The 72,089-nt window shown below is 41.8% G+C and overlaps 1 protein-coding gene across 1 annotated transcript; it reads right to left on the bottom strand.

The window, feature by feature from the left end:
* Positions 1-17,419: 17,419 nt before the first annotated feature.
* Positions 17,420-67,239, bottom strand: LOC101167523 (GDNF family receptor alpha-4). Its single transcript, XM_023959549.1, has 8 exons — positions 66,743-67,239; positions 51,622-51,918; positions 40,565-40,636; positions 30,181-30,532; positions 27,827-27,936; positions 27,395-27,529; positions 22,491-22,627; positions 17,420-18,373 (listed from the first exon to the last, which is right to left on the bottom strand). Exons 1-8 carry the CDS (start codon positions 66,780-66,782, stop codon positions 18,155-18,157), a joined length of 1,362 nt encoding a protein of 453 aa, XP_023815317.1. The 5' UTR covers positions 66,783-67,239; the 3' UTR covers positions 17,420-18,154.
* Between the last annotated feature and the right edge of the window lie 4,850 nt (positions 67,240-72,089).

Here is a 72,089-nt window from a genome sequence, read left to right as displayed (position 1 = left end):
ACCAAACAATGCTGTGTTCTAAAAAGAGAGTTTAAAGAAAAATATACATCACACTTTGAGCACTTTAAGACTTTTTTCACACCCTTACAAGGCCTTTTTTATTCATTGGTGAATGGTAGGCCAATGAATGGCGTGTACTTGTAAAACGTTTTTCTACCTTCCTCGAAGGCCCAAAGCGCTTTACCGTTCCAGTATCCACATTCACACACTGAGGGCGGCTCCACTGCCCAACACTGGTGCCAACCTACAACCACCAGAGGCAATACCGGGTTCAGTGTCTTGCTAAAGGACACTTCAACAAATGGGAAGAAATCAAACCTGCGACCTGATTAGAGGTTGACCACCTTACCGCTGCACCACAGCTCCCCCAAGGAGGGGGAAAACAAATGTTTTTAGGTGGCCTGGAGTTTATCCCAGCTGACTTTCAAATGGTCCTGGACAAGTCTTCAGTTAATCACCGGACCATCTCCAAATGCACAACATCCCCCTCCCCACACACACATACATACACTTGCTTCAAGCTTTATTAACCACACACTTAGTGAACTCACTGTAATAACAGCTCAAGCTCTTTGAAATCTTGACACGATCCAGTCTGCAGAGCGCAGGACTCCAAAGTTTTCCTCCTCAGAAGAACCGCTGATCCTTCTGCATCCACTGCTTTGACTGCATATGTGGTTCTGAGAGTTGAGGTCCAGCTAAAAACAAACTGGCTTTGAGTCATAGTTTGTCACCGTATGGATCCTCTCTTGGTTTGAAAGCAGCTTCATGTGGAGAGTAGGGGTAACAGGAGGGATGGGGCATGTTGTGCAACGTGGCTTCTTTCAAACTTGAAGGATCAGCGGCATCCCTGCGGCGCCTCTTCTACACACTGATATGAGCAGCAGCAGGCTTTACCATGGCCTTAGGGGCAGAGCGACACTGCACGTGCTCAGAAGAGTCTCTGAAGGCAGGAGGGAGGATACAGTCAAACATAAGTACGTGTGTGGAAGCTCCAATAGTTTGGGGTTTCATGTACTCTCAAAAGGCAAAATACAAGCAACTTGGACAAGGACTGGAAAGACATACACACAGCCAAGGAGATGCAACAGTCTGGGCAGGCATCACCAGTCAGCTCAAAACCAGTTTGGTTATTGTGGATGACCCAGTCACTGCACGGTCTTACCTCAGAGACATAATAACACCATCATTATCCCGCAAGTCCTCCAGCACACCTCCAGCTTTCTGTTCATGGAAGATAATGCTCGACCACACAGCTGGACTTTAGTGAAGTGAAAGTGCCTCACATGGCTTGGAGAACAATGACCCCTGACCTGAACCCCATAGAGTACGTCTGGAACCAGCTGAAGCAAAGACTGGACGATGATACCCCACCCCCAAGCGACCTGGCAGAACTGCATGTAGCACTTATGGACAAGTGGAACACATTGCCTCAGAACAACATCATACTGAGGATCAGGAGATGTTGCTGTAAAGCTGTCACTGCAGGAAATAATAGACAAGGTGTACCACAAGGTTAATCTTTGAGTCATTTTTTTATCTTTTTTATTTGTATTAATGATCTCTTACAAATATACATTTCTCAAATTAACTTATACACAGTCATCTGCAGATGGCACTGTGTCTTTTGTCATCTAGGCCTTATATTTATTTAATTGTATGGAAAATATCTCATTATTTGGGAACACCTATTAAGAAATTCCTAATTGTCGTGTGAAAAAAATCATATATTGGAAGAGAGCTGTGAAAGAAAAGTCTGGAGCAAGATTCCTGAGATTTCCTCCACTTTGACATTTTGCACTAAGCCTCTTTCAACTGTAGGTGCGCTAGTAAACAGTAGAAAAAAAGAAGCCCCTCCCTGCTTGCCCAGTGTGAAAACCAGGGGGTTAGGGTACGTTCAAGTACGTGCTGAGCTCAGGTTCTTGGACACGCCTCACATGCTCAATGTCAACGTCATAACTGTCAAATGTGCTGCTTTTACAGCTTCTTTTGTGAGTACTCATGGGTTATATGTTATATTCTGTGCCCTATATGCATTTAATGTCAGAGTCTCCAAACACTCACCTGTGCTTCCTTCTTCTCCTCTCGTTCTTGTTTTTCTTAGAGTCCCTGGTTTTTCACTGCTGTTGTTTTCATTTCAACTGCGTGGCATAGCCCTCTTTTTCTTCGTTCATCCTGTCAGTTTCCTCCCATTCTTCCACTTAATTCACCACATCATTTCATGGTCTTTAATGCTGCATCCCACCCAATGAAAGTTTGTTTTGCACAAAGCAAACAGGAAAAAGAAAATATAAATTTAAAAATCTAAGAAAAAAAGTGCAGCAAGCTTCTGTTATCTGCCCCCCCCCTCACCTCTCAAACGCTGTCAGATGATCATGTCATGGACTGATTATCTGATCTTCAGCCTCCAAACAACAAGTCCATGAGATTACATGAAAGTCCCCACCCACCCGAACACACACTTCATTTTGCCTGCATCAGAAGTGCTTTAACCCCCCCACCTTCTCTTTATTGCAGAGCTTATATTGTTTATTTATTATGACGCTTGTATTCATATCGGCGCCTGCAGCACTTTGGGTCGCAGTCCAGAATCACTGTGTGTGTGTGTGTGTGTGTGTGTGTGGGGGGGGGTACTGATGCAGCAATAAAACAGGCAGAGCAAATCCTCTTCAGGTCTGTGTGTGTGGAGGGGGTAGGGGGGGTTAACGCAACAACTGACTGTTTTCTGCACAGAGTTTATACATATGTGAGATTTTCTGTAAGGGGGCTGGTTACATCCAGCCCTCAGCTCAGCAGAGAAGTTCATCACTCAGAAACTGGCAGCAGTCAATGAAGTAATGACTTCACTGTCCCTGAAGGACATGATGCTGTTTCTACTTCTTCTCCTCTGTGCTTCTTTAGACCTTCATCAGTCTCCTTCATTGTCACCTCAGACCTCCAATCACATCTAAGACCTTCTGAAACATCCCAGACTTTTAGAAAAACCTCTGACCTCCAAAAAAACCTCTGACCCCCCTCAAAGACACCTAAGACTAACCTAAGAAACACTAGAAACCATCACACTGGCAGGCATCCAAGAAAGGTAGGAAGAACTGGACAGCACCGGACCCTGATATGATACATGCCTACTGGCTAACGAAACTAAAGAAAGAAAGAAAGTATGAATTATTGTTAAAATGACAAAAAAATGAAAACGTCTTCATTCAAAGAGACAAAATTGAGGGTAAGAAGAACTGGTTCAGCCTCTGAGCTTCGGTAACAGACACCATGTTAGATGAATGCGGTGATTTGATTGGTTAGAATCAGGACCAATCAGCAGCTGTTTGATGGCAGCTTTGTCAGGCTAAACAAAAAATTGGAAAAAGGTGAGATGACACACAACACATGCAAGAACTTTTTTGGCGGTGGCAATAGTGGCAGTTATGTCACGCTAAGTCGCGCTCAGAGTATAGTCAGCAAAATCAAAGATAGGAAAAAGCGAGATTTGACATAACGCATGCAAAACGTGTTTTGCAAATGCAAAAAACGTTTTTAAAAGCAGAAAAAAAAATTTGAAAGCAAAATAAAACATAATTTAAAAGCAAATATTTAACATTTTCGTTTGCAACATAGAAAGTTTTGTGTTCAATGTGGTTGCAGAAATATCACTCCTTATTTCAATAGGAAAACATATTGAGGTTAAAACTTAGAATGCTCATCTGCACTGTACATCCTTTAAAAAATGACACTGAACTGTCAAAAACACACGAAAACAACAAAATACTATTAAAATTTTGCTATTTTACATGTAAATTGTGGCTGGATGGGACTTTGTTTTTTAAAAAATTATTTTTAGAAATACTAAAATAAAATGTCACTATTATTTCTGCAACACTAAATGCTGCAACACTAAACGCCTTTGTGGAAAAAAACGGGGCCAGTGAATAAATCAATTTTTTAAAACTAATTTCTGCTTAACCGTGTTTGCTGTGACAACTGTTAAAAGTAATAATAGAAGACTGTAAAACATTTTTTTCGTTTTATTTCAGGGCAAAATGCATCACTTCAGTAAATGATATGCAATGATAAAAGGTTTGAATTATTCAGTCAGAGGAGTTCTGGTAAAAGCAGTTACAGAGCCAGAAATGATAACTAAACCAAAATTTATTACGTTTATTAAATATTCCAGACAATGAAGGATTAAACCTGACAAATGTACAGTATAAATAGCTTTGAATAATCTAATAATCTGAGTTGTTATGGGATGATAAAGCAATTAACATCTTAAGGTTATAATGTGACTGTTGCTCCTAGGTGATAGTTGACTTTACAAAGTAAATGTCTTGGGGGTATGGTGGCATAAAGACCTTACATCTCAGAGTTTCTTTGCATCATTTTCCTGTGCTGTCGATCAGGAAAACATCTGCTCTTCTCCTCCACTGAGTCTCAATTTAGCATTGGTTCCTATCAACTAATTCCATGCAGAACCTTTCATCAATGCTCTTCAATTTTGTGGTTGTTAATAATGTGTGAAGTAGCCTTCAGTTTTGACCAATAAGCCTTTTTCTTCAGTTTTGCACACGGGCTGATGTCTCTTTCATCAACATGTTTCCTTGTTCTGTCCATTTTGTCTTTGTCTAGAAGTGATGTCATTGTGTGTTTTGCTTGGAATGACTGCACCACATCTTCTTTCTGCAGACTTTTGTACGGTAGTCTCTTCGTTTCACATCATTCTTCATTATTGTCGTCTCTGCTCTGTGCACTTATGCAGTCTTCCTCTTCATCATGCTATCACTGGATTTAGTGGCAAAATTTTTTTCTTTTTCTTCAAATATATGGTTCTGTTTTAAACGTAGGTAAAGTGATTTATTTCTTACACTGTGTGATTCGCTTTGCAATTGTTTTAAACTTTAGGTTATTCTTTTGGGCAACAAGGAGACCTTTTCCTAATATTTCACCCACATTCCATAGTGCTGGGATGACCTGATGGTACATCCCACCAATATATTTCTCTTCTTTAGTAATGGTAGTGTGGTGTACAAACTGATGATTCAGAGCTTTTCTTTGTACTGTAGTTCTATAGAATTCTTAATGCTTTTATCCCATCATTGCGCGCTTCCCTCATAATTGATGAGAGGCTTTTATCATCCAAACAATTCATCAGCTCAGCATTAACATCAGCTTTTTTTAGCTTCTGGCTCTACTTTAGCCTAATCACTGGGCTCTCCCAGAATGGTATTTTTGAGCACTAGTAAAGGTAATCTCTGTTAAACGTAAATTTGGGCGACTCCCTGTGTCTTACATAATTTATGAAATATTTTTAGCTGTTAGTACGCTATCCATTAAAACTTTTTTCATGATGACCACAGGAAAAAACCTCAGAAAAGCCCTTTTGCGATACATCTAGGTGGAATTTTACCAGTTTTTTTGGCAAACAAGTAAAACAAAACATTTCCTGTTGCTTGAAAAGATTTTTGACTTTTTGTAATTTCCTGTTTCTTGGTGATGGATTGTGTTTGTGTTCAATCCTACATTTCTAAAATGTTCTTATTTTTTTTTCTACTCATGTTAAAATACATATTTATGTTTTGGAAAAGACAAAACAGCAAGCAAACAAATTTTGGTTTAACAGTTTCTGTGTTATTTTTCTCCTCTGTTTCAAGTGAAGTGACTGAAGGTGCATTTTGATGATTCCAGCGTGACCAACACATCCAGCAGACTTTGAATGATGTTTATGGAGCAAAGAAGCAGAAGACTTCCCTGCAAAGTGAGGAGATGAACAAGAATAATGCCTTCAGCCAGATGTTTTATTCTAACAGGATGGTCGCAGATCCTTATTAAATTTCGAAAAGCCTTTTCCTAAATTAAGGCCTGAAAAGGCAGAGAATTATAATAACTTCTGATTACAAAATTCTATTTTTCTGTTGTGCCAATTCAATGGCACATTTCTTCTTCCACATAGAAAAAAAAACAAAGAAAAACTAACTGTAATGCCATTGAACTGGTTAATTATTTTAAATTATAATAAACATATTACATTTTTACTCATAGGTAATGAACATGTTTATGCTAAAATGTGTCACTGTGAGTGCAAGTGTCAGTTTAATTTTCTGCACCAATCCAAAATATTTAGCACCAACACAATCGACTCTAGCAGAAAATTGGTGTCAGCGAGTGACACTTTCAGTTGTTGGGAAAGCACATTGGGTATGACTGCCCATGTTCCATCCATCCATCCATCCATCCATCCATCCATCCATCCATCCATCCATCCATCCATCCATCCATCCATCCATCCATCTATCCATCCATCTATCCATCATCCATCCATCCATCATCCATCCATCCATCCATCCATCCATCCATCCATCCATCCATCCATCCATCCATCCATATATTTAGGTTTTTAATCTATTTGGTCCCACTAGACCCTAAACAGTCCATTGCAGCACCACACAAAAGAACCACTAACACCTATGGGACATTTATTCTAGGGTCAACATTTAACCCTTGTGCTATCTTAGATGACCCCACCCTTACATTAAAGTGTTCTCCCTACCATGACAAAGGTGGATAAAGTTGAAGAGGATTTCATGTAATCCATGGAAACCAGTGAAGATCACAAACCATTGAAGAAAAAAGGTTCAGCGCCCTGTCTAGTGGGTCTAGATGACCCAACTCCCAATGTTAAAGTGCCTAGGATAGCACAAGGGTTAACCAATGAAGCATGTTTATTGACTGTGAGAGAAAGTCCAAGCATGCACAGAAAGGAGAGAGCTGTGATCCAGTACGATACCTACTGGGTACTTATGTGGTACCTACAAGGTATTTCTGATGTACCTAGGTAAGATAATGTCTGTCTTGGTTGTTGGCATTTATTTTTTACTTATAAGATACGCTATTATGTGTTTACTGGTACTTACCATATGTAAGAAAAGAGTAGGTACACGGAAATAACCTTTGGAGAACTTCTAATTTACATAGTAAGTATTTGTGTATTTTATGGTACTAACCATGTGTAAGAAGACAAGAACTGGGCATCCCTGCCCTTAGACCGTCCTTCTTGGTAAGGAAAAACTCTTTAAAAGAAAACGGATTCTGGAAAAATAAGAAACCTCAGGGGTGTCCACATGAAGGAGGGATCCTCCCCAGGACGAACAGGTGATGTACCAGGACTCTTAGAGAAGAATTGACTTATCTATCTCTACAACTACATGTTTGAAAAGTCCAGCAGATGGGCTTCATCCAGATGGAGTTGGGGGAGAGCTGGGGCCGTGAGACGAGCCAGAGGTAGGGACCACAGCTAGTATATATAATGTCTCCGTCTATGTATAAACTAAAAGGAAGTGTTACGTATAAGGGGTGGTCTTTGTGCTGTGAGGTTAGACTGCTGACCACTACAACACTGTGCTGGCACAGCTAAATACCCGAGTGGTGCTTCCAACCCCTGCGACCATGTTTCCCCTCAGCTGGTGGAAACCACTCTTTCTGCTATAGAGTCCAGCACAGCTGTGGACACTTCTTTTTTTTTTTTTTTTAATAAACAGGAGTTTTAGTCTCAATCAAGGAATTTCAGTGTTACTGTTGAAGGAGCAGAAAGCAAACGGTTCTTAGCTTTTTACTGTATAAAAATGTGTCGGATGGTCAGATCTCAGAAGAATTTTTACTTTATCAGCAGACAAGCAAGAAACATCAAACAGATGTCAACTTGTTTGCCTGACAAATATTTCGACTGAATTTAAAAATGCATACACATGAAACATTTTTAAAATGCAGCAATATTTTTAAATGTTTTGCCGGAAAATCATTTTTATTTTACTGCTTTGTGTGTAGAAGTGAGCAAAATGAGATGACATGATGCACTCCATTCTGCAGTTTCACCATTTAAGAGAAATTTCAAAAATAAATTAATAAATCACCAAAAATTATAAACTAAACTCAGGAAAATTGTCTTACATGAGTAGTTGTAGGTCTAGCTTTATGCTTGATGCAATAGTTGTTATGAATACTTTAACCTAATGGAATACTTAAACATGATACAAAATCAAAACTCTGACAATTTGTCAATAAAGGCCTGATGTGGTTTAGGGGTGGAGTGTCTGTCCCGAGGCTGGGAGATTGTGAGTTTAAATCCACGGTGAAGTCATAGCAATGAATCTAAAAATGGAACCAAATGCCTCCGTGATTGACACTTAGCATAAAGGGATGGATTGGGGGGGGGGGGGGGGGGGGTAAACCACCAAATGATTCCCAAGACCAGCCACGATTAACTTCCACGGGGAGGGGTCAAACAGAAGAACAAATTTTGCACACCAAGTTGTTTGGGAACTAATGGAATTTTAGCCTGAAATTATTTTAATTGCTAAACTACATCAAATGATTACTGCTTTGGTCACTCGAGTACTAGAATAAAAACATGTGAAATGGATCTCAGCCCTGATGATCAATTGCAATTTTTCAAAAATAAAAAATTAAATGATACATGTTAAATGATTTGTGAAAATCCTTATGAGGCAAATTGCATTGTTTCACAGAGAAGGTTTTGATGTAATTACTTTTTTCTTGAAGGCTTTAATCACAACTGCTCTCATGGGTGGATATGGGCTGTCTGCATGCAAAAAATTAGAAAACCTGTATGAGGTACTCAGGTGGTCCGCACGAAATATTAAGGCCGTAGACCACTTGATGAACCTGTAGAGAGGAAATGCTCATGCCCCTTTTTCTATGGGCATGCCTCTGTAGACAACAGGTTGTAACGAACACTTATGCAACAAGCGCAGGCGTGTCATACATTTTTTTTTTGACCCTCCCCCAAATCCTGCAGACTACGCAAAGGGCCCGTTAGTGCTATTCAAGTGATACGTGTGCGCTCCTTGTTGCACACAGCCTGACTGGTAAAATCCTTGCCAAATCCCATGGACTTCTATAGAGAAATAACCAGCTATTACTCAGTCATTCTATTTGTCAGAATAAACATTCTTTACTACATTTTTCCTAGTGTGTTCTTGGTAATCCATTTTTTTTCATATTTTTTTCTGTAGTGCAACTTATTCAAGTTATAATCAGCTGATCCATAGGTGGTCTCACATCAAACATTCAAAATGTTTGATGAACAGATTCTGACAACATAAATGAAGATTGATGATTGATCAAAACACTTCCGGTCTCTGATGTGTTAAACAGGTCCTTCAAAATAAATAAATAAATAAATAAAATAAAATGAAATAAAAACATGCCAACATTTTTACAAAAGGAGCGTCTTATTGTAAAGGATAAAAACATAAAGTGTATTTATTTCATTCTTTCTGACAGTCACTACAGATCTGCTTCTCCGTCTTATCTCACTTATCTTACCGCTCCTTTCCTTTTGCTTTAGATTAAAGCTTCGTGCAACCTCACGGCTCCACCCATTCTTATTTGACCCCACCCACAATCGCTGGAAAGGTAAATAACTGGCTAGAACTGTACAGCAATACTGAACAGAAAACAAGTGATTGACCTGTCCGAAACAAAGCACCCATATCTGCGGTTTTATACTGCCCTGGACTTGGCACTGAGTTTTAGGACCAATCCCCATGTGAGGGTGGTTGGGGTTTGGATAATGGTCCTGCTTTCATAACACTGAGATCGTTTCTCCTTAATTTCCAGATTCTCTACAAATTATCTCTACCTTTGTCAAAACTATCTCCAGACTCTCACTGACCCTAACTCTCCATCACACACCCACCCATGGAATGTACGCTGAAGGATTCATGTTGCTGTCAAACTCGTGGCACAGTCTGAACCACTTCATGAATCAGTCACATGTCACAGTCGGGCAGCGAAGCTTTGGGCGTCATCATTTTCAGCTCCTCCCCTAAATGAAGCAAGCCTCGATACGCGCTTTGCAAAAACTCTTTCTCCACTACTCAACACACGCATCAAAGCCTCGATACAAAACGTCACATCATTACTTTTAGGGTGAAGTTGAAACAGGTTCTGGGAGATCAGGAGGTGATGACAAAGAAAATTAATTTGTGAGAAAAAGTAGCGGAAGTTAGGCTGAGGTCAGAGGTGAGTATTTGTGATCAACAGTCGGATTTGATAAGAGAAACCACAGATGCAATATTTGCATTGGTTCTGCTTCTTTGATTTGCTTCTGGAGAAGAAAAGAGCGGACCAGAAGGAGCTGGATTTTGTCTTTGTAGATTTAGAGACAGTCTATAAACAAGATTACAGGAAGAGCTATGGTTTAGAAAGTCGGAAGTGACAAAGAACTTCAGACTTTATTAGTTTAGCGCTTATTAGTTTAGCACTTTTTGTTCAGGTTGAAGCACAAAGCTCTTTACATAAAAGCATAAATGCTCATAACTGATGGTTTGATGACAGAGACATTCACTTCCTGTGACGTCATTTCCGGGTGAGCTATTCCCAGTGCTATTCCCAGTGCTAGCTGTGTGACTGCTGTCCTCTTGTTTGGCATTAGCCTTACTACTATTGCTTACTCTAAGGGTTATCTGGGTTAATATTCACATCTAGTACCTTTTATTAGCGAATTCACCACTGTTAAACCGCTTGCTGTTCACTTTTCTCATTTTGCTAAATAAACCACTTCTCTTTACTTAAACACCGCTAGCCTTAGCTTAGAACCTAGTATGGCCACCACCACTCCTTCCGCCTCTCTTCCTCTCTCCTGCCCCATGTGCCATATGTTTAGTGATGATCCTGCCTCCTTTAGTGAAGATAGGGGTAGGTGTGTTAAGTGTAGTCTTGTGTTAGACTTGGAGGCCAGGCTGGAGCAGTTAGAAGCGCGGCTCCGCACAGTGGAAGCTAAGCCGGCTAGCCAGGTCGTTACTCGTAGCGCGGGCCGCGCTACCAGGGCTAACTTAGCTAGCACCCCAGCGCCCTCCCAACAGCCGGGAGACAGTCAGGGGTTTGTACCGGTTGGGAGGAAACATAGTGCTAAACGCAAAAACTTAGAGCACCCGAGACTCCACGTTAGTAATAGGTTCTCCCCCCTCAGCGACACACCCGCTGAACACTCAACTCTGGTTATAGGCTCTTCTGAAGTTAGAAACGTGGAGCTCCCAGCGGCTACTGTCAGGTGTTATCCGGGGGCCAGAGTTGGTGACATCGAGGGGAACCTTAGGATGTTAGCTCAGAGTAAGTCCAGGTTCCGTCGAGTCGTGATTCACGCAGGCGGTAATGATGCCCGACGGAGACAGTCAGAGGTGGTTAAGTTAAACGTAACTTCGGTGTGTAAACTGGCTAAGACGATGTCCGACACTGTAATTTTCTCTGGTCCCCTGCCGAACTTAGTCAATGATGAAATGTACAGCCGCTTTTCATCATTTAACCGCTGGCTTTCTAGATGGTGCCCAGAAAACGGCGTTGGTTTTGTGGATAACTGGAGCGCGTTTTGGGGGAAGCCCGGTCTCATGCGGAGAGACGGCGTCCATCCCACTCGGGACGGTGCCGCTCTTCTTTCTAGAAACATTTCTGCTAGCCTTAGTCTGTTAACCTGACAATCCAGAGACGAGACCCGGGCGCAGAGCAGCAGTGTAAAACGCTCCTCTGAGCCTCCCTTAGGGTTAGTGCCGGTGCAAAACCCATGCAGGGAAAGTCAAGCAGGTCCTAGCTTTAGCTTATGTGCTGAAAGACAAATGAAAGGAGCGCGTCATAGAAACCTTAAAGTGACAGACAGCAGTTGTCACAAGCAGAATTATGATGTAATTAAATGCGGTTTATTAAACATTCGATCCATTTCCTCCAAGTCCCTCTTAGTCAACGAGTTAATTACTGATAACAATCTTAGTCTTTTAGCCTTAACAGAAACTTGGCTCCATCAGGATGACTATGTTAGATTGAATGAAGCAACCCCCCCCACTTATGCTAACTATCAGAAATCCAGGATTTCAGGGAAAGGAGGTGGTTTGGCAGTAATATCACAGTCTAGCTTACTTCTCAGCCCTAAAGTTAAAAATGCTTATAATTCATTTGAAAGCATCATATTGTCTTTAAGTCACCCAAACAGGAAAACTCGAAAACCTGTTTTACTCATAATTATTTATCGCCCCCCCGGCCCATATTCAGAATTTTTAACTGAGTTTTCCGACTTCCTATCGACTATTGTCTTAGATTCTGATCAAATTATAATATTAGGGGATTTTAATATTCATGTTGATGACCCCAGTGACTGCCTAGGAAAGGCTTTTGCAGCTTTATTAGATGATGTTGGTTTCACCCAAAGTGTGAATGAACCCACTCACTGTCATAAGCACACCCTGGACCTTGTTCTAACCCATGGGATAGAGATCAGCCAGCTGAGTGTCCTTCCTCTTAACCCCATCATTTCTGATCACTTTCTGATTACCTTACAGCTTACACTGGAACATCCTTCTGCCCCAGTGAATAAGAAACAGCTTAGAAGAATCTTAACTGACCGTTCTGTGTCTGAGTTTAAACACACAGTTCAGCCAGTACTTAGTGATATTCTGAGAAAATACTCTGAGACCAGCTCCCATAGTATCAGTCCTAGTATAAATGACCACTTTGTTAATGATGCCTTACAAGCCCTCAGGAGTACACTCGATGTTGTTGCCCCCTTGAAACCTAAGTTCGTCAGACAAAACCGAGTAGCACCGTGGTTTAACGCTGAAACTCGTTCTCTTAAACGAGAAACCCGTAAGTTGGAAAGAGAATGGCGCCGCTCCGGTTCAGAGCAGTCTCTGGATATCTGGAAACATAGCCTATTAAATTATAAAAAAGCTCTGCGTAGAGCTAGAAGCCAGTACTATTCAACCTTAATATCAGAGAATGGAAACAATCCAAGATTTCTTTTTAGCACTATAGCTAAATTAACTCGCAGTCAGAGCTCAATAGAACCACATGTTCCTGTTTCTCTCAGCTCTGATGATTTTCTTACATTTTTCGATAGTAAAATCTCAAATATTAGACATAAGTTAAATCAAGTTATTCCTACTATCAGCCCAGAACAGGCTGAAGCGGTAGAAATGGAGGCATCCATAGAAACCTCTGTAACATTAGACTGCTTCACTGCTGTGGATCAAGCGGAAATAACATCAATTATTACGTCCTCCAAATCCTCAACGTGTCTGTTAGACCCAATTCCCACTAGACTTTTTAAAGAAACTTTTCCCCTAATTAATGATCCCATATTAACAATGATAAATGCCTCTCTGGAAACGGGTTACGTGCCACAGTCTTTTAAATATGCAGTTGTTAAACCTCTTCTGAAAAAGCCCAGTTTGGATCCTAGCATCTTGGCCAACTATAGACCGATATCAAACCTGCCCTTTATTTCTAAAATCCTAGAAAGAGTTGTAGTTAAGCAGCTTTACTGCCACCTACAGGACAACAGCCACTTTGAAGACTTTCAGTCGGGGTTTAGACCTCACCACAGTACGGAAACTGCACTAGTTAGAGTCTCTAATGACTTGTTATTGGCCTCAGAAAAGGGACTACTTTCTATTCTGGTCCTGTTGGACCTCAGTGCTGCCTTTGACACTATCGACCACTGTATTTTACTCCATAGATTAGAGCAGGACATAGGGATCAGAGGATCTGCTCTCCAGTGGTTTAAATCCTATCTGTCTGATAGGTATCAGTTCGTTAATGTAAATGGCCATTCCTCTCAGTGCACTCGAGTCAACTATGGAGTCCCACAGGGCTCAGTCTTGGGACCGATCCTGTTTACGCTTTATATGTTACCCCTAGGAAACATAATCAGGAAACACAGCATTAATTTTCATTGTTATGCCGACGATACACAGTTGTATTTATCCATGAAGCCTGACCAGAATGACCAGATAGAGAAACTGAACGCCTGCATCAGTGACATCAAGACCTGGATGACAATTAATTACCTCCTCTTGAACCCAGAAAAAACTGAGGTCATTATACTTGGTCCTAAAAACCTCAGAGATGCTCTGTCTGCTCAGATAGTCTCCCTGGATGGTATAAGTATAGCCCCCAATTCCACAGTTAGAAACCTTGGGGTTTTACTTGACCAGGATTTATCATTTAAGGCTCATATATCTCAGGCGTGTAGAACTGCCTTTTTTCACCTGCGGAATATTGCTAAGATCAGAAATATACTTTCTAAGAGTGATGCTGAAAAACTCATCCATGCATTTGTTACGTCGAGGCTGGATTACTGTAACTCCTTGTTAGCAGCGTGTCCTAAGAGTTCCTTAAGAAGTCTCCAGCTTGTTCAGAACGCAGCTGCTAGATTGTTAGCTGGAACCAGCAGAAGAGATCACATCACTCCTGTGTTAGTTTCGCTCCATTGGCTCCCAGTTGATTCTAGAATCAAGTTCAAAATCCTCCTGTTAACCTATAAGGCCTTACATGGAATGGCCCCGTCCTATATTAAGGACCTCATAGTCCCTTACCAACCAATCAGAACACTTCGCTCGCAAAATGCAGGACTGCTTGTGGTTCCTAGAATTGGTAAAAGTACGGTTGGAGGTAGAGCGTTTAGCCACCAAGCCCCTGTCTTATGGAATAAACTCCCAGCTCATATAAGAGAGGCCGACTCAGTTTCTACATTCAAAGCTAGACTGAAAACATTCCTCTTTGGACAGGCTTATTGTCAGACTAGTTAGTATTCAGAGATTATTTAACTTAATGTTAGTTTGTTTAAATTAAACTTAATAACTATTTATTTTTAAAGGCTGCTAGAAGTTGAAGCTGGGGTAACTATGGTACACTGGGGTTCTGTCCTCTTTCCTTTTTTACTTCTACCCTTCCTCTCCTCTATTCTTGATCATAATTTATCATTTAGTTCTCCATGCCTCTGTTTGGTGCAGTGCGATTCATGTATTGTCCCTCTTTTCCTCTCCCCTCCTGGGGAGTGGGAGTGCTTCCAGACTCCAGTTGGCTCATCCGTGCTCCAGTTCCTGACCGTTTACCTCGCCTTTGCTCCTGCTCCTACACCTGGCTGTGGATCCTGCCTCTGGCTCATCTCTGGCTCGGCTCTGCTCTGTACCTGACCGAGTACCTCGTCTCTGCTCCTGCTCCTACACCTGGCTGTGGTTCCTGTCTCCGGCTCGACTCGCGCCTTTGACTGTCCCGATAACCACGGCTGGATGAAGCTCGTCTGCTGGACTTTTATATATGTAGTTGTAGATTTAGATAAGTTAATTCTTCTCTAAGATTTCTGGTAAATCGCCTGTCCGTCCTGGGGGAGGATCCCTCCTTCATGTGGGCACCCCTGAGGTTTCTTCGTTTTTTCCGGAATCCGGTTTTTTTGGGAGTTTTTCCTTACCGCGAAGGGGGGTCTAAGGGCAGGGATGCCAGTATAGCTTAGTCAGTTTGTTAGTTCATTTTAGTATTTTTCTATTGAACTCTTTGTATTCGTGATCCTTTTGATTTCATGTTTTACTTCGAAGCCCATCGAGACGACTGTTGTTGTGATTTTGGGCTGTACAAATAAAATTGAATTGAATTGAAAATTGAATAAAAAATAAAGCAAGACACCTTTCATGTACCCATCAGTCACCAACAACTACCCGTTGTAGACCCCAGAGGTTAGTCACCCTTAACCCTTGTGCTATCCTAGGCACTTTAACATTAGGAGTTGGGTCATCTAGACCCACTAGACAGTGCTCTGAACCTTTTTTCTTCAATGATTTGTGATCTTCACTGGTGTCCATGGATTACATGAAATCTTTCCACCTTTATCCACCTTTGTCATGGTAGGAAGAACACGTCAATGTAAGGGTGGGGTCTTCTAAGATGGCACAAGGGTTAACACCACAGTAAATTATCTGTAAGGCGCGAGTCAGAGACCCATCATTTCATAGCAAGACACCAATTACAAACCCATCAGAAACCAAACACTGAGAGATTTGTTAGACACTTTTTAGGATTTTTTAGTGGCCCATCAACACTGATTGCTCTTCTGTCAGAAACCTGTTTTAGACTTATAGGGAAGCTGTCGTTAGGTTTCCAATGGCGGGTGTCTGGCCTGTCATTTGTCAGTCAGTTATTATTTTAACCCTTGCGCTATCCTAGGCACTTTGACGTTGGGAGTGAGGTCATCTAGACCCACTAGACAGAGCTCTGAACCTTTTTTCTTCAATGATTTGTGATCTTCACTGGTGTCCATGGATTACATGAAATCTTTCCACCTTTATCCACCTTTGTCATGGTAGGGAGAACACGTCAATGGTCATCTTGACTCCATAGGATAGCACAAGGGTTAAGACATGTCCAACCTCTGTCAGACATCTGTAAGATACCCTTCAGAGACCGTTCGCATAGACATCAGACACCTTTCAAAGACCCATCAGACACAGGTCAAACACTCGTCAAAGAAGTGTCAGATTCACAACAAAGACCAGTCAGACAATTACCCTACACCTGTCGCAGACCCGTCAGACATCTGTCTGAGAGAAAACACTTAGACATTAGCCACATACCTGCAAATACCTTTTAGACTATTGTCAAACACTTGTCAGATAACTGTCACACACCTGACAGACACCTTTAACCCTTGTGCTACCCTAGGCACTTTAACGTTGGGAGTTGGGTCATCTAGACCCACTAGACAGTGCGCTGAACCTTTTTTCTTCAATGGTTTGTGATCTTCACTGGTTTCCATGGATTACATGAAATCTTTCCACCTTTATCCACCTTTGTCATGGTAGGAATAACACGTTAATGTAAGGGTGGGGTCATCCAAGATAACACAAGGGTTACAGTCCCACTCTAATAAAAATCATCTTTTTGGTATCCTTGTGGCATATTTCTTATGATAGAAGACATATGTAAAGACAATTAAGCTTGGAATTGCATTTTTGAGTATTTCCTCAAACAAATTGTTTTGAATAAGGAGCTGACGAAATATGCTGTTAGAAAATGCTTGTAGATATGACGTAGAAACTACAAGGGTGGGCCACAAGCTCCCTGCTCAGCTCCATTCTGGTGCATCCACGTGTAGACAAATAGATCCATACGTTTTCGTTTTCCTCCTCTGAGTTGGCATCTGGCTCAGAATTGTAGGCTGGGTAGCTCCAATATCAATCACAATTTTTGTTGTACTGCTGTTAGGTTGGGGCTAGGAGGGGCTGTAAGCTAGTGGGAGAGCATATAAACAGATGGATGATGGGAAGGAAACAAACAGTCCCACCCACAACTCAGAGGCAAATTTTCATACTACCGCTCTGCAGAAAATATGTCCTTCAAAAACACAGGATTTTTTTATTTTGGCTAAACGGTATAATCTTAATTAAAAGACCACTGAGAATAATTTAAAAGTAGATCAAAATATGATCACAGTGGGTCTTTACGAGAACCCTCAGAGACTTCTGAGGTTTCTGTCAGAGATCGATCAATCCTTTGACGATGTGACATCAATCATCCCTTTTTCAGAATTAGAGCTTATCTTTCCTCATATTCAGCAAAGTTAAATTAAAACAATAAAACGTAATTGTAATTCAGTTGAATGTTGACATGTTTATTGATGCAGTAGAGTGAAGCCATGTTGACATTGAACAAACTGATGTTGAAACAGAACAGCTTGCTTAGTTGACTTGGAACTACTGCTCTGAAGTGGATGCTCACTTTCACAGACTCTTCATTTCATGCTTTTTTTTATATTTTCTGGTCAGTCTTTAGTGTTTCTGTTTTTCTGTGAGAATAAACTTTACACAGCTGTTCCCATGAATTCTAGGCTTCATCGAAATGAGAGTAACCATGGAAAGACACACCTGAATAGGTAATTTACACATATTTCAGGGCAGCAGCTTAGACAGCAATGAAGCAGCGGTCAGCGTTTCCCTCGTTTCTCCTGCTCGCGCTTTGTCGCTCCATCTTTCATTTCTGAAGCTGAGTGACATGAGACTGGAATAATGATAGCCGATGAAGACGAATTGTCCTTTCTCCTCCCAGCTGCAGCTGCTCTTGCATCAGTTCCGGCAAATGGAGCAAAGTTCATATGTACATGGGAGTCAAGGATCATAAAGATCCCATCCCCACCCCCTCCCAGACAAACCAGAATGACTCTGCTTGCTGTTCACAAAGGGACAATGAAGACAGAATTGGGAAGGGGGATTACAAACAAAGATGAAGTCCATTTCTTCATTATCATTCTTCTACGTTTAAATCCAGGGATGTGAGGTCATTGTGTGTGTGTGTGTGTGTGTTTATGTGTGTACACTGTTCATCAGATCTACCCCCAGTTAAGTGACGCTGATAGCAGAAGAACCAGCAGCAGAGCTGGTGAAGCACAGCCAAAGATTGGAGATTCTGCACCCCCTGTCCCTGGGGCACCCAGGCTGGAGACAGTGGCCTTCTCTGAGTACAGCTGGATCACATCAAACTGGTTGTCCTCTTCAGGTTCCTCCTCCAGTGCCTGAGCCAATTCCTCTTCTTCATCACTATCCATCACCTGTAAAAGAGTAACAGATACAAGAGACTGTTATGGGGAATGTGACAAGCGTTCAAGAATGTGCATTTAGCACAATCTTGAATGTGCTTTCGGTGTTCACACAGGCCTGTCACTACCTGATACGATCCTGGAATCTTGTTCCAGGATCTTTCTTTCACACCCATATTTTGATATATAAAGATTTGGCGACATATAATTATGGCTTGACACAAACCACAATTCTTAATTTCTCACCCCAAATCGGTTTTCATAAAATTGTCTCTTTCGTGAATGAAAAGGGACGCCATCCATAGATCACTACCAAATCTGAGTCTTTGATTTCTTACCATGGTGTGTGTATGTGTGTGTTTGTGTGTGTGTGTGTGGGGGGGTGTTTGTTGGCATTGTATGGGCTTTAGATAAAATATTTATTTAATGTGTTGTCTTTTTGTGTTTAAAATTTGATTATGTTTTTATGTAAAGCGCTTTGAGTAGCATGAGTTTTTTTTGTCTTTTTTTTTTCTTTCTAATTTGTCCTGTCCAATAGCTAAACACACAGATGAGAGCTGAAAGCCTTTTGTGTTGGACATATTTTACTTTTACAACAGGGGTTAGGAATCTTATGATACACCAGATGTATATTTAAGAAACCCCTTTTGTAATTTCAGCTAAACTTTATTCATGTTAATTATATTTGTAAATATTTTTTGTTGGACCGCACGGAAAAGAAAAGAAGGAAAGAAGAGAGAGGGATGACAGATGGGGTGGGGTGGGGGTAGAAGGGTGATTATAGTAGTAAGGGTAAGATCATGAAGCGTCAGAAAGCAACAAGTTGATGGAGGTTTATGATCACAACTGACAGGTCAAAATGCATGAAAAATCTAAAATGGGTGGGGCCTGTCCACACACACACTCTCAAACGTTACAAAAACACCTGTTGGCTTCAAAAGTGTTCACACACAAACAAGTCTACATGGACATACTACCACTAAAATTCACACACGCCTACTTATGCATTCAGATTAACACATGTGAAACATTTCATTCAGTAACGCAAATTGTTTGTGCAAAGGTGAGATGGCACCTGTGCTCGAGTGAGTGTTTATGTTCTTCTGGGGTGGATGATGTAAAAAGAGGGAGAGAACCCAGGCCCTTCAAGGCCCCCCGGGCAGGGCCGGCAGGACCGCCACAGCAGTAGAGCAGCCACCCCACCACGCCCAGGGGGCCCAACAAGGGGCCCCGCCCCAGGGGGGCACCCCAAGCCCCAGATAGGCGGCCTACCACCACCCAGGAGTCCTGAGCATCCCCCCTCCCCCAGCCCGAGTCAGGGCAGACAGGGAAGACCCGCCCCCACGCTCCAGGCAGCCCCCCCCAGGCCACGGTTAGTCCAGGAGAGAGCAAGGGAGGGGGTGCCACCCCCCGCCCAGGAGGAGGACGCCCAAGAGGAGCGAGGGTCCCACAGGGGTGTTATAAAAATGGCCCAACCAGGCTCAACTGCGTTTGAAAATTTGAAAAAGGCTGGCGCCCAGGGGCCAGGACCAGAACCCACACCACCAGGACACAGACACCCCCTGGCTCAGATGTGATATGATTCCCGGCTCCCGGTCGTGCCAGAGAGCTCAGGGATCCCGCTCCCTGCGTAGAGAGAAGGCCGCCGGGCCCAGGAAGCCAGTACCCCAGGGACAGGGCCGCCGTGATAGAGGGCCCCAGTTCCCTCCGCCAGGGATGGGGCGCTGGATAGAAGATCAGAAGTCCCTCTTCCCTGTGTGAAGTATGTGTGTTGGTGATCGTGTGTGTGAGTGTATGGGTGTGTGTGTTGGAGTGTGTATTTTGTGATGTGAAGGGGGTGTGTGCACTAAAGGGTGTGGTTAAAATTGGCGGGTAGGGCACTAAAGACATCTACTGCTTGCTGGCAGTGATGTCCAAGCACCCCCCCCCCCACCAAGGGTCCTAGATGTCTGAAGTGCAATTAAACCGAGAGGGGGGGCACGTTCCATACGACAACCAAGGGAAGGGGGCCACTGCCAAGTAGCTCCTCCCCCCAAGGTGCATCGCAGGCTGAACCCCGACCACCCTCACCCTTATAAATGGCTATATGGGCTAAATTTTATTTGGGGTTGTGACTGTTCTTTTTACCTTTGATTGTGGTTGTATGAATATATGTTTAACTGAACTGCTTGCCACATCTTGCATCAATGCATTTTTTTATTTTATTTTTTTGTTTTACCTGCTTTACACTATATTGAATGTGGAATTACGGTCAAACTTGTTTCAGAGAATTGTTATGTTTGTTTTGTGCTGTGATGAGGAAACAAAAATAAAACGCTAAAATAAATAAATAAATGGCTATATGAGGAAGAGAGTCGGAGAGTCTGGAGTCTGGACCAGCCCAGTGGCCCCAATGCCTGAAGCGCCAAACCCCCAGACCCCACACCCCCCACCCAATACAAGGAGAGAGGAGCGAAGAAAGCGCCGCCCCTAGGAGCAGGCCCAGACCCCCGCCCTCAAGCACCGCCCCTGGGAGAACTCTGGTCACCAACCGCGGGCCCCAAGAGGGTTTCCCCACCCCGCCCCAGGACCAGAGAGTAGCATGAGTTAGAAAGGTGCTACAGTAATACAGTTTGATTTGATTGGTGAAAGTTTTACTGGTTTAACTTTCAATGCGTGTTCAATGGCAGTGCATTTTGTTGGACCAGCACACTATTCAGGGTGTCCCCCTCCTTCACCTAACAGTAGATGAGAAGGCTCACGCAACAATGTGACCATGCACAGGAGTGAGCAGGTTTAGAAGTTGGATGGATGGAGAAATAAAGGATCGATCCTTGGTTTCAGAAAGACACAAACATCCCCCCTCCTTCACATCTGACGGCTGTGTGTGTGGAATCCTAACACTTGAAATAAAGCGCAGTGCCTCTGCTTCTAAACGTTTCTGCTGCAGCAGATATTCTGCTTTTGAAGAGAAACCTTAAAAAATGTGTGAAAAATCACTTTAAAGAAACAAGAAAAAGCTCCTGAGAGACAAAAGCTGCTGAGTGACAGGCGGATGAGGAGAAGAGGGGCAGTTATGGACGTGGGGGTGGAGGTGCTCTGCAGGATTCCAGCTGGAATGTGCTGAAGACAGAAAGGAAACAGCAGAGCTCAAAAGAATAGAAAGGAAAATGGACAGAAACTGGGAGGAAGAAGGTAGGAGGAGGATTTAGGGGAGGGGGGTGCATGGACATGAATAAATTCATAATAATAAAGCACTTCTTCCTACCAACACCTTATCTAATCCGCTCACTGGTTGAGAGACACAAACAAATAAAGAGGAGAGCGAGCAGAGCTGGAATTCCCTCCTGTCTGCCGGTCCAGATTATCTCTGGAAGTGAGGCAATATGGGAGTTCAAAGCCAAACCGGCCAAGGCTGTGGCAGCCAGGACTCCAATTGGGTTGGACCGAGTTTGAAACTCTGGGAGCATATGTGTGATCCTCCATTCCAGCATGTGCACGTCATCATGTGCATGTTAACCAGCCCGACTGGAGTCTGCGCAGCAAGGAGCCAAAGCCGCCTGTCTTTCACAGAAAGAAACTTCACCGGCTTAGTCACACCGTCAAGAACTCGCAGGAGGTCATCAGTAGGACCCTCATCAACAAGACAACCACAGAACTCTGGGATGTTTCTGTTTGAATCATTAAGGTCAGGAAGTACAAACTGAGAGACCGTCTAAAAGCACTGATTAAGGAAGCGTTGTGTTTCAGAACTTGATGGCTTAGTTAAAAGAAGACGGAAGAGGAAGCACAAGTGAGTGAAGTTGGCCTGGTGAGGAGCAGCAATGCAGTCCTGTCCTGCTGGATTTTTGGGTTGAAGTTTGTGAAGATGAGATAAAACTGCAAATATCAAAAAAGGCTAAAGGAATGAGAACAGACTTGAGAGCAGAGATAAAAGAAACTAACAACTCAAACTTTCTTTTCTAATAATAATAACAATAATAATAAAATTCTCATAATTTGACTTAAATGTTAATAGTTTTTCTTTATGTCCGGTTTCATGTTTTGTTTGTGGATAAAAAGGTTTCAGGTGTTGGAACACATTGGGGGATGTAAAGGGAATGAAACTGATGAGTGTTCAGGTGTAGGATGGAGGGTCAGACCAACTCACATTGTTGCTGAGGTCCGGGAGGTGGTTGCTGCTATGCAGCTCGTCCTCCTGAACAAGCGGCGAGGGGCGGGGGCCAGGAAGCTGAGTGGTGTCTGACGGCAGCAATTTGGGACTCCCTATCCTGTTGATAGAGTTACCTGCAAGGACACACACAACACCTAAGTTCTTGAAGAGGGACCCCTGCATGACCCTGCTCCTGATCAATCTCCTCTCTGCTGCTCTGTAAGACAGAAGATGACCAGGAACTCTGCTCAGGAGCAGCTTTGTCTTCAAATATTATTTCCAAATATGACAATGCAGAGAGTAAGCTCCGATTGGCTGTGATTTGTGGAGTAGATCCTGCAGCGGGAACTGCTGCTGAGATAAGCCAGCATCTCTTAATCAAACGTTCCAGAGTCAATTCAAAGGTGACTGTAGATGGTTCAAAACTCAACCATACTAAACACTCCAGTTTTGAGGACGGTTGTCCCAACATGGACTTAACATGTCCATCAAAAGCAAAACTCAAAGGTTTAGGTCTTCTGTGTGGGAGGAGCAGGGTTCAAAGTAAAGTGGTTTTAGTCATTGGGCTCTGGGGTTTTCCTAAGGCTGAAGAAGTGCTGCCTGATTGTTTGTTCTTGGGGAAAATGTTTGGTAGGATGCTTCGAGCTAGTTTCCTGTTGGAACTGCTTTACTAAATGTTTCTTCTATCTTTTTACACTTAGTACTCAATACAATAAATAGGAGTCCTATATATGCAACCTATCTATTATGATATTCTTATTCTCTATTTTTTTTTACGTCAACTGAAATATGTCCACATACAATACCAATTACCGTGGCCCAGCCAATGGTCAATGGGACAATCTTCAAACCCTTTATCTACAAACAAAAGCAACACTTCCACCCCTATTCTAACAGTTAACAGTATTTCTTAACTGTAAACTTTCATGAAACTTACAGGAAACACTGTATAACAGTCCATTATTGTGATAGTATTGAATGATTACTTAATTTATATTGTATTACTTAATCTTCACTGAATTCATAATCATCTTCCAACAGTTTTTGTGAGACACGTGACTTACTACTTTTGTAATTGAAAAATATATATATTTCTTACATTATCTACAGTACATTTTATTTGATCAATATTCAACGAGATATCAAGTGGATCCAGTGACGTGCAATGAGATTCACGGCCGGTGAGGCACTGATGTCATCAGTAAGATTTACAAACGTGTGAACCCTACATAGTGGCTTATTCACCATTATATTGGCAATAGTGTGATGTTAAAATTTTTGTTTCAACAATTTTCTTCTGTTTCCTACGGAGGAGTTTTAGGGCCACCAAAAAACCCCCCAAAAAAAGTCAAATTACGAAATTTTATCTCGTAAATTTAGGAGATAAAAACTAAATTTACGACTTAAAATCTCATAAATTTGCGAGAAAAAAGTCATAGATTATCAAGGAGAAAACACCGAAGTTGTCTATCGAAGCCTATCTTGAAGATGAAATTTGTGGAGCCTTTTGTGAAGCTTTATTTCTAGATTATTATAGGTTTAAAACAAAGAGATTCTGAACCTTTTGGCGACTCAAAATCAGATTATTGTCAGTGGAGCCGGCTTTCTGGGGTTCTGTGTCAGTAAAGCGGAGTTTCATATGTAAAATAAGGAGCTCAGAGACACGTTTGGGTGTAGACAATCGCTGCAGCCTTCATTTTCCTTTTCATTCACATAACCTGAAGTTCATTTGTCTCATTACGTCATGGACCTGTCATCCGAACACCAATGCGGAAGTAAACAGTGTTACATACGCCCACTCCTGCAGATGAACCGTCCCGTTTCATCATTAAACAACAAAGATGAATGTAAATAGTTTGTTATATTAGCATTACAACGTTGAAAAAGGCAAAAGTGCTTCTCCTCCTCAGACGGAAGCGTCACACAGATGTAGAGATCTTGTCTTTGGTTGAGGAAGAAAGTATTCAAGTGGACAGCTGCAGGTATACTGATGGCTTCGGGCTGCAGAGATCCTGCAAACCAACCATCAATAAATAAAACTTTTATAAATTGTAAATCAAACAAATGAGCTTCCAGACATTTGGAACGTTATCAATAATCATTCAGCTCACCTGTTCAACTAAGTTTAGTCGGTCTGCTCTGCTGCTGTGCGGCGTTCACCTGCTGCTCTGTATGCTCATCTGTGTATCATTTGTGTATTTTTAAGCTTTCCAGCTTCCCATGTTCCAGGTGAGGCACAACCTCACCTTCCTCCCCTGACTGCACGTGACTGAGTGGATCCCCTTCTTGGAATTCATATGCTAACAACTAAACAACAACTGTTTAATTTAAGTGTTGATGTGTGTTTGCACGTGAAGGTGTGTGTATTTTGTGTGCAGATATGTATGTGTGTGTGGTCTGCAAAGATGTGTGTGTCGAGCTTTGCACATGTGTGTGTGTTTGTGCGTGTGTGGTGTCAATAGGTGTGTTTGTGTGCATGCATGTGTTCATGCAGGTGCGTGGGAGGCTGGCTCTCAGGGGGAGTGAACCCACATTTTCAGCTGGCAGCTTTACAGCTGCGTCCTTGGTCGGCACTGATGAATGACTCGTTTTATGGGAAGAGGTCTGACACATTGATCCAGGTTTAGTGTTTGGACATACAGGCTTAGTGCACATCGACAGTTTCTGTGATTGACTGACGGTGGGGTGGGGAACCCCCCCACATGGGCCTGCAGCGGAGTTCAGCTGAGGGGGAAACATCAGGACAGACATGCTGCTTTTATGTGATCATTCAGTGTGTCTGTTTACCATAAAACTCCTCACATCTTACCCTCCAAAATTTATCTTATTAAGTTTTGTAGAGATGTTTTTTCAGACAGGAACTCAAAAATTTAACCCTTGTGCTATCCTAGGCACTTTACCATTGGGAGTTGGGTCATCTAGACCCACTAGACAGTGCTCTGAACCTTTTTTCTTCAATGATTTGTGATCTTCACTGGTGTCCATGGATTACATGAAATCTTTCCACCTTTATCCACCTTTGTCATGGTAGGGAGAACATGTCAATGGAAGGGTGGGTTCATCTAAGATAGCACAAGGAGAGATGAAGGTACTGACTGTCTCAAGGAAATCCCATAATTCTGCAATGATCCCTAAACATGGAGATTCTCCAAAGCTGTGAGGTCAATAACGTAACACCCAGTCCATGGGTTTCAGATGTATGCACACTGACATGAAGGGTAAAAATGGAGGCTTGGCAGACTGTTTACTGTTCATTTAGAATAGAACTGTCACATGACCAATGGAGTACAATTAGGTTGGTTGGGTTTTGGTTTTAGATTTTGATGATGATTCTTCTTTTTACCAACAGGAAGAAGTTCTTGATCTGGTTACCGTGATGTTCTTGACATCTTAACATCACATTTTATGTCTTCTGGCATCAATTATATTTTAGTTTATCTCTCAGTTTATGTGGTTCATGGGAGTAAAATCTGAAAATGATATCATAAGTATTACTAAAATAAAATTAGAATTAAGTACATGTTTCCATTTTTTTTATACAATCACTTTGTTTAACAACTCATACCATTGTTGGTTCTATAGAAGTCACTAATGCGCCTAATTGCACAAATCTACAACCTAGAGTTTTTTGCTCAGACAGAGTTAATTTAAAGAGTTATTAGTTATTAGTGAATCTTGCAAAAGAAATAACTGCTACTTTTGATAAAACAAAAACAATCCCAATATTTGCAACTGGACAAAAGAAATGGATCAATTGTTGCTGTTTGCTTTTACTTCAAATGTGAAGGCTACTTGCTGGTAAAGGCCTGGCATAAAAAGTACTGCATAAACTAAAACACAGACATTATTGTGACCTAGAGACAGACGGTTGCAAAAAAACAAAACAAAAAGGAAACACGTAACTTTATAAATTTGTCTTTCAACACCCCAATGAACCAATGAAAACGGGGCTGAACTGTTGCAGTGGAGTTGATGACTCCACCTTGGAGTCATCACAGGTTTGTCTCCAACGTGACTGTTTTTTGTGATTGTGAAAATAAAGCTCTTTTCTTAATTGAATCGGTTAGTTCAATAAGGGGGCCCAAATCCAAGAGGTTTGTTTTTCCAGGAAATGATTTTAATTGCATAGCTTAAAGGGAGGCTACACCAAATGATTAATACTTTACCCAGATTTAGCACCAGTTCATAGCTTAAAAATGCTATAATATGAAGCACCTCACTTTTATCATTTCAGAGGACTGGCAAACTAAAGTCTCTGGACTTGGGCCCTTCTTGAAATAACCCTTGTGCTATCCTAGGCACTTTAATGTTGGGAGTTGGGTCATCTAGACCCCAGAAGACAGTGCGCTGAGCCTTTTTTCTTCAATGATTTTTGATCTTCACTGGTGTCCATGGATAACATGAAATCTTTCCACCTTTGTCATGGTAGGGAGAATACGTCAATGTAAGGGTGGGGTCATAGGATAGCACCAGGGTAAAACAGGGGCGCTGCCATTTGGATAACTAGTGCTGCCATCTATGGGATAAAGCTAAACCCATGCAAGAGAGGCCCAAGTCCAGGAATTTTGCACTAGTAGCTTTTCCCTTGAAGACCATGGAACATATAATATCTCTATTTTGAAAAATTGTGTACTTGGGCCCCTTTTGAACTAACCGGTTAATATGTGTTTAGAAGCAGCTTTTCCATCAGAGTTGCCTCAAACAGATCGAGTGTTTGGTGAATTTCCACCTTTCACCAACAGCCTTCTTTTTACCTCAGAATGTTCTGTTTTGAAAACCAAAGGTGCAGAATGAGCTCATAGCAAGAACACTGTTGTGTTGGTGGAACCTGGGTTGGATCAGAAAAAGTCTGACCCAGTCTAAGATAAGTCTGCAGAGCATGTGTAAACAGGGATACTCACGCAGACATCTGTTGTCTGTGAAGAGGTGTTGTAGTTTTAGGCAGTCAGGCCACTGGTTACCACTCCCTTCGCAGTTGCACCACAGTGACACATCAGCTGAGCTGTTACTGATGTAGTTGGGTGTCATTATGGTTCCTGCAGGAGGGGTTAAAGGTCAAATGGATAATAGCTGATTTATCTTTGTTTTTAAAAATTTGTAACGTTTTGCCTGTCACACTAAAAACAACATAAAGATTTTGATTGTACTTTTTATTTAAACAATGATAAAAAATGTTATGAAGAAAAATCTGTATGTCCATTTAGAACATTAAATAAGATACAATGTAAAATATTTCTAGAAGTAAGTTATGCTGGAAAAGGAACTCATTCGAATAAGAATTAGTTTTCAGAAAGTTTAAATCCATTGTGTCTGTATTTATAGTCGGTGTTTACCAATGAGTCCAGCATACGCTCGCAGGCAGAGGCCTGTGGAGTCCTTCAGACAGCCACTGGCTGTCAGATGAGACGGCTGGCAATTGCTGAGAAAATCAGCCAGTCTGGACCTGGAAGATCGACAAAACATGTCAACATACTAGGAAGAAAACAACTGAATTGTTTTAGAATAGGGGTGTGCAAATGGAACTCTACAATGCTCTGGACGTTGTCATTACATGAGGAGACATTTTAAAAACATTTTATTGGTTCTGCTGTGCTATGGCCAATTCATCAAAACATGACACATCACTGAAGAAAGAATACATGAAGGTGGAGACAGAACCATGGTGAAAGTGGAGATGAGACAGGGATGAAAGTGAAGAAAAGACATTGATGACGGTGATGATAACACACTGATGAAAGGGGAGATGAAATGCTGAATAGGTGGAGATGTAACACTGGTGAAGGAGTTATACTAAATAAAGTGCAGATGAGGCTTTAACCAAGGTAAGGAGAAGACACTACTGTAGTAACGATGAAACACTGATGAGGAATTTGTTTAGACTTGAATGATTATGGGGATGAGAGAAGGTGGAGATGAGGCATTAATTCAGATGGGGATGAGACAATCCAGAAACTGCAACTGAGACATTGATGTGGAGGTGAAGATGAGAGGAAGATGAGGATGGAGATAAGATGTGGATGAAAGGGGGTGTGTGAAACTGGTTAGGGTGGATGTATGGCACTAATGACGATGGAGATAAGACATAATTGAAAATGGAGATAAGAGAATGCAGAGAGTAGGAATTAGACAACAACGAAGGTGGAGGTGTTTAAAGACCTCCACCTGGTGACAGTCTAGTTCAGTGTTTTTCAACCAGTGTGCCATGGCACACTAGTTTGCCGTGGGAGATGGTCAAGTGTGCCGTGGGAAATTGCCCTCATTAACTGATCTAAAAGCAATTACCATCTCCAGGATTTCAGCTCTGTGTTCATCCAAACAGGCCCTAATAAAACACTGAGTAGTTAGGAGTATAAAAGATCAGAAAATTATTTTTCTTTGTGTTTATTTAATTCTATTAAAGACAGTTTGATAAGAATGACGGTACCGCGATTTCGCTGCGAATTTAGCTTTTTGCGGCACAGTCCCGCCCCTTTAACTGTCTCCGCCAATCATTCTTGAAGGCTTAATCCCATGTCAGCAGTCTGACCAATCAGAAGTGGTTAAAGTCTTAACTTCCTTGTTCCAATTTAGCTCAAAAAGTCTCTCAGTTCCAACAAAAATACCAGCTAAAGCTCGTGTTTAGCGGTGTAGCTTTCCACAGAATCCGGTGTCAGACCGTGGAACAACTGAACAAAACAATGAAGCTCAGAGACGCGAGTCTGTCTGCCCTTTTGAGGCAGTTTTCACACTACATCTCCCATGATGCATTGGCTTAAAGCGTACAATGAGTCGTCCTTGTTAAACGTCTTGAAGCCACAACAAACACAAATCAAACAGTTTTCATATTTTCTAACTTAACTTTTATTTCATCTTTTAGAAAAAACAGCTGCAACGTCCTGCTTTTTCTGCCACAATTATCACAAAAATGCACGTGAGATTGCGCGCGCGGGGGGGGGGGGGGGGGGGGGGGGGGTTGCTGTAGATCAATACAGACTATGAGTTTCTGCTTTTTCTTTGGATGCTGGTGTGCCGCGAGATTTTTGTCAAGGTTAAAGTGTGCCGTGGCTCAAGAAAGGTTGAAAAACACTGGTCTAGGTGTTCACCATTGATATAGTTGAAGATGAAACAAGGAGAAAGGTGGAGATGAGTCAATGATGAAAGTGGAGGTTTTACAGTGATGAAGGTGGAGATAAGACGCTAATGAAGTTGAAGATGACACACTGTTGAATGTGGATGTGTGTCAATGATGAGACAATGCAGATAGTAGATATGTGACTCTGGTAAAGGATAAGAGAAAGCACTGATGAGGATGGAGAAAAGACAATGATGAAGGTAGAAGTATGACAGTGTTGAAGGTGGAGATGTGACCCTAGCAAAGGGAAATTCATAACCCTTTTGTAAATAGGCAAAGATGATCAAAGGTTTTTACATACGTAAAGGTAAAATTACACGGAGTTACACGGAGTTGCACGGAGTTGAGTCATAATAAAGGTGGAGGTCAAACTAATGTACTGTGGGTGAAAGTATGACAGTGAAAGTAAACTTATGACAGCAATGAAGGTGGAGGCATGACACATTTCTAACTGTACAGGTTTAGAAGTTTGTCTATAGTCAGTCACACTAGTTCAAAGTCAAAATCTTTTTGTAGTTAGAAGTGGACACTCCCGTACAAAGGTAGATGCAGCAAAGGTTAAGAGACACTTCTGACCTGCAGGTGTCATCGCGGCGACAGAAGCTCTGCTGGTGGAGGCAGTTTGGCTGCACGCCGTCCGCGACCTGATAAGAGCAGGAGGGTACGATGGTCTTCCTTCTTCGCTCACCACACAGAGCATTGGTGCAGGGGCAGAACAGCAACCCCATGCTGTACTCCTCGGGCACCCGCTCTAGGAAGCGCCGCAGGAACCGATGGCACTTATTTTGGTTGCATCGGTTGGTGCCGGAGTGAGGCTTGGTGCATGCCAGAACATACTCAGATCGCAGAGAACCACACTTCTCAAAGAGACCACAATCCTGCGCCGCCTTGAGGCACTGGTTTTCCCCGTCCAGCTGCAAGGATGAAGCTGGGGTGGGGGAAGGGGGGTGGAGGTTTAGGATAGGTAGAGTGCTGAGCCAGGAAAGATCAAGTATAACTCCTAAAATGACACTTTTAGATACAGGATAGTTCTAAAATACTCAGAACCCACTGAAGTATCAAGTAATCAGATTAGTTCACAAAGTTAAATATAATGAACACACAAATCCACTTTTTCTTAATACATTTAATTTAAAATTACAGGATTTGGTAGATTTTAAAACTTCCCAAATTATGTGTAAGGCATCAATAAATTATCTGCCAACTAACATTCAATCTTTGTTTCAAAACAGAGATGCTGTTAATAAATATAAATTGAGAGCAACCAACAAATTCTATCAACCTAAAATAAGGACAACCTTAAAATCGATTTGTATCTCAGTAAAGGGTGTCACACTCTGGAACAATTTATCCGACGACATGAAAACTTGTAAAAATCTTGTTCATTTTAAAGGTATATTTAAAAGATATACAATGAATGTGTCCCAAGATGCAATGAATCACTGAGGAGTATCTGTATTCTCTCGGACTATGGAAGGATCATTAAAATAGTTGTTGATTTGTTTTGGTCTTGTTTCTTTTTTCAGCTGAGGCATCTTGTTTCCTCCTTCTTTTTTTATAGGGGGTTTTTGTGTTTGGTCAGAGTTTTTGGGCGTGTCTGTCTGTCGTCGTCAGGTGTTTCTAGAATGTTAGCGTTATTATGTCAAATGTTTAATTTTGTTGTTATGAGTGTTGTTGATTGGGGTTTGGATTTTTATAAGCATTTGCTTCTCCATTCTCCTTTCAAATCCTATTTTCCAAGTCGTGTGTTGACCTTTTTTTTCAGGTAAATGTTAATTTGACTTGAAATAAACTTGTTACACAATAAAAAAAAAGTCACGCGACTGTAAACTGCAAAGACAAAACCACACAGATCAAGATCTGCTTCAGAAAACCAACTCACACCTAACTAACTAACACCAATATTCTGAATGCAAGCAGCGTCACTTCCTACTTCTCACACTGAGAATAAACACTCAATACCTCTTCCATCAACAGTGGAAAAAATGCCATCAGAAGCAACATTGGAAGGAAATTCTGGCAAGGAACATGTCACTCCAGCACAGATAATCAGAATCTTTTATTGTCATTATGCAGTGCACAACGAAATTATTTCCGGCAGCTCTTTTCAATAAACTTGTTAATAACCAATAACCAAACTTGTTACAACAGCAGGAGTTGTCTACAACAGTGATCTCCAATCGGGATGGACGATACATCAGTACCAGTATCAGTATAGGTAATATTAAAAAATCTACAGATGTTCTTCTGACTGTTTTCAGAAACACTTTTTTTTTTAATGCAAACTTGTTCCCAATAGATTGGGAAGCTTATGATCAGTCATAGTCAGTAATTGATTGTTTTTAAGTAAATGTTATTTGGTAACGCTTCCTTTTACAGTACAGTACTTACAGTGTACTTAATTGGTATTTACATGGTACTTATAGTGTAACTACTGGGTACTTTCAGGGTACTTACATGGTACTTTTTATGGAATTTACTGGGTACTTACAATGTGTTTACATGGTACTTTCTATGGGACTTTACTGGGTACTTACATGGTACTTTTTGTGTCTACTCTGTACTTACATGGTACTTACTGTGTATTTATATGGTACTATTTGGTTCATACACATGTGGTACATACTGGGTATTTATAATATTCTTACTGGGTATTTACATGTTGTGCAAAGGTGTCTTTTATGGTACTTACCACATGTAAGAACAAATAAAGTACCTTGACCTTTAGGTCTGCACTCGCTGCATGTTTCATGGTATTTACCATGAATTTACCACAGAAACTACCCCTTAAGTACACTGAAACTGTAACTGTAAAAGAAAGTCAGCCCTATTTCCACTCAACTACATGGTACTTTTATTACTAAATACCGGGTATGTTCACTTGAATATTACTTGGTACATACCCCTTAAGTACAATGAAACTGTAACTGTAAAAGAAAGTCAGCCCTATTTCCACTCAACTACATGGTACTTTCAGTAGTAAATGCTGGGTATGTTCACTTGAATATTACTTGGTACTTACCCCTTAAGTACAATGAAACTGTAACTGTAAAAGAAAGTCAGCCCTATTTCCACTCTATTACATGGTACTTTCAGTAGTAAATGCTGGGTATGTACACGTATTACCATCCCGTACAGTGTACATACACACTTGGTCTTCTGACCTCACCACATGAGACAATGCTAACCTGTTGGTAAGGGTAAAGTAACTACATTGTAAAAACATGTTCTGGCCTGATTACTTCTTGTAACATGAGGCAAGTTTAAAGAGAAACAAGACAGCAGTGAAAACAACAATCTTTAATATGATACATGTCTGCAGCATACAAAGTGTCATCACAATAAAATAGGTTTTAAGTACAAAACAGTGCAAAGGAGAATTCTAAAAAACACATTATTGGCCTGAGGGTCGTGCTTTTTGTCCATCCAAATTCTTTCAGCAGAGTTTGGTAACGGTGCAGGACTTCTTCAGGGTTTGTAACTGCAAGAAAATTCACAATATGAGCTCAAGTGAACATAAAAAGCAGAACGACTTTGATGAAGTACAAAATATATTTTACTTATTTAATCATTTCTGTAATGAGTTTGATAAATCTCTATGATTTTTTTATCGCTTTGACTGTAATGCTTGAAATTAATCAATTATCATCATTTATGAACATGACAATAAATTATTCACAACTTTATATTTTAGTTACATAAACAAGAACAACAAAAAAGAAATCAAAGAAAAAAAATCAAAATTGCCATAAAAAAATCTAATTTGTTTAGACAAAGAATGACAAAAGCAATGTTTTAATTGGCAATTGCTGTGTGTATTTCTTCTTTATAAATTTTATTCGCACCTACTATTTGCATTAGCATGAAAAACATTGCAGTGTAAAAGAAAAGGAAAAAAGAAATAAATAGGCAATTTCAAATTCAACACAGTTATTCACAAAAATATGTTTTAATTTTCAAACAGTTACACTCACTGTGTTGGGTGGTATTGTTGTCTCTATCATATTTGAAAATAAATAAATAAATAAAAATAAAATAAAAACGGCGAAAGAAAAGAAAATGGGGAAAAGGCAGTTAAACTCTTCATTAATGTAAATAATATGTCCACTTGGTGGATTTAACTTACTTTAGCTTACTCTCCTGTGGATTCGTCTGGAATGTCTTCTTCACCATAGCTGATCTAAAGCGGTAAAAAGACGGAAGTACGTCATCATTATTTTAAATAAACGCCTTTCTCTGATTTTCCCAGAAAGACGTGCTCTCAGTCAAACGAGCACAGAACAACAGACTTTATCATTTAGGCTACGTGTTTGTTTTACAGGTGCCTCTCTCCTGGTAAGTAACAAAAATGTTTGTAGATTTTCATTACAAACTTTGAAAATGTATACATGAAATAACTGAAATTATTGGAGTAAGGTAGACATGCTCTTACGTCACGTTTCAAACACAGAGATAGTGGCTTGAAATCACGAGGTTAGCTTCTTTATAAAGTTTGATCAGTTTAAATATTTGCATGTAATTTATCCAATATTTTAAAAAAACAAAAACACTGGCTTACCTGCCAGATGAAGAGAAATTCAAACTGTTGCGCACTGTTTGCACGTTCACTTTGGGGGTAGTTGTGCTGCATTCAAGTGCGCTGGGAATTTGCAACGTTACTTGCCCCGACCTAGTTAACAAAAACACACACTCGGGGTGTTTTTAGTATTAAAAGTAAATATTTAGCCTTGTTGTTTTACATATTTTCCTGACATTATATAATATATATTAAAACAAGTTCATTTTTAGAACAATATTTAAAAAAAAGTTAAGTTTTGAATAATTTATTATCATGTTTTTAAATGAGGATAATTGATTAATTTCAAGCATTACAGTCAAAGCGATAAAAAAATCATAGAGATTTATCAAACTCATTACAGAAATGATTAAATAAGTAAAATATATTTTGTACTTCATCAAAGTCGTTCTGCTTTTTATGTTCACTTGAGCTCATATTGTGAATTTTCTTGCAGTTACAAACCCTGAAGAAGTCCTGCACCGTTACCAAACTCTGCTGAAAGAATTTGGATGGACAAAAAGCACGACCCTCAGGCCAATAATGTGTTTTTTAGAATTCTCCTTTGCACTGTTTTGTACTTAAAACCTATTTCATTGTGATGACACTTTGTATGCTGCAGACATGTATCATATTAAAGATTGTTGTTTTCACTGCTGTCTTGTTTCTCTTTAAACTTGCCTCATGTTACAAGAAGTAATCAGGCCAGAATATGTTTTTAGAATGTAGTTACTTTACCCTTACCAACAGGTTAGCATTGTCTCATTTGGTGAGGTCCGAAGACCAAGTGTGTATGTACACTGTACGGGAAGGTAATACGTGTACATACCCAGCATTTACTACTGAAAGTACCATGTAATAGAGTGGAAATAGGGCTGACTTTCTTTTACAGTTACAGTTTCATTGTACTTAAGGGGTAAGTACCAAGTAATATTCTAGTGAACATACCCGGTATTTAGTAATGAAAGTACCATGTAGCTGAGTGGAAATAGGGCTGACTTTCTTTTACAGTTACAGTTTCAGTGTACTTAAGGGGTAGTTTCTGTGGTAAATTCATGGTAAATACCATGAAACATGCAGCGAGTGCAGACCTAAAGGTCAAAGTACTTTATTTGTACTTACCTTGTTCTTACATGTGGTAAGTACCATAAAAGACACCTTTGCACAACATGTAAATACCCAGTAAGAATATTATAAATACCCAGTATGTACCACATAGGTATGAACCAAATAGTACCATATAAATACACAGTATGTACCATGTAAGTACAGAGTAGACACAAAAGTACCATGTAAGTACCTAGTAAAGTCCCATAGAAAGTACCATGTAAACACACTGTAAGTACCCAGTAAATTCCATAAAAAGTACCATGAAAGTACCCTGAAAGTACCCAGTAGTTACACTATAAGTACCATGTAAATACCACTTAAGTACACTGTAAGTACTGTACTGTAAAAGGAAGCGTTACCGTTTATTTTTTATAGGGATACATGTTCCTAATATATCCTTGGCAATGGTAAATAATGGCAACGGTTTGCAATTATGTATATTATTCAGTAAATGGTCTGAATGGTAAAAGATAGATTTATATGAAAGTTTTAAAGATATACTTGTTCCTATGAGATCCTTTGCTGTTGCCAATATTTTCAAAGTCCGGTCCAAACAGGGCCGACGTTTACGTTTAATATTTTTAAGTTTCCAGTTTCTAAAAACTTAATTTTTTATTTCAATGCCAAAACAATTGTAGTAGGTTTAGGGGATGTCATCTAGACTTGGTTCTAACTTTAATAACCAAGTCCAGATGACATCCCCTAAACCTACTACAATGGAACCAAGCTGGATGAATGAGAGTCTTCATAGAAATGCCAAAACAAGAAATTCTGCTTAAAAAATCTGAAAACATTAGTAAATATTTTTTTAACAGATGAGACAAATTAAATGAAACAAAGTTGCTGATTTGTAAAAGTTGTTCCTGATTTGTAAATCATAGAGCAACATTATGTTTTTTTTATAGAACTCTATTCAACACTAAGAACTCAACCCCGTTTCAGATCATCCTTCAGGGCAAAAGGATGTACCCTTTTTTTATTGTTACTTTTTGCATAAATCCTGATTAACTGTGAATTTCTTTCACACAAAGGAACATTTTCTGTATTAAAGTTTCTTAACACATGCCTGCCTAATTCCCTCTTGCTGTTGGAAAATTCATAAATGTCTCTTTAACAAAGAATTTAGACTTTGTGATGAAGATGAAGAGTGTCAAAGTGGAAGGTAACAAACAGACGCTATCTGCGGCTGGGTAGCTCGGTTGGTAAGGTGAGAGGTTACCATGCAGGAATGGTAATGGATAATGGGTCAATTACCATATCAATGGCGAGCAATTAACATCACCCAGTGAGGGTCCTTAGGCAAGACCCTTAACGCTACTGCCTCCCAAGCGCGGTTAGGCTGCAGCTCACCCCTCCCCCAGGGGATGGGTCAAATCCGGAGAAGAATTTCCCCATTGTGGGATATATAAAGTATCAACTATTATTATTATTATTGTTATCTTTAGAGTGTCTGACTTTTAACGTTTGATGGGTAAATAAAGCAAAATAAAATGACACAATGAAACTGGTATTTTCTAAACATAATTATAAACGCAGTCATAAAAGTCATGCATTACACATCTGGGCCTTCAGTAGTGCTATGTCTGAATCACTCAACCCCTCATTAAACGAGCTTTGCATTGCATATTGAAATGTCCTGTAGCCACAATAAATGTATGTAAATAAACTGAATAAACAAAACAGTAAACAAATCTCATTATGCAACTACATCCAGCAAAAAACATTGAAAACAACCACAAAAATATGAAATATTATTTATTATTATTTTAATCATTTCACTCATCGAAAAATTGAATATTTGAAGACAAAATCCATCCTCCTCTCTTTCCTCAAAAACAGTCCATCACCCTGTCATGTAGATCATCGTCTTCAGTTCCATCAAGAAGTCCTTTTCTATTCCATCAAGGCCAGTGCTGAGAGTCTGTCCAGTTGTGTTTCTGCGTAGGTTTGAATTAGCTTTAGAGGCGAAAATGTCCGCTGAACAGACGCAGTGGACACAGGGACGGTCAGCACCAAACACACAAATCTGTACGGCTGCTTCATGATTCACTCAGATTTTTCTGATGAAGGAAGTCAAGAAGATCAGAGGGAGATTTTCCTGCTAAATCCTCCATGGTGTGCATTACAGTAATCTCTGTTTTCAACTGAGACAGATCAAAAAGTTCTCTGTGGCTCTGTGTCAAACTGGACAAGGCTGCATGTGACTTCCTGAAACTTCTGTCCAATCAGAAGATCTGAATACTGTGATGTTGCTTAAGCCTGCTAGAAGGCCCTGCTGACACCACCTCTAAATCTGATTGTTGAAAGAAATGAATGACCGACATTGATTTCGCATTACTGGCCTACAGAACGGAGAGTATGTATGGACAAAATATAATCAACACATAATCCAGATATATTTCTTAGGCCTCCAGAGAAGGCCTCAAAGGCCTTGACTGCCCCTTAACTGAATAAGCGTCAATCCACCACGACTGCGTCTTTATTATTGGCGTGTGTGAAACATTCAAGAATCAGTCGCCGTGTATTAGGCACAGTGGCTTCTGGTACGTGAGAACAATACTGTCTCAATAAATCTTTATTTGGAGGAAAACTCCTGTTTTTCTGTAAACAGCAGCTTTATTTTTCTTTGAGGTTGAAGACTCTTCTTTGGTTTCATCCCTGGCTCTTTTTTCCCCAAAGAAACTTTCCAAATACATTTACTTGTTTGGTTTTTATTTGCATTTCAGCTTTGGGGTTTTAACTTAGCAATCAGAGCAGCTGCTTAAAGTCATGTGACGCATCAAGACAGTCAGAGGTGGTGAACAGAATCCGGTAGTTTTCCAAAATTAAACTTCCTTCAGTATCAGAAAAAATAAATTAACTAGAAAATAATCTAAGTTAGCGTTTGTTGTTGTTTTTTTCTGCCTGGTACCAAGTGGCATACAGACCGGTACAGTGTGCCACAGGATAACTGTTATGATTTTTTGCTCAATTACTATGGAGTGAACAATTCTTAGCCGAGATTCTCTGACGACAGATACTCAAGACTAAAAGAAAATTATACAGTTTATACTAAAAAATGGTATTAAGACGTTTAGCAGTAAGCAAGATGCATATAGCAAGGACTCTTGACTGACATTTACAAAATATGTAAAAGGTTTAAGGACAATTTTTAAGGACAGCTGGGATTTGAACCATCGCCATCATCAACAGTGTGTTATGATCAGAGTGGAGCAGGGGGCGTGGCTGACCTTCTCCCTGCTGCCTCTCTTCACTGCACACCTGATTCTCATCTCATCACCATCTCTTTAAAAGCCTGCACCTTTCTCTTTCTCTTTGCCAGATGATTACTATTCAGTAGCTCTTAGCACCTGTCCCGTATGTCGGTCTAGCTCTGTGAATTCAGCATCCTGTGTGATTTAGTTTTTGTTCCTGAGGAATAAATTGTCCACCTGCCCTCGGCTTCAGTCTCTGCTTTGGGATCCTTCCACTCAACTTAACACAGTGAGAGCTATCTTCTCATAGTACTAACTTCTACACCTCCATGCAGCCCGCTTTGATGCTAAGTTCTATGTATAATTTAATATAATTGCAATATCATGATATGCATTGATTTGGGAGGATGTTTCTATGTAGGCAAAAACTTTAGACACAGGATATGGATAAAATGTCCACAGGTAAACAAAACTGATCAACAAGGATTTGCTTGATGAAAAGTTGAAAAAGCATTAGGTTAGTAATGATTATTGATTCATCTTTGTGGATACTGAATTTATCCTGAAATTATTCTTCTGTTAAAGAACATAGTTTAACTTAGTGTTTGTTATAGGTGTGTAACAATAAAAATATTGATAGAACACACTCACACCTTTGGGCAATTTAGTCATCAATTTACCTGTGAAGCACATTTTGGGACCGTGGGAAGAAGTCAGAGTGCTTAATCTTTACTAATAATGAAATGAATGAGTGAGTGAATGAAGAGATTTCTAAAACATTCAATTCAATTCAATTCAATTAAATTCAATTCAATTTTATATGTATATCCCAAATTCACAACAACAGTCGTCTCAGTGGGCTTTGTTAGTCTTTTGTAAGGTAAACGTACAATCAAAAAGGATCATACATGCATAGAATTCAATAGGATAATACTAAAACTTTAACTGAACAGACTAAACTAAACTGCCATCCCTGCCCTTAGACCCTCCTTCGCATGAACATGAATTTTTCATCTGTTATTTTAAAAATGGCAGTTTCCTAACTCAATGAAAATAGCAAAAGTTATTATATCTTACAAACCTAGAAAAGAGCACAACTTTAAAAGTTGTAGTCCTGTTTCTTAACTACCACACTATTTTAAAATCTTTGAAAACCCTTTTAATAAGAGAATAGAAACAATAAAACAAATAAATGAGAATAAAACTTTCTCTGAAAGTCAATATAGTTTTAGATTTCTGAACTGAGCCCTGTAACAGACTGGCAAACTCCTCAGGATGGACCCGCCTTAGCCCAACAGATCTGGGTTGACTCCAGCAACCCTGTGCCCTGAAAGGGATTCAGCGGGTCTAGAAGCTGAAAGGTTGGATGTTTTATCGAATGACAAGTCTGGCTATAAATGAACTGATAGAGGTAATTACTAGTGCCAGGAATAAAATAAATATACACAGTGGATTCTGTTCAACTCAATATTTTAGCTTTGGGGTCAGAGGATGTTTTAAAAATATACGTCAATTTGTGAAGCTTGTTAATAAATTAAAAGTAAAATATTTCAATTTTGTATGCGGCATCCCTTGGTGGCTACGTTTAGATTCTAACCTCTTCATATTTTACGTCAATGATGTATGTAAGATATATGGTGTTTAGAAATGTATGTTGTACTATAAAGTACTGCATAAGTACATAAAGTACTGTATTTCTTGTATTTCCAGAAACTTTTTGACTTGATTACTCTAGAAAACTTAAGTGATATAAACAGTCTTTTCATTTGTGTAAGACAAAAGGTATGCAGTGCGGGTGACTACAAACAAACTACACCAGAGCAGACAGCACTTAGGAGGAAAAGACTAGACGTGTAAACTTCTCCGTACTCTCCTTAAGGCTTTTGTGGTGTTTGTGATGTTCTTTTTTAGGTGTCGCAGGAGACTTCTCCGGAGTCAAAGGGTTAAACAATCAATCAATAAATTAGTGGCCCAGCTTCTGCTAAGAGGAAGAGGACTGATTTGCATTTTTCCCTGAGAAGGTTCCAGCTGGTTTCAATAAATCTGAAATAAACTTGTCCTGGAATAACTGAAGTAAACAAAGTTGGCTAAGGTAACTTACCTGCAACCAATGAGGCTAACCGAGAGTCAGTCAATGTGTCATCATATGGAGAAACTTCTGGCTCTTCATTCCCTGCAGGACAGAAAAGTTGAATCTGAGAACAGGAGGAAGAGTTAAGGCTCCTCCTCTGAGATGCTTTCCTTCAGGAGTTTGTTGCTAAGAATTTTTGGGTTAGAATCTTTAAGTGCCCTGCAACAGACTAGCGACCTGTCCAGGGTGTCCCCTGCCTTTGCCCTCAAGTGGCCGGGATAGACTCCGGCAGCCCCGTGACCCCGAAAGGGAATAAACGGAATAAGATGAATGAATGAATCTTTAAGTGAGATATCATGACTTGTAAAACTGTCAGACATTTTGGTCTTGCGGTTACAGTTTTTGTATCATCTCTCATCTATTGAGCTCATCACTAACTGACACACACACATCCACAAAGTTGGTTTTGTCTGGTCACTTTGACTTGATAACAGCTCTCACAACTATCACCATCACAGAAAGCATCCTACTCGGTGTATATGTATAAAGTGAGAGAAAAGGGAGGATGTATAGCAGGTTAGGGTGATCAATGACAAAGATGGAAATGTTTTGACAGGTTCCACAAGTGTGATGGACAGATAGAAAGAGAACTTTAAAGAGTTAATGGAGAAAAATGTTACAAAACACAGAGTAAGGGAAGATGTGAAGCAGGAAATAGCAAAGATAAGTGAGTAAGACGAGGAAGAGGATGGAGGGGAAACAGTTAGTACTGACAAAATGCCTTTGGAGATCTTGGAGAATAAGAGGATGTCTAAGGAACAGAGAAGTGTTGTGATGTCCATTTCTAAGAAGAAGGGATATGTGTAGAGTTGTAAAAACTACAAAGTAATAAAGCTGACAAGTGATACAAGAAAGTTATGGGGAAGAGTATAGTGGAAGCTAGTGGTCAGAAGTGAACATTTCTGAGAGAACAATTCACTCTGAGGATAATTCAGGAGAGGTACAAAGATGTGAGATGAGCTGCATTGGATCTTTGTAGATCCAGAGAAAGTCTATGGCAAGATACATTGAGAGGATCTGTGGAAGCCTGGAGTGAGTGGAGGAAGGTTACAACTGTGGGGTGTGACTAAAGTGTGTCAACAACAATGAAAGGAAAGGTGTAGAAGACTGTGCTGAGAGCAGCCATGTTGTTGGTTTAGAGCAGGGGTGCCAAAATCCAGGCCCAGAGGGCCGCCTGATTGAGGTGGTCCTACATGGTTTTCAATCGTCCTGCCATTGAACCTCCTCATTGGCTAAACACATCTGATCCAGGTTATTAGCAGCAGATAAGGCAGGATTTTTGAAAAAACAGCAGGAGCCCGGCCCTCGAGGCCTGGATTTGGGAATCCCTGGTTTAGAGACTCTTAAAAAGAGACAGGAGGCAGAGCTGGAGGTAGCAGGGATGAAAATGTTGACATTCTCATTGGGATTGAGCAGGACGGATAGGGTCAGGAATGAATCATCGGACAGATCATGATAGATTGTTTTGGAAATAAAGGCAGGGAAACAGATTGAGATGGCTTGGACATGTTGGGAGGAGGAACAGTAATGACGTTGATAAAAGGATGAAGAGATTGGAGGAATAGAGGAATGCCAAAGAAGAGACTCATGGATGCAGTGAAGGACAACATAAGGGTGGTTGGTGGAAGTGAGAAGGATGCAGAAGATAGAAGTAGAAGGATTGGGGTAATTTGCTGTGAAGACCCTTAAAAGTAGGAACCAAAGGGAACAAATTTGCAAAGACCACTGGTTGAAAGACAGAATACGAAAAGATTTTAAGAATAAATATGAAGTGGAAATTTGCTCACTGATATGGTTAGTTTGAGGCAATTGTTTCTTGTTTTATCAAACCAAGCAGACATTAAACTGGAACATTTCATCAGCAGCTCTGTGGTATAGAGGGAGTAGCCCTTTGATGTGCTTTAACTCTGAATAACAGAAGCTGTAATTTTCCAACACCTCAGTAATGAACAGACTTGTTCCTCCCAGAAGTTAATTAGAAGAACAAAGGATTCCTGCCACATCTGCTGCTGTTCGGAACTCCCAAAGGTAAATCCAACCACATCTGGAAAAAACGTCTTTTCCTTTTAAAAGTTTCTCTTTGATTGTGGAAGAACAACAAACTCACCACCTCAATCTGACAGATCTTATTGACCCGACCATCATCACTGTTGATGAACTGACCAAAAAACTGATTGCCCGGTCAACATTATGAATAACCTGACATACTTCGTGGATAACCTGGCCTTTGTCATTGTTGACTTGAGTTTAATAATTGATGGCCAAATCTCCATTGCTGATCATCTGACCTTTAACAGTTATAACCTTACCTTCATAGGTAGAACCCAATCATCAGTAATAACCTTACCTTTAATGATGATCATGAATGGTGATAACCCAACTTTCATCATAAATAACATGACGTACATTGTTTATAACCTTAGCTGACCTAATGACTTAATCTTCTTATTTGGTGACCTGACTCTCATTTTTGATGACCTGGTTTTTATTCTCAAGTGTCTGAATTTCATTATTAATGATTTGACCATAAACTTGAGATTTGACAGAACATATACAGGTAAGGGCCCAATAAATATAAAGTCAGTAGGCATGTCTCATGTCAGAGTCCGATGCTGTCCAGTTCTTTATGCATTAGAAGGAAAAACTGGACAGCACCAGGCCCTGACATGATACATGCCTACTGGTTAAGAAACTCACTGCACTCCATTAGCGTCTGGTGTTACAAATGAACCAGCTGCTAAGAGATGGGACTAACCCCAAATGGCTAATGGAAGGGCGAACAAACCTGATCCAGAAGGAACCCATCAAAGGGTGTAGTCCCATCCAACTACCGGCCAATAACCTGTCTGTCCACAACATGGGAGCTCATGTCAGGCATCATTGCAACCAAGAAAAATAGGCACATGGATCAATACATGAGCAACACACAGAAGGGCATTGGTAGAGACTCCAGACGAGCCAAACACCAACTCCTGGTTGACAGAACAGTCGCTCAAGACTGAAGGTCACGACACACAAACCTGTGCACAGCCTGGATTGATAACACAAAAGCCTATGACTCAATGCCACACATGTGGATCACTGAATGCTTGGAGCTGTACAACATCAACAGGATCTAAGAGCCTTCATAGGAAACTCAATGAAGCTGTGGAAAACCACCTTTGAAGCCAATGGCAAGCCACTTGCACAAGTGTCCATCAACTGTGGGATATACCAAGGTGATGCTCTGTTCCCACTGCTGTTCTGAATAGGTCTGAGCCCCCTTAGCCAAATAATCAACTAGACTGGCTATGGATACCGACTCAGAAATGGGGTTAACATCAGTCAAACATCAGTCACCTCTTTTACATGAATGACATCAAGCTATATGCTAAGAGCGAGTGCGACATTGACTCTCTGTTCCACACTACCAGGATCTACAGTGCTGACATTGGGATGTCATTCGGGCTCGAGAAATGCAGCCAAATGGTGACAAAAACAGGCAAAGTAGTCCACACAGGAGGGGTCTCCCTTCCAGAAAGAACAATAGCAGACATCGAGGACAGTTACAAGTACCTTGGAATTCCACAGGCAAATGGCAACCTGGAGCAGGCAACAAGGAAAGCTGCAACAGCTAAATACCTCCAACGAGTAAGGCAAGTCCTGAGAAGCCAGCTCAATGGCAAGCACATAACTGCAGGGTGTAAGATGCTGGCAGGGAAGCATACATGGAGCACCACAACCAAGTGGCTGGAATAATACACAGGATCATGTGTTCAGAATATGGACTGGAAACCCAAAAGTCAAAATTCTCTACCACCTCTGAAGGTGGTAGAGAATGAGAGAGCAAAGATCCTGTGGGACTTCCAGATACAGACTAACAGGATGGTTATGGTGAACGAACCAGACATTGCAGTGGTGGATAAAAAAATGCTCTGGTAGAGAACCCGAGCTTGGGTGAGAGACCACCCGCGGAGGGTCAGAGGGGCGTTTATTTTTATTTTTTATATATGCTTGATCAGCTCAGAGGTTTTTCAGATAAAATTTAATTGCTGAATCTGTAGTAACTGAGAACAAACAAAAGCTGGACAGCTGCAACTTTGAGGACAGTTTAAAGGATTCTTTACAATCACGAATCAGTTGTCTGGTGAAAGTCTTTAAACCAAATGATCCTGAAGCCTCGTAGACCCTCTGGTGTTTAAGCAGCACAGGACTTTTCTCAGTCTCTAAACTAAGCATGTCCAGTCTGATGTGTGCTACAGAGTACTTTGAGGACAAGTTTTTCAGGAACTAAAGGAGCTTTTTTTTTCTTAATGTCCGTTTAACTATGTCACATTACAGTGTACATGTATGTGGCTCTTATCATCTGAGTCATTTCCCATCAAAGAAACCAGAGGAGAGATGGAAGTCCAAACGATCTGATGTTTAGGAAAACATTTTTTGTTCAACTGGGTCACTGATTAGCAGCGCCCTATATGGGCCTTTGGTCTGGAAATCCTTTAAGTCCACACTTAGTCAGGAGTGTGACTGCATGTTAAGTGTTTATGTATGTAAATCCTCTTTCAGGCGGCTCATTTATGGTAATGACATGCTGGAGCGGCAGGGCAGCTCTGGGAGCTGAGCAGTGTGTAATTACACTGAAACTGCTGGACTAACTTGCCTGAATATGTGTGTGTGTGAGATGGGGGGGGGGTCCATTCAGGTCCATGGCCCCGAGGGCTGCTTTGACAAGAAGGGCTTGGTGTGAGACTGTCAAATAATGAAAGGAGGCATCTGTGTTCAACTTTGACCCTGAGTTGTAACCTTATATTACATTTTAGATCAAACTGATAGACAAAGCATTTTAGCCTCCATACACCGGGAAAGTCTCATCAGCTTTTTCAACACCTCAGTGGTATTTTGGTTGAGCTAAACAGCTCAATAGATGAGAGATGATGTAAAAACTGTAACCTCCAAACCTAAAAATCCAGAATCCAGAAAGGATGGACACATTTCTCAGATGTCCAGATCCATCTCCACATCTAATGCACCTACCTATTTGCTAAACATTATGATGATACTACCACCACCTCAGTTTCCACTGGCTGTGTACAAGCAGATTGATTTCAGATCTGACACCACGTTAAAGCTCAGAGGTTGTTGTTAGTGGTTCTGAGTCGTTTAAAGTTGTTCCTCTGCCATTATCTTTTGATCTACAATAAAAGTGTTCCCGGTGGTCTTTTATTTATTTATGACATTTGTAGTCAAAATCTAAAAACCTTTGTTGTCTTCTAGGAGAGTTTCTGCACCCATCTGTTTACACTATCTCCAAACTGGCTTACAGCCCATCACACTCAATGCTATGTTCACACCGGGCATGTGTCGTACTTTAAAGAACGAGCTAAACTGAGACGTACATGGATCTGTTCGTCTGCAAGTGGATGCATCAGAATACAGCGGAGTAGGGAGCTATTGGCACGCCGATTGCATTTTCCATGTCATAAATAAGCTCTTTTTCAAACAGCATTTTTTCGTCTGCTCATGATTCGATTTGACGATTTGAATAAAAATACTCTAAAATGAAATTTTAAGCTTCATTTTGTCACGGTGCCTCGGTCAGCCCCGCCCCCTCAGCTCTGCTCCTGACTTCCACCAGCTGTGACCACTTCATCTCATCAACCTGCCTACACTTAAGGAGATCCAGCCCATTCATCGACGCCAGTTCGTTAACTCCTAACGGTGACTACGCCTGGTCAGCCTGCTCAAGTCCCATGTCTTTGTCCTGCCTTGCTCTCATGTTCTGCCTCTCTGTCTCAGGATTTACCCAACGAAGGTCACCTGTGTGGAAGTCTGCCGTCACTCACCTGCCGTCCTGAACCGAGCTCGGAGCACTCCAGCCGCAGTGATCCCTCCAGCCTCGCCACGAGCCACGTCTGGATTCCCTCCTGTCAATGGATTACTCTCATCAACCCCTCCTGTGATTAAAACTCACCAAGTCACTTACCTGTCTGATCATTCTGAGTTCCAGCGTCTGGGTCTGTCTCGCCTGAAAACCATGACAGAACGAACTGGCCAAAATCCAGACCCAGCTGACTCAGATGATCTGCGCCACGCCGTGAGCCAACAAGGAATCTTCCTGGGACGCCAAGTTGACGCTCTATCCCAAATCGCTTCGGCTCAACAAGACCTTTTTCGGCGTCTGTATGGTATGTCGCAAACATTATCAGAAATCACCAGTCAAGCTTCCATTCCTGCTCCTACAGTTCCGGCCGCAACATCCGGCAACAACCTTTCTTCCGCTGCCGTCATGACACCTGAGAACTTCCGTCTCCAACCGGAACCTTTCCACGGCGACACGGAAGCCTGCGGAGGGTTTCTCCTTCAATGCCAGTTACTTTTTCAGCAAGCACCACGATACTACCTTTCCGATCACAGTAAGATCACGCTAATCATCAATTCACTTCGCAGTAAAGCGCTACAATGGGCTCAGGCTTTCCTATCCGCTAATCCTATATCCCACCTACCTTTTGAACGATTCATAGATGAATTCAAATTGGTGTTTGATCAGCCCCGCAAGCAAGACGAAGCAGCACGCAAACTTCTTACACTCCGACAACGTAACCGCTCCGTTAGCGAGCATATCATTGACTTCCGCATCCTGGCTGTGGAGGCTGGGTGGTCTGACCCAGCGCTCCGAGGGGTTTTTTACCAGTCCCTCAATGAAGCCATCAAAGATCATCTATGTACCCAGCCGGAAGCTAACACTTTTGAGGAATTAGCTGCTGCCGCCTTACGTTCCGATATCAGGCTACAGGAACGTAATGTGAGTCGGAGCCAGGCTGCCAAGAAGGCTACTACGCTAACGCCCCTCGTCACTTCCATGGACTGTAAACCAATTCTCCGGTCAGAGACTCCTCGCACTATCCCAGAAGAACCTATGCGTATCGGGCATTCAAAAATCACAGCCGAGGAGCGGCTAAGACGTCGCAACGAAGGTGCGTGTTTCTATTATGGTGAAACAGACCATCAGATTAACCGATGCTCCCGTCGTTTAGACTCCAGAACCCCTCCGCTAAGAGACCGGCCGCGGGGGGACCGTTCCGCTTCGCTTAAGGATTTTTTGTTTGTCCCGGTCAAGTTATGTCATCAATCCAGAATTTTGGACTTTCAGGCGCTGGTCGACTCTGGCGCTGAACAGAGTCTAATCGATCAGAGTATCGTTGATCGTTTAACTTTACCCACCGAACAACTCCCATCTCCTGTCCATGCTGCTGGTTTAGGGGGACAGCATTTGTCCGTTATTTCACACCGTACCAAACCTGTTTTGCTTGTTACCTCCGGGAACCACCGCGAGTTCATTCAGTTTTTTGTCACTCGCACACCCCAGACTCCTGTCGTTTTGGGGTTCTCGTGGCTTAGACTCCATAATCCCCATCTTGATTGGAGCCGTGGTAATATCATGGGGTGGAGTGACTTTTGCATGGGTCACTGTCTCCAATCTGCGTTATCCTCCGTTTCCACGCCCTTGAGCTGTGAACCCGAAAATATTGATCTTTCTAATATTCCGGATTGTTACCATGATTTAAAACTCGTGTTCAGTAAATCGAAGGCTTCCTCCTTACCACCTCACAGACCTTATGATTGTGCCATCAATCTTCTCGAGGGCGCCACCCTTCCCAAGGGAAGATTGTTTAACCTTTCGGGCCCCGAAAAGAAAGCTATGGAGCTTTACATTCAGGAAGCCCTAGCTCGGGTCACATTCGTCCTTCCTCTTCCCCAGCCGGGGCCGGGTTTTTCTTCGTCGAGAAGAAAGACAAATCACTCAGACCCTGTATAGATTTCCGTGAACTGAACCAGATAACAATTAAAGATAAATATTCTCTCCCTCTCATCAGCTCGGTTTTTGATTCCATTCAGGAAGCACGCATATTCTCAAAACTCGACCTTCGTAATGCCTACCACCTCGTGCGAATGAGAGAAGAAGATGAATGGAAAACCGCGTTTAACACTCCGTTAGGACACTTCGAATATCAGGTTATGCCGTTTGGTCTAACCAACGCACCCGCCACCTTTCAACGCTTGGTCAACGACGTACTCAGAGATTTTTTGAATCAGTTTGTATTCGTGTACCTGGATGACATCTTGATTTACTCCAAAGATCCCAAGAACCATCAGAACCATGTGCGTCTAGTCCTTCAGAGGTTAGCCGAAAATCAGCTATTCGTAAAGGCCGAAAAATGCCAGTTCCACTCTACCAGCATTCCTTTCCTCGGGTACATTTTTGAAGCTGGCAGTATTCGTCCAGACCCTGCCAAGATAACTGCCGTTTCCCAATGGGAACCTCCCTCGTCACGCAAAAAGCTCCAGCAATTCCTTGGCTTCGCCAATTTCTACCGTCGATTTATTAGGAATTACAGTTCAATTGCTGCGCCCCTCACTCGTCTCACATCAACTTCAAAACCGTTTCTCTGGGATACCACGGCTCAAGCTGCTTTCAGCACCCTGAAGAAACTGTTTGTCTCAGCCCCAATCCTCATTCAACCGGACGTTTCCAGGCAATTTGTGGTGGAGGTTGACGCCTCCGACTCCGGTGTAGGGGCCGTTTTGTCCCAACGAGAGGAGTCATCAGGAAAGCTTAAACCTTGTGCCTTTTTTTCAAAAAAATTATCACCCGCAGAACGCAACTATGATGTGGGCAACCGGGAGCTCCTGGCAATAAAACTGGCTCTCGAAGAGTGGCGTCATTGGCTGGAGGGAGCGGCTCAACCTTTCATAGTCTGGACTGACCATAAAAATCTGGAATACCTGCGCTCTGCCAAACGACTCAACTCCCGCCAAGCCCGCTGGTGTTTGTTTTTTGACCGGTTTAACTTCTCCATCACTTACAGACCCGGCAGCAGAAATATCAAACCGGACGCCCTCTCACGCCAATTCTGTGACACTGAACAGTCCAAGACGACCACCAGCATTCTCCCTGATACCTGCATCATTGGCAATCTGACCTGGGACATCGAAACCAGAGTTATTCAGGCGCAAGGTGAGGAACCTGATCACCCCACTCCTCCTAACGGCACTCTTTATGTCCCCACATCTGTCAGATCTGCAGTAATCACCTGGGCCCATACCTCTCGCATCGCCTGTCATGGAGGAGTCACCCGTACTCTCCATCTTATACGGAGGCGCTTTTTCTGGCCCTCCATGAACAAGGACGTCAGAGAGTACATCGCCGCCTGTACCACCTGCGCACGCTCCAAAACCTCTAACTCTCCACCTGCGGGGTTATTGCAGCCTCTTCCCACGCCTAACCGTCCCTGGTCTCATATCTCCATCGATTTCGTCACGGGCCTTCCCATGTCTCAGGGTAACTCTATCATCCTCACCGTAATTGACCGATTCTCCAAGTTTGTCCATTTCATACCTCTCCCTCAGTTGCCCACAGCCTCTGAAACAGCAGAGGTTCTGGTAAACCACGTCTTCAGACATCACGGCATCCCAGCTGACATTGTGTCCGACCGCGGACCCCAATTTATCTCACAAGTCTGGAAGGCCTTTTGTTCTGCCCTAGGTGCCACCGTCAGCCTAACATCTGGGTACCATCCCCAATCGAACGGTCAAGCAGAACGGGCCAATCAGGAGCTGGAAGCTGCCCTCCGCTGCCTAGCCGCCCAGAACACCTCTGACTGGTCTACATACTTGGTCTGGATCGAGTACGCCCACAACACGCATCCCTCCTCTGCCACAGGTGTGTCCCCCTTTGAAGCGTCACTTGGTTATCTGCCTCCTCTGTTTCCATCCCATGAATTAGATCTCACCGTGCCATCTGTTCAAGACCACCTCCAACGTTGCCAGCGCATATGGCGCCAAACCCAAGAGGCTCTCCGTCGCTCCAAGGACAATAACTGCCGTACTGCCAACCGCCACAGGGTGGCTGGTCCCGCTTACCAACCAGGCCAGAGAGTATGGTTGTCGTCTAGAAACATCCCGATCCAGGCCACGTCACGCAAGCTGGCTCCCCGTTACATTGGACCATTCACCATTGATCGCATCATCAATCCCTCATGTGTCCGTCTTCATCTTCCGGCAGCTCTCAAGGTTCATCCATCCTTTCACGTTTCCCAGATCAAGCCTGTTGTGGACAGTGATTTGTGCCCGCCTTCCGCTTCCCCGCCACCCGCCCGGCTCATCGACGACGCTCCGGCGTATACCGTCAGCCGCGTTTTGGACGTCCGGCGCCGGGGGCGCGGCTATCAGTTCTTGGTGGATTGGGAGGGTTATGGTCCTGAGGAACGGTCTTGGATCTCCCGTTCCCTCATTTTGGACCATTCCCTCATTTCCGATTTCTACCGCGCCCACCCGGACCGTCGGCCTCGACCGCCCAGAGGCGGTCGTTAGGGGGGGGGTACTGTCACGGTGCCTCGGTCAGCCCCGCCCCCTCAGCTCTGCTCCTGACTTCCACCAGCTGTGACCACTTCATCTCATCAACCTGCCTACACTTAAGGAGATCCAGCCCATTCATCGACGCCAGTTCGTTAACTCCTAACGGTGACTACGCCTGGTCAGCCTGCTCAAGTCCCATGTCTTTGTCCTGCCTTGCTCTCATGTTCTGCCTCTCTGTCTCAGGATTTACCCAACGAAGGTCACCTGTGTGGAAGTCTGCCGTCACTCACCTGCCGTCCTGAACCGAGCTCGGAGCACTCCAGCCGCAGTGATCCCTCCAGCCTCGCCACGAGCCACGTCTGGATTCCCTCCTGTCAATGGATTACTCTCATCAACCCCTCCTGTGATTAAAACTCACTTACCAAGTCACTTACCTGTCTGATCATTCTGAGTTCCAGCGTCTGGGTCTGTCTCGCCTGAAAACCATGACACATTTTCTTTATTTATGCCGGCAAACATCAAATTAATGCCAATGGTGTTAAAAACACCAAATACACATCGACCTGAGTTGTTATTGAAGATGGACGTATACAACAAAACCAGGCTCCTTTAAAAAGGACACCTGCTGGATGTCACAGTAAAATCGGAGACATGCTTGTTGACATTTGCACACGTTAGTTTCACACACCTACCTGGCAGCAGACGAACCCTCCAGTAAATCCGCAGGCAGCGCTTCTCTTTGCGTGACCCCCGTTGACACTTGCATGTCAGCAGGGACGGATGTTTGGCCAGCAGGGCGTCCTGCCGCTCTAGACACTCAGACGCCACCTGCTCCCCCAGTGCAGAGAAGGCCGCATCGGCTGCACACAGCTCCAGACCTCGGTACAACGCCTCGCACTGGGGGTCAGCCAAGCAAACTTGATGAGCTTTCACGCAGTCTGAGGTGGATGGAGGGAAAGGAAACATGTGTCCTGAGGATGGCAGCACACCTGGGAGAAGAAAAACCAAAGGTGACAGCGGGTGAGGGGGTGTCACAGACTACAGTTCTTTCCTTTGTGTTATCACATTAATCGCATTGATGTGGTAACTCCAGGGAAAGTGGAGAAACATTCAGCTTCCAGAAGAATGTCTGTTTTCCGCAGATCTGTTTACCCTGACAGCCTTGTCACCATAAACTCGGCTAGGCAATTCCAGATCAAGCCAACAATGGGTGATGCATGTTTTCTAGATATTCCTGGAATATCTGGAAAACAACAACAATTATAATTGATATTGGAACATTTATTTGGATGGAGGCACGGTAGGTTTATTTTACCATAGCATAAAGTTCCATCACAGCAGACAACACACATGTGATGTCAGCAAAAAGTGATCACTCAATCATTCCAGTCCAATGTGTGGAAACACTTTGAATTTATCAAAGTCATGTGACCATCCAGTGTCTAGAATGTTCTAAGAATGTCCCCTTTGGATTCTTTGGATGTGGAAAAACATCAGTGGGCTGAACTTTAGGAAACTAAAATATGAATGGATTTGACATTCATTCTAGTTAATTGTTTGTTTAGAGTAGACACATATTTAATTTACACTTGATTATCTTGAAGAAAATACAAGGAATCTGGAAAACTTCACTGTTCAGTAGCAGCTATTTCTTTCTCAGTCACACTGGTTGAAGTTCAGGACAGAGATGGATGGATTCTAGGTCAGTGAATCGGATCAAATCAAATTGTTTAAAATGAACCAAGGTAGAATATGAATCGTATCAGCAACCAAATATTATGATATGAATCAAATCGCTGTCAAAATGAATCCTTACAGCCATAATGACCAATGAACACACTTTGATACTAACACAAAGACACAGTAATATACACTGACACGCAAACATGCATGCATTAACAAACAGCTAAAAGACACAAAGTCCAAACAAAAATAGTAGCAGATACAGAAACACACAAGCAAACAAAGACTCATTCACACACAAGCACACACCAGGCATCCAGAGTGTGACTAATTTGGTCTCACATGCCACCTATTTTATCAATGGTGACCAATCAAACTCTCAGGTCGCAGCTTGTGCCAAGCTGTTTGAAGAAAGCATCTCTGCGAACACATCCTTGTGGTTCAGCAATATACAAATATTAAGCACATATTGCTAAGTTGACCAATCAGAGACATTGAAAGGTTTGAGTCCACCTTTGATTGGCTGGAGTTCCATTTATAAATGCTGTGGTCAGAGGAAGGTGAGTGGCTAGCAACGTATCATAAACAGATATTGAGAGTAATTTAACTCTTTCATGGCCAAATTGTTTGCAATAAATTAATTTAATTAAAATAAAACACTTTCCTGGAGATGATTAAAAGACTATTACTGTGGCACATTTTTTTTGTTAAAATGTTCAGGCATGGTCTATATGAAAATTATAAAGGTTGAACTCTGGTTGTGCAGCAGCATGGATTCATCAAGATGGTGCTTCAGCTTGAAACTATTATAATCAGTCATTGAAACTATTATAATCAGTCATAGCAGGTTGCCTGAAAGCCCCTTAGCTTGGTTCAGAGCTGGCCAAGAGGCGGTCAAGCAATCCATTGTGGTTCAGTTCTTCTCAGCACACTAATAGTTTAAAGATTGTTCTGCAAAAGTAGTAGTTTTTGAAAGATTTCAAAGGTAAGTCAAACAGCACTGAACACCATCTGGAGAAGGAGCTGTCCATGGTACTGTACACACTCAGCTTCACGACAGCTGTTTGCTTCAGTTAATGAGAACCTCGGGCTTTTATTGTGGACATGTCATTTCATTTGAGCCTTAATCAAACAGAGAGGGTATTTCTTTCACATAAAACAGGTTGAAGTGTAGGCTTGATACCAGAACTCATTGGTATAGTGATTGGTTCAAAATATTTTGAAGCCTGTTTTTTCCTTCCAAAAATGAACATTTATTTGTTTGTTTTTTTTAAAAACAGAAAAAGATTCAGGTGAGAAAGACAGAGAAGTTTTAATAATAAAACACTCACTGCATTGTGCAGTAATAATACAGTTGGTGACGCTTCTGCTTTTGACAGAACAAAGAGAGGATGTTGAAAAAAAGAGAGAAAAGAATAATAAGTGAATAGATACTATAATTGTAATGTTTACTGCAAATATTTAATTGTTTTAATCTGAGTTTCAGTGCAGAGAGAGATGTTTATAGAAAAAAGAAACAATAAAGTGTCAGACTTTAAAAAGGAACAAAGAAAAGTTATTGGGAGGCTTTGTGCTTTTAACCTTGTTAACTACAGACTATGCACTGTTGTATGGTGTGATCCTAAAATGGCTTCTGGTGTGTTCCTGTCACTGAGAATGGCTTCACACTTTTGTCTACTTCAGATACAGTAAAGCCTATAATATAACGCACTCTATTAATGCTAAAGACTGCATAAGACGATGGATGTCAATATGTCATTTGTGATTGATTCTAATACACTGAAACACAAAAAAAGCTCAGTGCATCAATAAACACATTTCATGCGGTGGTAAATGCTCTGCCCGACTGTCCCCTTTCAGCAGCAAACGGACAGAATTTAAGAAAACAAAAACCTGTAAAAGTGTTTAGCTAAACACATGAAAACAGTTAGGCATGTAGCACTTTCTGTGAAGCCTGCACACACACACACACAAAATGGACACAATGTAGACATACAGCTACATGGAGACACTCAGACACACAAACAAGTACAAAAAAAACATGCGCAGTCACATACACACTGAGACACGCACAAACACAAGCACACACTAGGACACAGACAAAAACAAACACATAGAATCACGCAGTCACATACAAACACACAAAAACCCACTCACACATACAAACAAACTTGCAGACACACACAAACACATAGGTACAAAAAAATACTGAGACACACTCACACACAAAAAAACACACAAAGACAAAAACAGACAAACACACAGACAACCGAGACATGCAACACACACTGATGCAAAAACATGGACACACAAACACACACACACGTGGACTAAACAAGAGGATGAGAACAAACAGGTTGTGTAGAGTGCTGATGGGCGCCCCTCATCAAACATCGTGTTTTTAGAGACACAAAGATGAGTGCATGGAGGAAGTTCTCATATGTGAGTCGATGTGTGTGTGTGTGTGTGTGTGTGTGTATTGGGGGGGGGGGGGGGGGGGGGGGGTTTGCAGAACCATTACTCTTATTAAACACAACACTGCAGCGCAGCAGAGAGGGGGCGGGTTCTGTCTGAAACAGACCATCATGCACACGCTCAGCTAAGGGCTCTTGCTGGCATGAGAGCCATCTCCACAAACACCAAGTTCCTGTCAATCAAACACGACTTTACAACTCTGACAGTAAAAATCCCTTCCCAAAACTAATCTAATCCCCAAACTTATTTGCTACGATTAATAAATTCATTTAAGCAGTCAATTAAAATGCATATTTTCTTATGATGAGAACTAATGAACTTAATGAAACTGAACAGCTTTCCCGCAAGACAGAAACCTGCTCTTCATCCTTTTTCTCCGCCTCCTTCGGTGACAAAAAAGCGAAGCTGCACCGAAGCTCTGATCTTTTCATGTTCTCCCTGCCGCAGCCATTCGTTCATGATGTCCTGACTGAGGAGCAGAGACCTGTGCAGGACATCAGAAAATGCTGCGGGAACATAATCATAAATGTAAGCTGTGAAGTGTTAGAGAAGCGACCAGCAGAGAGGGAGGGGTCAATGGACCAAACAGAACCTAAATAGTTCTGACTGACACGGGAAACCTTAACGAAACGTCAGCTCCCGCTAGCTCTGTCATTTAGTAAAACACAGCTGAACTTTAAATCTCTGAGCACTGATGTGAGTTTTCCTATAATTCAGTCAAACATTTACTGAAGCTGGGGCTCTTTACCTGTGGAACACCTGAACAGGTGAGATTTCTTGGTTCTCAGTGGTTTCAGTCCTGCTTTTACTTTTGCATTTAGTTTAGTTGTTATTAGGGTTGGGTGATGTCCCTTAAATTGGCAGTTGACGATGTTTGCTGTCAACCATCGGGATGGACGATGACATCGTCAGGGGGGGGGGGATTTTTACATTTTTTGTTCTTATATAACTGCTATTTGTTGTTTTGCTTTTTTCATTTTATATCCCAACTAATGACTCATCCGCGATGATCATGTATAAACTGAGGGAAATGACTTTAACAAAAAAAGTTACAAACAAAATAGAAAAGAAGTAGTCCGCTCCCGCACTTAACTAGCGAAGTGGACCGGCGGAGCGCGGATTACAGCTTTGTGTTTTAGGCGGGGGGGGGGGGGGGGGGGGGGGGGGGGGGGGGTACATGAGCGGTGTGTGTGGGAGATTTAAGGACTGCGATCCGTCCCGCAGCTCTAGGGGTACAAGCAACCGAACTCAGAACCGGGTCTAAAAGTGTGTGTCTGAGCACAGCTCGGATCGTCAGCACACACAGCGGTTTGAGCTTCAAAGCAGAAATGTCGCTCAGTCCTTAGAAAACATTCAAACAATCACGTGGATTTGTGTTTCCAGTCGTGTCCCGACTAAATAAAGGCTGATGTTATTCTTACATGTTTACGTGCAGCCAGCAAGCAGCACCACCCAAAGCTAATGTTGTTAGCCCGTGTTAGCATACTGCTAATCCTGGCTTCTTTCCGGCTTCGTTCAGAAAAAGCACTGACCACACGGATTAAAATTCAAATGATGAGCGAACAGGTGTTTCATAATAACCGTAACATTATTAAAAGCACGTTTAGAAGATCATCTCGTATTTTACCGAGCTGACATGTCAATGTATAAAGCCGCTCGGCGCTGTTTAACATTGTTTTGTATTGAATTGTTACATTCAATAAAGTTTGAAAAAAAAAAAGCCGCTCTGCGGAATTTATGTCCTTCCGGTTTTCAAACCCTACTGCGCATGTGCGAATGATTTATTCCGTCGGAAAGTGTGACCTTAGTGAACGTTTTTTTATTCTGAAAACATTTTTCTGGGCCCATCTACACGGTTGGATTCTAATCCGACCATTGATCCCATCAAGATATTTTGTACATGTAACCGCGGCTTATGGGGTCCACTCGCAACGTGGCGGGGGCGTGGCATCACGATGGTGTCTCTCCATCCTGATGTCAGTCACCCATCACGATGGACGATGATATCGACCATCGGCACAACCCTAGTTGTTATCATTTTTTCATAACCATTTTAAGTTTAATGTGTCTTCATTATTGCAGTTTGTTTCTCTGAATGATTTTAGCATCTGTCATTTTGTACATAGCGTTTTCACAAACATGGCCCAGAAAAAAGTGACACCAGGTCTGTTGGTTTGTGTCCTATCAGACTCTGGCTGGATCATTTTGGACCAGCGGAAGGCCTTTAGAGAGGTTTCAGAACTGTCTTTAATGATGTAGAATTACAGCACTCTAATATAAATGACAAATACATGAACACATTTCTCTGAACATTATCTTTACTTTATAAATATAACAGAGGTAAAAGAAACTTGATTTATGAGAGAGTTAAAATCAAGACAACTTTAAAAATAAAAGGAGAACAGTAGAACTTGGCTTTCATCATCAGAGAAAAATGAACTGTAGAACTGCTACAGTAGAACTGGAGAGCAAATAACTGTGATTATGCTGTTACCAAGTGAATCCCTCAAGCACTAATGTTCATCAACAACAATCTCTGATTTATCTGAGTTTAGGAAAAGAAACCCAGAAATCATTCAAGTCTTTGAATTTGTAAGAGATCCAATGCAGATGTCAGAGGGAGAACTCGGAAATCCTCTTTAATACTGAGTTAGGGTTTGTGATTTTTGTCTGGTCCCTGGTTTAATTTGTAATTGTGAAGGGAAAAATGACTTGAACCTCACTCATCTTCAGGTTTATCAGAAAAAAGCTCAGAGTTCTGCTGTGGAAATAATACAGAACTTTCTGACCATAACCTTGTGAACCACGAGGCACACTCAAAGTCATTTAATTTGATCAAAAATGGACAGTGTGTCTTATAACCTTGTGTGCTCTATGTATGAATTCTGGTTGGTCTTGTTTTTTTGGTTTTTTTGTGGTACATGGAAAAATCTGTCCAAAGGTTTTAGTAGGACTGGTAAACTAATAAGCCGGATCGCTTGATGGTTTGTTAAAGTTGAGTGATATGTCCTGCGCTTCAACGTGATAAACTGAAAAATTGAATGTATTCTTTTGTACTTTATGTCACAACTGAACAATATTGAGAGTTGCTGTGAATAAAGTTTCACCTGTCTGTCGTGTTATTCGCTCTGCAAAAGCTGAATATCGTAGATGATCAACTTTTGCTAGAAAACTTCCCATCAACCCCTCTCACCAATCGTCTCCGTTTTGGCCCCTCTGTTTAGTTTTGCTTTCTGAGCCTTAAGATTGGATGCAATTTATGGTCTGAAAAATACAGTTCATGTAACTAACAAACTCTTCTAGGGCATTTGAAGCTGTAGTGGTGTCCGTAAGTGTTTTTTAAAGAAGGAGGAGGTGTAGTGACTTAGGGCTGGGTATCCCTCCGCCGGTAGGGTGATCCGCGTCGCGGAGGAGAAACTAATTTCTTCACATGGGTGCGCTCCTAAGCACAGATGTTTACATTTAAATGTAAGTAATGATGTTTTGTTTTTGCATGACTTTTGAAACTGATGTTTTGTGCATTTTCCGAGCACCTGCAGCTACACGCTAGCGTAGATGACTGGCGACTCTTCATTACGTCATCAAGCGGTAGTAAGGTCTAAATTTGAAGACCCTATTTTTCCGTAATTCTCAACTTGGAGAGCTAAATGAAGAGAAGCAATTCGGATTTGGCCCATGATTAGTTGCAGAAGACTGGCTACCGTGTGCATCCTCCTTCAGCTGAATTCTCTACAAAGCGTGTTCAGAAATCCCCTGACGGACTCAGGTCCTTTTCTTCATTGAAGTTTTTTTGTACCTTTGTAGAGATGTTACCATAAATAGGCTCCTCTCCATGAAATGAAGCACTTCTCTAATGCTGCTCAGCATCTGGGTTTTTAAAGACCTTTTCTCTTTTAAAAGCCTCCTTCTTTTCTACATCTGTTTTTGTGTATGTGCTTCAAATATTATTGGTAAAATATCAAAATAGACATTTTAGGCTTAATGGATTTGTTTGTTCTCTGGATTCTTCACATCAACTTTTCTGCAATAAGATGTTGTAATAAGAAGAGATAATCTGCTGAATTTGTTTTTTAGGAACAAATTAAATATTTAAAAAAAAAGCATATTTACTGTAGATACACAAAACAAAAACCCCTCAACTTTCCCTCACATACACACTTGGTGTGGGCCGGAGAACAAAGAAATAAATGGGGTATAAGAAGTGATGGGGGCCGTCCGCTCTGGTGTTTTCCACAGGTATGAAACACTCCCGCCCCCCCAGACCTCAGCGTAGATTGATGGAACTTAGATCCAGAAAATGTAAGGTCCAGCGATCTATTCAGTTTCAGCTGGAATCATTCATCCCTTTGTGTGTGTGTTTGGAGTGGGGGTGTTCTGTGCACGATTCTGTCAGCATGATGGGGGTAGCTGGGGCCTACAGGATGTGCACGTCCGTCACGTGCGCTTCCAGCTGTGCTTGTGCGCTCGCCTGACAAACAGCCAGAACACCGTCTGCTTCTGTGTGTCTGAGCTCCAAATCCCGGTTATCAACAAAGCACACAGAGGACCTCTGAAGCCCCCCCCTCCAGATACACTGTCGCTTTGACGGGACTGCAGCTCACTCACACCCACGTGCACACCCATGCACACACGTGCACTTCTGCTTTCAGATCAGATACAGCCTCGTGCACGGAGGCCAGGCGAGTTGATCATTTTCATTAAATCCAGCTGAAGCAGGAGGATGGATTTTCTAACTTCTTTCAAAGGTTGATTCAGCTCCTGTCCCCTAATCCCCCCCCCCCCCCCCCCCCAGCTGTGACCCCCGATGATGGGCTCTCTTCTTGTTGGGAGCAGCTTTTCCTCACTTATCATCCCAGCAGCTTTATGAAGCTCGTTTCAGCGCCTCATAGCTCCTCATGGACGTCATCGTCTGTCACCCAGATCAATACCCCCCCCAACTATACCCCACTTTAAATCTGCGTTGTGGCTGAGGTGCACCCCACCACCCACCCACCCAGTTGAACTCCAGGTTTTGTTACCTCTCCAGCATCGCTCCATATCCTTGCAGAGAGCTCCATGACATGCAAAGAACCTGGACTGAATCAGAACGTTGCTGCTGCATGCTGTGCTCTGCAGCGCCCCCTCCCTCCATTTAGCCGCTCCTGCAGTTTCTGTCTGGATGTTTTTTTGTCTGTTTATGGAACAGAAACTTCACGGTTTTCCAATTGTCTCCTTTCAACTGTAAGCTTTGATCCAGCTCTGATTCCACGTTTGACCATGAAGGAAGAAACTGTTTAAACTCTTCACACCCGTCTGGGGCTCGTCTCCGCAGAAAGCAGCAAAAACCAGAACATCCAGCTGAGATGCTTTCAGATTTCTTGGTGAAACCAGGACAGAACTGTTGCAGGAAGTCGCACCTTAACCCCAACTACTGTCTTGTTTGATTTATTCAGCAACAAAAACACAGAAGAATCAGAAACTTGGGCTGAAATATGACATAAACAGACCTTTTTTTTGTTTTGTTTTAACTTTGGATCTATGAATGAGCTCCTACACCTTCAGAACGTGGTTAGCTGTGGAACTCTGGAGGGCTATAAGGGACTAAATGTAGGAAATTCAACCACCATCAGACAATTAAACAAACGTGGCCCTATTAGTTCAAAGTGACATTGATACAAACTTGATTTATTTTAAATGTAATGTATTCAATGTTGGATAATTGAATGGACTTTAACAAAACATGTTTTTATGGGTTAAGCTTAGGACTATTCTGCACCTTTTATAGAAATAAAACGATCTATTTTAACTCCATTTGGAAAGAAAGATTTGCACTTAGGTAAAGGAATAGTTTATTGTCAAAATACTAATACTCAAAAATAAGTAAAAGTACTAGAGGGAGCAAGTACTTAAATAAACCATTTTGTAAATCCTCATGGTACTGAGTTACGAGTTACTTTTTCTGACATTTAATGCAAAAGCTAGTTTTTTAATATATATATATATATATTTCAATCTTCTGTCTGTAAAAATGTAAAAGCCAACAAAAGTCGTACATAAGAGTTGTACTCTTGTAACTCTTATGCACTCCTCAAACATGGCAGAAAAGAACTTGCAAACACACAAAAACTGCTGTAAAATCATAAAAAAATATATATGTATTTTTCTCTCTTTTTGATGAATCTTTTATACATCTTTTTTCAAAAATTGATACCAACTTATATATTTGAAACTCTAGAAAAACAGGATACAGTTTACATTTGAATTAAGTAAGACGAGATTTTGATGCTAAATAGTCTTGAAAATGATTGAACGTAAAACTGACTTGATAGTATTAGTAATTTTATGCACACTAACACCCCCCTCCCCCCATAGCACCAGAAACACCACCTTTGTGGCAGAATGTCTCCAATAACCGAATTCCATCATTGTATTAAAGTAACCCCCCTGGCCCCATGCCTCTTCCACGAAACAGTAATCTTTGTCAGTGTCACCAAAATCTGCATTATTCCATTGTTATTCCAATGCTGCTTCAGTGCTTCTTGTCTTTTATTTTTCACCAAATTTGGGTTTAGTCATGAAAACGTTTGGTGTGAAGATTTCAAGAATTTGGCAAAGTGAAAACATAAAAAATACCAAAACATTTAAACCTTTTCAGAGATAACAATTCAGAAATTCATGTATTCCTGCTTTCATGTGTCGTGTTTGAGTGTGGCCCTTTAATTGTAAAAGAGAGAAATAATCAAATTCACTAGGTCATAACAATAACAGTGACATAAACATTCGTCTTCAGAATGAAAAACCATTCTTTAAAAAGCATTCATCTATACTTTGATGTAGTCACATAAAAAAATGTAAAGGCTGCAAAACAGCCAAAACAATTACTGGATCATAAGTTTACCAAAAACCAGAGGAAGGCGTTCGATGTGAGGATCGGCAGCTTCGTGGCTGTGAGGCGCAGACTCACCATCCAGGGTCAGATTTACAGTTATTAGGATTAACATTGGAGAATTTGTGTGCTATTCATGTGGCATGAGGCATACTAGATATACTGGTTATGCTTCATATTGTAAGGGGGACCCATACAAATAGTAACAGTTGTAGTCTGAATAGTCTGAAAAAAATAACTATTTTAAAGCACTAACAGACAACCAGCATCTTTTATGTGTTCTTCATAATTTATACTAATTCTGAATAAAAGTCAGGTGGTGCTCAGAAGAGTTTAAATGTTAACCCTCTGTGAAGTTTATATGTAAAAAAACAAACATCTTTTAAACAGATGGTTCCTTAGGGAGCTAAAAATATAGAAGAAAAAAAATAATTTAAGGTCAAATCAAATTAAATGATTGATTTTTCATTAAGTAATAATTATTTATTGTCATGAAACTAAAAACATATCTTGGTCCTAGCTTTTTTTAATCGAGAAAGGGGATTGTTCTTCATTTACTTTATTACAGTCTTTGTTTTTTTCATTTTAATTTCGATTCAGTATTAAAATCTGTCCGAGGTAAATAGTTGTTCTGCAATTGTCGCAAAACAACTGGAGTCCTTGGCTAACTCCGTGTTTGATTTTCAATGACCCCCTGAAGGTGCAGCAGAGCACCTGCCTCACTTCTTGAATTGTTTTTGTATTTTTTTTTCCTTGAGAACGTCCTATTCATAAAACATAAAACATAAAACATCGCAGAGAAACCAAATCTGGCTCCATTCTGCTAATGTTTCATTAGAAATATGCTGTGAAACACCGATGGTTTGCTCTGGACATAGTCCCGTTTGAGGGGTCAGAGGTCGGGGTGGGAGCGTACTGTCCATGTCTCACCTCAGGACCCTCCTGTATGAAGTTAGGAAATGTGAGATGCCTAAAATTAGCAGGTTTATCCAAGAAACAGTAAAGAATTATTTAAATCACATATAAAGCAGTCATACCACGTGAATAAGATTTTTTTTTTCATCAAATTCTTTGGCATGAAGTCAGTGGTTTGACAACCTCACTGAAAACCTGAGTGAGGTCTGCAGTGAGGAAATACAAAATATTACAATCCAGCAGACACACAGAGGATGTCAAAAACAAAGCAGATCACAGCTTTGGTTCCTGCCTTGCCCGCCCATGTGTCAAATTGTCCTTGGGCAAGGCAGCACCAGACACCCAGGTAGCGGCAGGGAGAAGATTTTCCTTTTGTGTATTTACTGGTTATTAGCGGTCGTCTGCCAACTAAAATAGGAAGAGGCTCTGTGGTGCAAGATTTGCGGCATTTGCAAATGCCGCAAATCTTGCACCACACCTTTTTTTCACAGCTCTGTTACTATGGAGTCATATTATTCCGACAAACCTTAATTATTCATGTCTCCTTCGTGATCATGTTTACAACGATTGCTACTTCCGTGTTCGGAAGTGGACGCCACCCACACGTCACTACTAAATCCGAGTCCCCAATTGGTCCCAGTGTTGCGTTGCAGCACTTCAGCGTGAACAACCGTGTTCAACCGTTGAACTGTAAGAACGCAATCAATGGACGCCCCATTTGTACGTAGCGACTGGACTTAAAAATATAGCGACACACAATCACGGGCGTTACAGAAGCGGAAGCCCGGAAATTCTGGTCTGCGCCAATGGCTAAAAACTGTGTAGGAGCCAGTGAATTCCAGAGATGGCTGCAACACTTCCACAAAGCAATGTGACCTCTGTCAATGGTTGAAGAGGATGGATTTAAATGGGAGCGCTGCACGCTGGCTACCACCTAAGTCACTTTTGCAGACTAATGGAGGAAAAAATGTTTGTAGAATATTGTACTGTTCACCAATTACAATAAAGTAAAACCCATGTTCATAAAAATATCATACAAATATCAGGAACCATATGGCTTTTGAGCCAATTATGTTGTGGGGGTTTTTGTGCTAGCATTTAGCTTATCTGGGACCTTAAACGTTTTCTCTTTTATAAGGTGAAATAGAACCATGTAAAATTTCAATTTCTGTGAGGCGAACCTCCACAGACAGAATATCAGCACACCATCACCTTTGGTAAAAAGAAAATGCCGATCACTTTACATAAACAATAATCGTTGACTAATTGACTACTGAAATAATTGTTAGTGACAGGCCTAGTATACGTTTGTGTCTGTGTGTGTTTGTGTGAAAAAACTAAATTAGCTGTAAGTTATTATCATTAAATACACGTTTGAACCAATTTCTGGTTAATTAGTTAAGGAAAGTATTTGTTTAAATAATATGAAATTACTTAAAAAACATTTTTCAAGTAACCTCCTAACTAATAAATTCATTATCTGGGTTCTTCACCTTTTAGCAATAATCGCCTTGAGTATTTGATACTTTGGTGTCAAATACTCAATTAGCCTGAGTAGATATGGGTGTTTATTTTTTTTTGCTGATTTTTTTTGGGCACATCTGATATATTTTTTCTTCTGATCCATTTGTTTCTCTGAAGGCGGAGAGTGTTGGGGGGGGGGGGGGGGGGGTAGAGTCAGTCTCTGTTATACAGTTGCAATGAGGATTTTGATTGGCTGACAGCGCTGTGAGGATGAAGGTGAGCGGTGTATTCATCCTGATGGTGTCGGTGCTGAAAAGCCACAAGTGTCAGCCGCACATCCCCTCCCCTCCCCGAACACACACAAACACCTGCCTGCGCACCGATAAGATGCGCCCCCCCACCCCCCCACAGCTCTAAATGTGTGCACAGCGGCGCCGCTTCACTGCACTTCCTCATTGAACGACTTGAACAATTTATTCCGACGCGCAGCCAAATCCGGGGGGAATTTAGATTGAGACTGAAAAAAAGCCAGGCACCTGGAGGATGGGGGGGGCATATAGGGAGATCCACAGGCTGTCATACAGTGGTTCAGGGGGGGCCTGCCCACAGGGGAATCAGGGCCCTCATCAGCTCAGATCACTGTTGTTACTGTGAACCTGCCCTTCTGCATCAGGGTGGGGGTGGGAACTTCACACCTTGCAGATTTTAGTGTCAACCCATGACCGTCACCTGGTGCAGCACAGCTGGTCACCACTGACCTCTGACCCCTTTCTACAGATGAGAATGCCCCCCCTTCATTTAAATCTTAGGTGGGAGGGCCTGTCCCTCCTGACACCAGCAAGTATGGGCCTCCTAACCCCCCGGATCAGAATGACTACATGATGTGAGGTGGAGGGTGTAGAGTCTGACGGGGACGGGGGCGCGCAGCCGCACCCTTTAGAGCAGGGGTCACCAACCCTGTGCCCGCGGGCGCCAGTGCGCCCGCGAGCACCCCTTGTGGCGCCCGCAGGGAATGCACCCAAAAAAAATCTTTTTTTTTTTTTTATTGAAGCAAATATTCAACAAACAACCACGGCATGTCTGTCAATGACAACAATATCAATTCTGAGATAAAGGTAGACAAAGAAAACCCAAATATGTAAACAAATATAACTTAAAAAATAATCACTGAAAGTAAGGGTCTATTACAAAAGTTTAAATAGATCAAATAAATTACACAATTTCTGGACATTCTTATGATTCATGTAATGTAAAGATTTTGAGAATAGGTTGAGGTGGTTGAGTAATCCATTAATGTGAGGATTAATATTCCTGTCTGTTTTTATTTACATTTATGTTTAAAAAGTTAAAATTAAGTTAAAGTTACAAAGGTTTAAAAGTTTAGCTTTAATGTGTTCAATAAATATTTATCTTGTTCGGCTGCAACCTAAAGTCTGTTTTGAAATTAGGCTCCCTCTGCAACTGAGTTTGACCCCCCCCTGTAATACGAGTCTAGAAAATTCATGCATGTTTTTGTGTGTAAAATGAGCAAATAAAAATAGGGCACACAAAAGGAAGTCCTCAAATTGTGTTGTTTTTTTGTTGTTTTTTTTTTTTTTGGGGGGGGGGGGGGGGGGGGGGCTAGGAGGTTGTTAGTGGCGCCCTTCATACCACTTGGTGCCCATGAAATAGCCCTCGGTCTCAAAAAGGTTGGTGAACCCTGCTTTAGAGTTTACAGCAGCTCTCCTCCTCAGAGCAGGTGATGCTCAAGAGAGATGGGAAGAACGGTATAAGAACAGCTCTGACCAGAACCTGCAGCGGAAAATAAAATGTTTAATTATCGGATCCATAATCTAAAAACTTAATGACAATGCTTGAACCCCCCCAGCAAAGATTCACTCATCTTTGTTTAATTTGCTTTGGTTTGATTCAATCAGTTTTTCTCTTTTCGTTTACTTGGATCTATTTTTGCAGATGCTCTTCTACTTTTCAGATTTCAATTATTTAAGTCATTTAAAGCGATTCCTGGAATAACAACAACAACAACAACAACAACAACAACAACAACAACAATAATAATATAATAATAATAATAATAATAATAATAATAATAATAATAATAACAATAATAATAATGAAAGATCTAGGGTGGTGGGCGTCATGGTTTAGCCCCTAAAACAGATCAGTCGTCCCGTGGCGCAGTAGAACGCGCAGTTCGGACGGTTCTGGCTCAGCTGATAAAGTTTGGTTGCGGTTCGGTCCGTTCTCGCGCTTTTTCTTTTTGAAAAGTTTTGAGGACGCAGTCCGTGCACAGACCGGCGCGCGGTGGAACGGCGGCGGAAGAGCCGGTCAGCGGCCGACGCGAAGGATAAAGGACTGTCAGAGTCAGGGAGCAACTGCTGCTCCCACGACCGGAGGAGAGGAGGTCCTACCTGCCAGGAGAAGGAGGAGAACCATCCCGAGGAGAGCCATCCTGCTGTGTGTTAAAACGGACAGAAGCGGAACAGCTCCTGGTCCAGCAGCTCCGCTGTGCGCGCTGCAGGGAGGCGCGCGGGAGGTCGACACATTCACCGAACCGACCAACTCTGTCCGCGCGGTTGACGCTTATTCCGGTCCGCAGGAAGGAGAAGCCTTGGAGGAATGCGCCTGAGAGAGGAGTGCAACGAAGAACAGGGGCAGCCTCTGCGCGCGCACGTGTGTGCGTGCGTGTTCGTTAGTGCCAGACCTCAGCGATCACGCGCGCGCCGCTTGCGCCAGGCTGAGGAGGAGAGGAGCTGAAGGGCTGCGCTCATGAGCAGGTCCCGCTGTGTGTCCGATCATGACGCGCGGGGAGTGAGGTGGGGGGCTGGAGTTATCAAGCGGTGACAGCCCTCTCCCTCACATCATCATCTCCCAAAACTGAGCCGATGAGGTAAAGACCCTGCACGCCATCAGGAAGGGGGTCAGCCAGGAGAAGGCGCGTTTCTGGGGGAGGCAGCAGCAGGCAGTCTAGGGAGAGGGGTCAGCTGGGACAGCTCCAAAGCACACAGATGTTAACCCAAAGCTTGGAAGGGAACCTGTAGAAAAACTAAGCTGATCCCGAAGCAGAAGTCTGCTCAATATCTGAGGTCTAACTTCCATAAAAGCCTTTCGGGGTAGAAGTGGGCGTCAGTGTGTTTTTTCCGTGATGCTCACTCACAGAACAACGAAATCAGCTTCACACAAATCTAAAATGTTTATGACAGAATTTATTCAGAGGTTTCATTAGAACATTTGTCTTCAGGATGGGATGAGAACATCGACATGTCATGGTTCTCTGCCAGAAAAAGGTGGAATTCCCCCTCCTGTCCATTCGAAAGGAGGCTCTGCAGAAGAGCTAGAACATTCTAGAGAGATCATATCTTTGGCCTGGGAACACCTCGGTGTACTCCTGTAAGAGCTGGAAGGGTGGAGCTTCCTATTGCGTCCATGATCTGAACCACAGGGACAGGTTTAATTGGACTGAAGTCTGTAAAATCCAAGATATTGGAGCTCCTTGATCCTTAAAGTTTCTGTATGAACTTTTAAATATTGTTTAGTAAAGATAGCTCCAAATGTGTCCCGCCATTATAACTGATTATCTAAAGGAGGAACAGCGGATCGTGTGCTGCTGTCAAAATCCAGCCTCTACCATGGCTGAACCTTCATATGAGGAACCCACAGACATGACTGCTAATCCTGACAGTCTGAATGTTGCTTCAGGGTGGGCGGAGGACCCCCGTAGCGGAGTCAGGCATGTTGCAGAAGATTTATGACGCATTGTTAGGCTGTGGTTGTTTTGTGCTGTGATGTCACAGGTCTTCCTCCATACTGAACAGTGATCTAGACAGCTTGTAGCCCAACACAGCATGAATGACCTCTGGCTGAACGGGGAGCTGCATGCAGGTCATTTTAATGATGGTGTGAGGCTGTCAGATCTAAGTGGGCATGTGTCTTTATGGGGGTGGGGATGTTGCACAGGTCTCTGTTGGTTCCTGGGTGCTGGTGGTGGAGCCATTAGCTTATTAGAAGAAGAATCTAAATTTCCTAAGTAATAAAGCTGTTGTGCAGTAATTAAATCTTTATTTAACAAGTCTGCCCTCTATCCACATGTTTTAGCTGAGTAAAGGCTTCTATTTATAATGTCACTTTTATTTCTAAAGTTCTTGAAAAAAATATTTTAGATCAACTCTGAGATTTTTACCAGAAAGGATCTTTAAGGAGTTTCAGTCTGGATAGAGCCCACAAAAATATCAACGATCTCCTCATGGTTGTTCTTGGTTTTTTTAGACCTCAGTTCTGCATTTGATACAATAGATCAGAACATTTCACTATTATTATCTGGCACACCTATAACTTTATTCTATTACTTTATTCTATTACTCTTTCGGGCTCCCCCCTCCTTTGTTCTATGTGGAACCTCTGCGGTTCCTTGAGGGGGGGGGGGGGGGGGGGGATTATGTAATGGTTTTCAGTTTCTTTGCCTTTTGTGTTTGATTCCTTGTTTTTCTGTTTAGGTTTGAGCTACTTCCTGTTTTATTTTGTAGTATTTCCTGTTTTGTTGTTATTTCGAGTTTTACCTTTCCCCATCAGTCCTGAGTGTTTCCACCTGTGTCTTGTTGCCTTGTATGTATTTAAGTCTTGTCTTTCCCTTCCTCCTGTCCATATTCTGTTCTTCCCCAGTTTTGAGTGTAATAAGTGTTTCTTGAGGTTATCTTCGCCTGCTTAAGCAGTGTTTTTGGGTTCTAGTTTTTTGGTATTAAACTCCTATGTTCCTGGAACTCCTGCCTCCTCTCCTCTCTGCGCCTGGGTACGTCCCTCAACCCTCCTTCCGTAACATTCCCATGGTCAGCTGCATTTAGATATCTGTTAAATGTAAAGATGTCTCCAAAGTTACAAAACTTTAAGCATGTCTTTAAGTGGGTCTGCCTTTTGTTTGAGTGATGTTCTTGTGAGTTTTTGTTGTTTTGATGGGTTCCTTTTGAGCTGTGTTGTTGTTGAGTTTTAAATTTTGCTTGTGTTTGTGAGGTGTTTTTGTGGTCCCTTGTTTGTGTTTCTTTTGTGTTACGTTCCTGTTGTGTTGTGCTGTTATTGTGTTGTGTTCATATTGTGGTACTGTTCTGATGCATTATTGTTTTATTAAGGATATTTTTTTTCCAGTTCTGTTGTTTCAATTGTGTATATGATGTGTTGCTGTTGCTCTTTCTTGTGTTCCTGTTGTGTTGAATTCCTGTTATTCCTACAGGTTTTCGTTGTATTCCTGCAGTGTTTGTGTTTGGTTTCTTTTGTGTTTCCGTTGTGTTCCAGTCCTGTTGTGTTCTCTTTGTGTTTTTGTTGTGGTGCGTTTGTTACTCAGAATGGTCCGTGTCATTCTCTCTGATTTCTGCTGATGCTGTCACTGAAACTCTCAACAATAATAATAGGAAACGCATTGAGAAGATTTCATGATTGCCGAGCTGTGTGAGGGTGTGTTTGCGCGAGGATGTGTGTGTTGTTCGGAACTGCTGTTTGCAGTTGTCCTGCCGTAAAAGCGTCCCTTCCGGCCGTTCTCTGCCTCTAACTGCCCGCACTGACGCGGCGAGGATGAGGAAGCGTGCAGCCACCTGCTCTGCACCAAAACACAGACGCCATCGACACCGGCGGCTGGGAGCAATCCCACAATTTGTTCAAGCGCTGAGGGGAAATGAGATGACACACATGAGCAATTTAAGTGTCAGAGTTTGAAGGAGGCAGAGAGAAATTTGCATCCTGAGGTTTTGAATCTGAAGTGCCCCCCCCCCCCCCCCCCCCCCCCCCAAAAAAAAAAAAAAAAGCATATGAAGGTCAGAACTTTGACTTGAATTTTTTTGTATCCACACACTGGCATTTGATAAACTATCCTGAAGTCTTCTATCAGTTACATGAGGCCAAAACACACAGGCACAACACAGAAACCCCGCCCATGAAGGAAATGAAGCAAATGGCAGCTATTACTGAAGATAGCTTTACTAACAAATGTAATCTGATTACTGCAGCTATTTGGACTTTGGTGACAACAAAATAAACCAGAAATTGGACTACAATTTAGCTGAATGGTTAAGATTCAAAGGCGTGGCAGATGCTGATTTGCTAAGGAAGAATTTCATTTCACAAGTGGCCAATCAGAGGCGGGTGGGAATTTAGACAACCGACAGCCCATCCTCCCGGTCTGTAATGTTTCTGTCATCAGCAGATCACATCGGAAAGCGCAACACTCGCGTAAAACTTAAGTTATGTTCACACTGAGCTGGCAACGTGGATTCAACTGACTTCTTTCAATGAAAAGTCATGTAAAGACCCACGTAATGATGTTCACGCATAGCTATGCAAGTTTCTACAACCATTTTTGGGATCTACATACAAAACACGCGTCCACTGAAGTTGCAAATTATTCCAGGTCAAAGTTTGACCAATCAGCGACTTGGATTTGGTAGTGAGGTATGGGAAGTGTATCTTTTAATTCATGGAAGTACCAAACCTTCGATAATTGATCATAAAGGAGAAATTAATAACTGTGGTTTGTGCCTGGCTGGAATTCTATGTCACCACGTTTTTCATATATCGGAAAAGAGCTGTGAAAAGAAAAGCCTGGAACAAAGATTCTCAAGACTTGTACTGCTTCAACATTTTGCACTAAGCCTCTTCTAACTGGTGGGGGAAATTCTCTAGTAAACAGTAGAAAAAGCAGTAGAAGAAGAAGCCCCTCTCTGCTTCTCCAATGTGAAGACCTTGAACTAAACCTGCACATAGCACGTTTTTGAACGTGTGTCCGTTGTGTCCATAGCTTCAGTTGGAGTGAAGGGTTGAAGGTGGCCGAAAAACAACTATTTCTTTTTTTCCAAGGTGGCTTCTGTTAAAATGCTAAAACTGTGATAACTTGCAGGAGAAGTAATTAGTAATTTTAGATCTAGTAATATCAGGAAAACCTGTTGAGCAAAAACATAAAATACCCTAATATAATAAAAGCACAAAGTCCCCCCCATTTCATTAAGTCTCCAAAGTTTACTCAGTTTTATTGCTCTAAATCGTGTAAACTGGATAGGCTCCTCCCATCTGCTGTTGGGGGCCGGCACAAAGAAAAGCCTCACGGGGATGTGATGAACTCTGCAGTTCTTTAAATTTCGCTGTTTGACAGGAATGAGCCGGAAACCATAAAAGAAGCAAATTTGAGGGGATTATGCAATATTACAATAATGGCTGCCACATGCACTCTTCCTTTATTGTGTCTCTGAAGTGGATTATAAAGTGGGGTTATTTGGAGGGCTGCAGGGGCTCCACCTGTTAAACCACTGTAGCGTCACTTTCATTTCATTTGCACAAAACACAACAACAGAGGCATAAAGGGATCTGCGCCTGCAGTATGAAAGCTCCTGTGTTAATGAGAGCGCCTGCAGTGCAACTTTAAAATGTCTTCCTGGCAGGTCCTTCTTCTCTTAGAAGCGCTTTACTCGCCTCTGCCGTGTCTTTTTCTTTGTACAAACTTTATCCAGAGATCTGAGATGCAAACCTAACCTTTTCTGCTCTCTGGTGGCTACATGTCTGTATTCATTTCTTAATATGTTCAGTTCTTCATTTTTGTCTATGCTTTGTTTTGATGCTGCCAAAGCAGTTGGATGCAGTGTGTATCCACCGGAGGGCGCCTTGAGGCAGACCTTCATGTATTCTTGTTGCTGTATTGACATTGGAAAGGGTGAGGCACGCTCACCACTGTTTACCACTCAGCCTCAGAAAAGTCCCTCTTCTGCAGTTCTTCATGATGATCTT

The sequence above is a fragment of the Oryzias latipes genome, chromosome 10 (assembly GCF_002234675.1).
Source record: "Oryzias latipes chromosome 10, ASM223467v1".
Taxonomy (NCBI): Eukaryota; Metazoa; Chordata; class Actinopteri; order Beloniformes; family Adrianichthyidae; genus Oryzias; species Oryzias latipes.
Note: the sequence above shows the minus strand (reverse complement) of the source record. Positions and strands in the feature narration are given on the sequence as shown.

Bases quoted from the DNA above. Each gene is read 5' to 3' on its own strand.
- LOC101167523 (XM_023959549.1), bottom strand. From the start codon at position 66,782: ATGGCTCTCCTCGGGATGGTTCTCCTCCTTCTCCTGGCAG. The intron at 40,637-51,621 runs GTAGGTGTGTGA...TCTGTCCTGCAG, and splicing joins GAGGGTTCGTCTGCTGCCAG to GGAATGAAGAGCCAGAAGTT. The intron at 27,530-27,826 runs GTAAACACCGAC...CCCCTCCTGCAG, and splicing joins AGCGTATGCTGGACTCATTG to GAACCATAATGACACCCAAC.